The 71,634-nt window shown below is 45.5% G+C and overlaps 2 protein-coding genes across 3 annotated transcripts in view; one reads left to right on the top strand and one right to left on the bottom strand.

Annotated features, from left to right (window-relative positions):
- Positions 1 to 10,623, top strand: part of PSMB7 (proteasome 20S subunit beta 7) — an 18,594-nt gene extending 7,971 nt beyond the window's left edge. The window contains exons 7-8 of the mRNA XM_084219572.1: positions 9,843 to 9,994; positions 10,459 to 10,623. Of these exons, the coding sequence (XP_084075698.1) occupies positions 9,843 to 9,994; positions 10,459 to 10,570 (264 nt within the window). The 3' untranslated portion in view covers positions 10,571 to 10,623. The remainder of the gene's footprint in view (positions 1 to 9,842; positions 9,995 to 10,458) is intronic.
- Positions 10,624 to 12,470: 1,847 nt separating this feature from the next.
- NEK6 (NIMA related kinase 6) lies at positions 12,471 to 55,729 on the bottom strand. 2 transcript variants are annotated; one of them, XM_084219570.1, is made up of 10 exons: positions 55,614 to 55,729; positions 39,085 to 39,206; positions 31,971 to 32,111; positions 31,036 to 31,098; positions 29,807 to 29,917; positions 26,482 to 26,590; positions 25,132 to 25,239; positions 18,916 to 19,010; positions 15,842 to 15,955; positions 12,471 to 13,124 (listed from the first exon to the last, which is right to left on the bottom strand). In XM_084219570.1, exons 2-10 carry the CDS (start codon positions 39,175 to 39,177, stop codon positions 13,014 to 13,016), a joined length of 945 nt encoding a protein of 314 aa, XP_084075696.1. In that variant the 5' UTR covers positions 39,178 to 39,206; positions 55,614 to 55,729; the 3' UTR covers positions 12,471 to 13,013. The 2 variants fall into 2 exon arrangements, with proteins under 2 accessions (XP_084075696.1, XP_084075697.1); XM_084219571.1 differs by having other exon boundaries at positions 39,085 to 39,209; positions 55,614 to 55,639.
- Positions 55,730 to 71,634: the final 15,905 nt, after the last annotated feature.

Genomic DNA, 71,634 nt, shown 5'->3' with positions numbered 1-71,634 from the left:
CAGTCAGCTGCCCCACCTTGTTTTGAGAAGTTTGCTATTAGTTAATTGCTTCAGCATTAGTAAAAAGCAGTTTTCCAGTTATCCCTGGCCCCTCTCCTGTCAGTACCTAAGCAAGAGTTGTAGGTGTGCAAAGTTAGGGACACACAGTGGGATCAGGATTGATGTGATTTGGGCAGCATCTGAAGAGGCTGGACTTCTGGCCTCAAGTAATACTATTTACAATTGTTATCAGAAATACTGGAATATGTTTAATGGGCTCCCAAGTGTCTCTGGGAAGGATCCTCACACCAGATGGCTGATAGAGCCACGAGAGAGAGAGAGGAAGACTCTGTTTTTCCCTCTCCCCTCGTGCTGCTGTAAGAATGAGAGTCTCCTTTTCCAGCCTCCTGTGTGACTGTGCACTTGGCATGTGTGCCATCCACTGAAAACATGACTGCAAATCCCTGGAAGCAGCAGCTCCAGCACAATAGTCCTCTTTCCAAGATACAAATGGCAAAGAGCTGTGCTGTGGAACTAAAGTTTTCATTTATTCTCAGCTAGCTTTCAAGCTTAGATTTTTAATCATCTCTTGTGTAAGAGCAACCGAAAAAGGCACCAAAAACTGGTAAATCTCTAAATTTTCCTATTTAGAAAGGTCATCCTCATTAAACTGTCTTCACACACGACCATAAGTGGCAGCAGATAGTCACTTATAACAAGCATGTAGAAATGCAGCCTTTCAATTTGTTGAAATAGATATTTAGATTTTTGAGACTTGCATGCACCTTAACCCTTCCTTTGGTTTTCCTGGATAATCTGTTATCTAATAACAGTTCAGGAATTGTATTAACCAAAGTTTCATGTGATAAAGTTCAATGGTACTCTTAAACGCTTCCTCATATTCTGTTATGGCTGTGAGTTTGTATTTACATTCTAAGTCAGATGTGGGATTTTTTTTTCAATAAATTAATGAAATAACAAATACTTCCATTGAAATTAATCCAAATTAAATCTGAAATATGCTGTGTACATTTTACATAAAACTGGCTACAAAATGGCAATGAAGATAAAATTGTTGGAGATTCATTTAATAAAATTGCTAGAAAATTATTATTTTTCTGTCAAGATCAATGCTCCTTTCTTTTGCACTAATTGTCAGAATAGCTTGCTAGGGCTACTGGAGGGTAGTGGTGTGCTTCAAGACCATCACATCACAGAAAAATGATTCAAAGGCAAACTGTCCTGCACCCTCTGGTATCAACTTGCAAATTAGCATCTGGAATGTAATTAAACAAGCTTAATGAAAGTAGCAGCTGAATACTACTGGAAAAGACAATCAGCTTTTTTGCCTCTGATATATATTCTGTACTATTGAAGCTGATCACCAAACGCATCGTGTGAGCACAGTTAAAAAAAATTAGCATTTATTTGAAGAATAGGAACTGTTTTTCATTCTGTTATGCTTTTGGCATGCACTGGTGTCCCAGGAGAGCCATGCCACAGCAGATAGTGCACAATATTTATAAATCCATGACAGGCAATAATAGCAACTTGAAAAATTCTTTTGCTAGAATTTCAAGTTGAGAGCTGCCAAAAGCTGAGAGGATCAAATCTGCAGTGGCAGCTGCTGTGCCCTACAGTTAGAATCGTAGACTTTGAAGATGCTAAACTAAAAAAAATAAAAAAATAATAAAATAAAAAAAGACTGCAGGCTTAGCCAATTTTTGCAGGTTTCTAGAGCCCTGGCTCTCTGCCTTTTGAAGATGAGTTGCTGAAGCTTCTCCCAGTGCCTGAGGCATGCTAACACCAGCAGGATGTGTTTTTTTCCATAGACTTAGTGTGTTCGGATTTAAGTAGCACATGCTTTGTCAGTGCCAGCTGTGATGGTCCTTTCCCTGGCTGCAGAGCTGGGAGAGGATCTTTACCCACCGTCCTTCAGGGCAGCTCTGGAGATGGATGGTGACGTCCCCAAGTGCCACTTGTGCAGGCTGATTTATGGAGGCAGGGTTTGTGGGGAAGGAGTGCTGGCCTCTAGAGGAACCATTATAGATCGCTGAGGATGGGAACACTTTCAGCCCTGAAGGCCTCTAGATGCTTCAAAAATGTAATGCCAAGCACCTAACTACTGTGGAACAATATTAATCTGTCATGTGGGCAGCTATAGATCTGCTTTAAAAAATGTAAGTGGAAGAGCAGCACATCTAATGGAGTGTTTTGAGCTTAGATCTTTCTTTAGAGCCAGTTTTTCTTGCAATAGAGTCGCCACTGGTTTTAAACCTTACAGTCATTTTGTAAATGCATTTGTGCCTTCTGGTGTTAAACAATAGCAAAGAAATACTTTGAGTCAGTGGATATGGAAAGCATTGTGAGCTGGGAAGAAAAATGTCTACAGTATTAAATGCTGGAATTCTGCATTTATCTATCCTGTGGTGGTTGAATTCCTCAGGAGATGGGGAGGGGGATATATTTTCTTCTGGTATTTGATTTCTGGTGTTTGAAAAGTAGAGGCATTTTGTCTGTAGAATTACTTGATGCTCAGTGGGGCTACGTTGTAGACTTCTTGTTTAAGCAAGGAAAGGCTGCTTGTAACTTCATTTCTTTTCTGTATTTCATTAAAATAGCCAGGTTTAATAAAAAGAGGGTCCAAAAGGAAGAGAATCAGAAGTTACAGAAAACAGAACTTTTGCAAAGAAAAGAAAGTAAATCTTGGAGTAGTAAGCTGGGAGCAGAACAGGTGGAACTCAGGAGATAAGAGACAGTCTGGCAGATACTTAATAATTATTTCTAGGATAGATCACCACAAAGGTGTGAGATTATACTTACAGTCATTTATTGTACCATTTCTTAAGTGTGGCAGGAAATCAAGCAGTACTGAATAAACACAAAAATACCCTGGAGGGTAAGAAAGATGAATAAGAGAGGACTGTTCTGAGTGTGTTCCACATGGAGCACAGACCTCTCGGTGCTGCAGCAGCTGTGCTGTCCCAAAACCTGGAGCTTTCTGTCCCCTGGTGTGCTTCAGTGACCCCCCCCGCCTCTGCAGCTGGGGCTTTGGCTCACCTGTTTGGGTGGGACCTGCATGGGCTGGGAGCCATCTGGTGAGCAGTTTGGTGGGCAGGTTTGGGAGGAGTGGTTTTTGAGGCGCTTCTGAATAGCCCCTAATCCGTAAGTGAAGTAGCTGAGGAACAGAGAGCTTTCCTCAGGATGCTCCATGTGCTCTGGGATCTTTGCAGTATCGAAATGCAAAGTAGCCTGAATGCAGCTTTTACTGCGCACCTCTAATTTCAGTAAAAAAAAAAAATGCATCAGGCATTCTATAAAATATGAAGGCATGTAACTTTCTTCCATTTTTAAGCAGCTGACACATAGATCCTTCAAATGTTCCTGTGCTCACATTTCCTACTGTCCCTCAATATGGTAGAATTATTTTTGTTTATTAGCTACTGACAACAATGCTGAGCTATTTTTGGAATCTGTCAAAAGTCTCTAATCTCCAGCCCTAGTTGTCTCCCCGGCCCTGCTGCCGTGTGTGTGTGTGTGTGTGACAGGGTGGGAGCAGTGACAGGCTGCAGATGAGCCCGGTTCATTAGCGATGGTGATCAGCTCTGGGCTCAGGTGTGGCAGCCGCGCTGATCCCGCAGCTGCCACCGCCGCTTTAATGACTCTGCAGGACGGTCACCACTTGCTGGGAGGTTTGTGGGCTCCACTCTGGCAGCAGACAATGGAGATCAAGCCAGACTATGGGAGTTAGGCTGGAGAGCCTGCCTGAGATACTTGAACCCCTGTTGGTGTCAAACACAGAATTAAGTAAATGGGGGGGGGGGAAGATGAGACAAAATCTGACTTGGTGAGCAAAAATCAGGACTTTGTGTTTCTGTGCCTGTGTATTTCATTATCCAGTGACAGCAACTGAGGCTGTTAGTGGCATATCTTCACTCCTTGCTGCCAGAGCTTTTGGCACTGCAGTTTTAAGCTTTCCTGACATAGCTGTGTTCGTGTGTCCTGGAGACAGGGATTTCCATGGGTAAATATCAGGTCTTAGTGCATACAGTCAGCCAGAAAATAAAGGCTTATCATACCTGTTTCTTATTCTTAGGTTAGATCACAATTATCCTGTGGCAGCCTGGTTTCTGCCTGACACGTTGGACAGTTTGTACTGTTTTCATCATCTTTCCACAGAACTGTGCCGTGGATCGATTTCCTTTGTGGAACTAGTGTTAAACAGGAAATCTGGGCTGATTTGGAATATGCCAGCTAGGTATGCTCTGGCATGGCTGGGATTGTAGGAGAGGTGTTTTTTGGGGTGCTTTCTGAAGGAATGAAAGCCTGGTTTGTGTGCTGAAGTCAGTGGGACACAGCCAGCAGCACCAGTCAGAGATCCCAGAGATAGCCAGCAGTGCTGCCTTCCAGTTTGCTGATTGCAGACTGTATCAAGGGAAATAAATGTTACCTTTGTGTAAATTGGGCCTTGCTGCATGTCAAAGAGCAACAATTTCTTCACCTTTATGAAAGTAACACTTAAACTTTGTCCGTAATAATGTAGACAAGCTGGCCAGAAGCAGGGCTCTGTGTTAAGAGATCATTTCACTGCACAGGGTAGGGGGGAGGACAGGTAATTATTTTTGATGCATTTCTCAGGAGCAGGTGTTCCAGTTTAAATTGTTCCAGTTTGTATATCTCCCATAACTGCAGAACACAGGCAAAATGTACTGGAAGATATTTCACATGGCACGCAGCCCGAGCGCTGCTCCCGCGGCGAGGGCCGGCCGGGCTGAGGGCAATTGCTGTGAGGGAGTGGGGAGGAGGAGGAGGGGGTGGGAGCCAGCCTGGCCTTTATGGAGCATTTTGGTGTATTAGGAAGGATGTATTACCAGAGGGCCCAAGGCTTCTTTTCCAAATAAAACATGGACCTTCATTCCCTTCTATCCTTTTGTCAGAGGTAAAGCAATGGGCAGGGTTTGCTTTATTTGAAGCCAGACATGTTATTGCTTGATATTAATTTTTTTATATGCAGTAACATAAAGTAACTTTAACTGTAGTCTTTTGCATGATTTGCATATCTGGGTGGCTGAGGGTCGGTGTGTTACTGCAGAGCAGCACAGAGGGGCCAGAGGAGGAGCTGCAGCCTGGCAGGATTTACGGCTCTGGTGCTGTTAAGCCAGTTCCCATTTTGAGAATCAGTTCCCTAAAAACCCATGAACTTTACTAAGTGATGGATTGAATGAGTTTTTGTAATCATTCTTAGTTCAGAGAATGGGAATAGTGTTAAAAGAAATCCCATAGTTGTGAGAAGAGCTTGTAATTTAATTCTGTGCCATCGGAAATATGGATTGTACTAATCCCCGTGTAGGGAATGACACAGAGCAACTAATGTTATTGAATAGTAGTTCCGAATCATATCAGTTTCTTGTCTTGGCAGGTAATTTGGCATAAATTGTTAATGTAAATCCAGGTTAGTGGGGAAGACATTATTTTACTAAAAAAGATAAACTGCTGATTAATTCAGTATAGAACTCAATTACAAATTGAAAGTGTCTCTGCGGGACGCCAGTACCCTAAAGACAGCAGATGTTGAATTGATACTCCAGCATATTTCACCCTGGTATGAAATATTAACGTGGTTTATTATACTGGTGGTGTATGATATCAGAGAGGGGGTGGGGATGAGCCTGCGCTCACAGGCAGCTTCCTCAGAACGGGAAAAAACTGTTATCTCTGAGAATAATTACTAGGGACTACTAAGCAGTTTATTTGAAAGTTCTTAGCAGAAGATGGTTAGGAAAATAAACATTCACTGACAATGAATCCAAACATAAAACACATAGGTCTAATTTAAAAAAATTGTAAAAAGAGACAAGTTGTGTCATTCCTTATTCTAAGGCAGCACTGGAAATGCTCTTTTTTGGGGGAGACTTGTTAAACCTGAGTGGTTTAAAGGACACATGCCAGCCCCTTTCCTGACAGCCAAATCAAATCTATTCTTGGAGGCTGTTGGAGCCTTCCAGCCTTCCCTTACAAGAAATAGAAAGTCCTTTGCTTCTCGGGTTTGTTCTCTTTGGACTTAGAGCAGACTTCAGCATCTCTTCCAGGTACAGACTGATCTCCACCCCAGCTCCTCACTCCCCATACACTGCTGATTCTCTTCCAGATTCTAATTATGCTCCTGTAGGTGCTTATATCCTTCAAGAGGTATTGCTTTCTACCCCCAAATTCCCAACGCTCCTTTATCGATTTATTTTTTTGTTGCCATTGTCCTTCCTGAAGCTTCTGATTTTTTTCTTCCCTTCTCTTCCCACATAAGTCTTGGGGATTCTCATTTTAAGTAGTATCAACTTTTTTTATATAATAGTATTTGAAAAAATCTCATTGTAAAAGACTATTCTGGTAAGTATTTGCATTTGTTTATTCTTACAAAAACATTTGTTTGTGTTGATATTGTACTGATTGTGCATTGCATTTCAAATCTTTCTAAGAATTGCTTTGGAGAACTGCGCAATGTATTGCATCTCTCACAGCATCCTGGTGACTGCAGAAGGGATTAATTTTATTTTGGTAAGAGAAAAAAAATCAGGAATTTCTAAAGTTTTAAAGTCTGGAAAAGACATCTCCTTTTTTACTTGCTTGTGAAGGTAAAAAATGTGAGGAAATAGTGTTCACAAAGCCATTCCAGCTGCTCCCTTTGCTTCTGGAGCATAATGATAAACTTGTTTACAGGTTATTAGTGAAGACAGTATTAATACAATGTAGAAGTAGCCTCATCTCCTGTAGGAAAGTCTCTTTTTTCCTTCAGTAGCACTTGAAATTTGGAAATTGCTTAAGTTAGAAGAGAAAGTTGATCCAAGTCATATACAAGAATAATGTGTAAAAGTTGCTCCGTGGTGCTGTTTGGGACTCGTGGCACAGCAGCTGTGAGAGGCAATCCATCAGCTCTGAGTGTCTGCAAACTGCAACTCTCCAGATAACAGGTTTAAAGTAAAGATTTAATACAGGCTCTATCTACTATGATGTTGCAGTGACAGTTTAAAACTCATTCTCTAAATCTCAGCAGACTTTATAGCCAGCAGTGGGCCCATATAAAGCTTAATGGCATTACAACGCATAAATCATCTTTTAAAGATGCTACCAGTAGCACCAATATTAAATGCAGACAATTGTCTGCGTTATAAATAATTTATCAAACAGTGTTTCAGATGAGCCTTCCATGCCGAGTTATTTATTTTAGCCTCTGCTGCCCTGTTCCTCAGGCAGCCTTTGGCAGTCCCTGCCGTGCTGTGGTCAGTGTAATGAAGCTCAGTCCCACGGCTCAGCTGTGCTGACCATTACGGCGCTGCTCTCCCGCGCCTCCGCCAAGCGCTGCCGTTTGTCACGCGCGGGTAAATGGAGCTGCACATTGGAGTCAGGGGACACATTGTGGGCTCTGGTATGGGGACAGACAGATCGCCCCATAAAGTGCTGCTTGTCACCGCTGCCTCGCCACGCACTTCATCACTTGGCTGTAATCTCATTTAAGGAGCACTGGGGGCCCCAGAGGAGGATATTCCCAGTTAGCTTGGTCTTTGCAACCATAAAGCAGGAAGTGTTCCTTTTATATACTCTGAACTTTTAGGGTTTTGTAAGATTAATTATTATAGTGACTCACTGAGGGCCCTGTACTTGAGACTGTGTCAGCACTTTCCTGCTAACCCCTTACTTTGTGACTGTAAGTAGCAGTCCTTGCTGAACTCCATGCATGATCTCTGTAAGGAATACTTGGGGTTTTTCTTGTGGCTGTTCTGTTCAGCTTTTTAAATTGTCAGAAGAGGAGCAGGAAGCAGCACAGAGGTTTTCTAATGACAATTATTCCACGTTCACAGACTGAGCTGCACTGTGTCAGTGAAGGAGCTGGGCTCTCTGTGCAGTGGCTGCCTCAGTGCAGGTACAGCTCAGCTCTTCCAACTGCACTTTATTGGGTATTTTTTGAACTATTTTGATAACAGCGGAGTGATAGAGTACATTTTTTAAAACAAATCAGATTTAAATTAGAGGAGTCTGTGAGGTTTGCAGTGACTTAAAAGGATGAAATTAAAAGGAAGAGTGGAACAAGCTCCACCTATCTGCGGTAGTTTACCTGAGCTGTTTTTCTTACACCTAACCCTCATATAGCTTAAAATTACTCTGCTTTTGCTACCACTTTATTCTTAGACCTACACATGCTTCTTTGGTTTATTTACTTTCACTATAGTACTAAAATAACCTTTGTCTGCAACAAATTATTGACAGTCTTATGTCAGTTAAGTGAAGAATTACTTGCTTATCAGGGTTTTATTGCCCAAAACGCTGGAGGAAAGGTACAGGAATTATTTTTGCAGCATGGCTGTATTGTTCTAGTCAGCTTGGTAGGAAGTGTAATTCAATTTATTTTTTATAAAGAGTAATAGTTGTGAAGCTGAGAGTGAAGTAAGAATTGCTGCTGTTTCTATAGTTCAGTGGAGGCTGTGCCCTGCTGCCATGGCTGTTGGCACAGGAGTACTGTCATTCCCACTGTCCAGAGGGGCAGCAGGGAGTGCAGGGCAGGCCCAGGGCAGGCAGGTGGCAGCTGAGCTAATTTTGGGCTCCTTGACCGCGCTCAGGCTGGAGCAGCTGCGGTCGGGGCTGCAGCTCCTGGCCCTGCTGCTGTCACGTGGCAGGGCCTGGCACAGACAGGCTGTGGAAATGAGGCACACTGGAAAAAGCTGCATTTATCCAATTCAGCGTTGACCCCATCTCTTGTTCTTGGTGTCTGGTGGCAGAAGATTATTCCAAGGTGTGAAATAGCAGCAAAGCAATGAGGAGGGAGCCTGGGAGCCTCAGCATTCCAGCAGGATCTGCTGGGTGAGCTGAGCAGCCACTGCTGCACAACCTGGGGACAAAACGAGTCCACACCTCTGTGTCCATGGATGTGTGCCAGCCTTACTATTTCTGTACTTGAACAGACAGCTCTAGTTTTCAAGTAAGTAACACACCCTTGGGAGAAAGGAAGGGGTCTACATTCTGTGGTTTGTACTTTCTAGGCTACAGAAAAGATTTGTGTATGTATACGATGTATGCATATGTCCATATATATATTTATATGGACTCAGTCTGTTTTCCTTGCATTCTGACCCTTTGACCAGGTGACAGGGGCACAGGCTCAGTGGAGCTGAGGGTCCAGGATGTCCCCTTGCTGGGCAGGGCTCTCCAAGGCCGGTGCCATGGGAAGGGTGCAGGGCTGGGCTGAGGGGCTGTGGCAGTGAAAACCTGTCCTTTGACACAATTTAAAATTATACATCAGGAAAGTTGGCTTCCGAGGCTGGGTTACAGCAGGGGCTGAGGCCACGTCAGATGGTTCCTGATGGCCCTGAGCTGAGCAGGGCTACCTTGTCCATCAGCTCCTTTGGAACAGCCCCAGCCCTGCCCGGGAGCTGCAGAGGGAGCCAGTGCTGCTGGAGAGGCTGCCAGTCCCATAATGCTCCCGAGGCCTCCACAGCAGCACCAGCCATGTGGTGCTGCTGAGGGGGGAATGTCATCTTACAGATCCGGTGTAAGTCTAATGGATATTTGGATGACTTTGAAATGTTTCTGTGTAAAAGATGCTCCCGACTGCTGTTGTGTAATATGGGCACTGTTGCACTCAGGTTCCTGTAACTAGTAACTGTGTCTTAGATCCATTACTGTAGCAAATGTTCCTCTTTTGTTTCACTTAAGTGGTACAAATGTAACCAAGCTCAGCATTTTGACTGCAGTACTGGTGATTGGAGGGTTTGGTGTATCATTTATTGTTCCAAGCTGGGCCTCCAGAGGCACAGGGATACACAGACCTTGGAAAAGTCAGCACTGGGGCAGTGACAGCTTTTTACCCTTCCCAGGAGGAGGAGGCCAAGCAGCTCGTGCGAGACGCCATCGCAGCCGGCATCTACAACGACCTGGGCTCCGGCAGCAACATCGACATCTGTGTCATCAGCAAGAGCAAGCTGGATTTCCTGCGGCCCTACGACGTGGCCAACAGGAAGGGGGACAGGTGAGTGAGCCTGAAGCTCTTGTGGGGTCCCTGCTCTGCCTGGCAAGGCCTGTTTTCAGTAATGCCAAACTAGAACTTTCAGCTAAACAGCACAAACGAGCGGCTGTAGCAGCAGCTGAACAGAGGTGAATACATTGGTGGCATTATCCTAGAGTTGCAAACAAAAGTGAATTGTTCGTTCTTTGGTTTTTAGCACAAATGTCCTCCCCACTTTGAGAGCCCACTGATTTAAATAAAAACCTTTCCAGTTACATGGCAGTGTTTTTGTGAGCAGTTTCCTGTAGTTGCTGGCTTATCTGAAACTCTTGTCAGTTATTGCAATCAGTATAGATTTTGCAGTAAGCACAGCTTTTTTACTTTGGACTCTTACAGGAAGTGTCTAAAGCTGATCAGTTCTAAAATTTTAAATGCAAGTTTTCCTCTGTACCACCTTCCAGACTAATTTTCCCCCATTTCTCTACTAGGGTTGGTAGGTACAAGTGTGAAAAAGGAACAACTGCTGTTCTCACAGAGAATGTGGCACACCTGGAGCTCGAGGTGGTGGATGAGACCGTGCAAACCATGGACACATCCTGAGCCTGGTGGGTGCTCAGAGAGCAGCTGGTGCAGAATAAAGAGGCTCTGCCCAATCTCTGTGTGCGTCTGTACCTGGTGCTGTTGCTGCTGCTTCTCCCTTCCTCCTCTAGAGCAGGTGAGGCTTGAGCAGCCCTGAAGGGCTCTGGGACTGACCCCAAGGGGACTGAGCAGGTGAGAGCTCTGCTCCACTCCAGGCACCACCTGGTACTTGGGGCAGAAAAGGAGCTGCTTTGCTACCTCACTCCAGGAACAAAACAGCAGGAGTAGAAGTGCTCTGCAGAAGTCTAATTTTGTAAGTTTTGATTTAATAGTATATAGGGAAACAGTGAGCATTGGTGGTTCTGAATTGCTGCCCTTGCCCCCTCCAGCAGACACTGCTCCCCTGCTACCTCACTGCAGGGTGTCACTGGTCAGCAGGGGATGTTGCTGTTATGCTTCCCTGTTTGCTGTAGATACAGGGCACATCCAGCATTATTTCAAGTCTGATTGTCTTGTTATTCACCTCCACTTGGACCTTTAATACTGGACTTTTTTGTTTTTTAAACAAAGGTGTTTATTTTGGAAATATTTTTTTTTATTTATCTAAAAAGGCACAGTTGCAAAAAATTACCTTTTGAAATACATTTCTTTATAAGCACTATGAAATTTCATGTAGCAAGAAAGTGACCAGACTTCTCCAGATACTCATATTTGAGCTGAGCTTCCCTGGAAGCCATGGCTCCAAGGAAAGCTGCAGTGGAACCAGAGAGGTTCAGGCTGAACTCTAGGAAGTGCTAAAGAAGCTGGTATAAATAACCAAGCTGGTTGGCATGGAAATGGTGGGAGCAATTCGGTGCCTCCACGACATTCTCCTGCTGATTTAAATTTCCCACATCCCTCCGGAGAGCAGCAGCCTCAACTTTCTCCTGAGAAGCCTCAGTAAATGGCACCTTCCATTAATGATACCAACCATATTCACAGCAATTAATGGCTTTTCTTGGTACCCTATACAAATATTCCCACATTTTACAGGAAGTAGTTGAAGATGGCACTGCAGTTTTCCTTTAAGTAGAGAAAAGTAGGTTAAAAAAATCCATTAAAAGCATATATATGTATGTAACCCCCTAACCCTAATCTTAGTTCAAAAAGTTAAAGATTGTAAGCTTTCTTTAAGAAAAAAAACCAGGCACAGGCTGCATTTGAACTGTCACACACAAATCTATACATTGGCACAAGCCCCTGTCCCACGTGGCAGCGGCACTGGAGCAGCACAGGCTGAAGGGTTTCCTCTGGAGCACTGAGTGCAGCCCTGCTCCTCCTGACAGGCACATGGAATGGAGACACTGGAACGTGAATCCACGGCTGTTCCTAAAGCAGTGAGTATTTCCATTGACAGTAATGAAACAAATCATTGATTCAATGAATGAATTTAGCTGGTTGACAATTTTCATGCAGTTAGAGACGATGACTCCTTCAGATCACGTTGAGATTTTATAAACATTCACATTCTGTAATGAGCTTTCACAGTTTGAGAGAAGGGGCTGATCCTATGCAGAATTCCATACACAAAGCATTTCATTTATTTTTTAAAGATTTTTCCAAGTGTTTAAAACACTGCTGAAGTTCCACTCATAGTACCCAATGTACTACTGAACATGTAAAAGTCTCTGCACCAAAACTGAGTTGGCTTTGATAAACACTGGTTTTAAACAGGAACCTGGAGGTGAAGAAGAACCATTCCAAAAGCAAAAAATGAGGGAAAAGAGCAATTCTCTGCAGGAGCAAGGCTGGTAGGGGTTTGCTTGGCATGTTTATCTTCTTTTCCCCAGGCTCATGTTTAACTAGTCTCTGACAGAAATGCATCAGCAAAATACTCTTTAAATTTTCAATTAAAAAAAAGAAATCATGAAACAAAAGGGTTTCCCACCCTCCCAACCCTTCCCAGTTCCTAAGTCTGAAGAGGAGGAAATTAATAAAAACATAAATGGCTGTTTTAAAATATACGAAGTAAAAACTGAATTTGCTATTAACCATTTGCAGAAGAGGCAAAGTAGCAGTTACACAAATTACACAAAATCTATGGTAATCCTTACATTAGTATAAAGTGATTTCACTGAAGGAATTATTTCAATATTTCACATTACAGTTAAGATAGAAGGTCTGGCAAACGCTGAGCCCTCAGTAATAGCTGCTATCCTAGATTACACACGACAGTTTTAAGAAAGGACCCTTAAATGATCTACATCCGTAACATTATTTGCCTTAAAAATAAAAAGAATCACTTGCAATACCTCACAGAGTCTTCACGTTAAAGCACAACCACCTGTAAGAGTCCTTGTCAAATAACCTGCAAATGATGGAGCCTCTGCTGCGAGTGCTCAACCTCCCCCCTGTGTCACCTGGCACCAGTCGCTTTCAGCTGAGAACAAGAATTCAAGTAAGACTGAGCTGCGCTGGCTCCGGCTCATGTGCTCGAGGTCCACACGTGCATTTGTTTGGCTATTTGGTGCACGTAGCTGATGTCAGGCCTTTGATCTGGGTCGGGGTAGATGCACATGCTGACCAGCTCCCGCAGCTGCAAGACAGCACAACAGGCACACGTGAGTGAATCCTCTGCTGCCTTCCTGGAAAAGGCTGTGGGAACGTCTGCCCGAGCTCCCGTGCCAGGAGAGGGGAACCTCTTCTGTGCACATGCTGCTGGGCAGAACCAGGTACGTGTCTGTCTCATGGCTGTGTGTCCCACCTCCAAAAGAGCCAGGAAGAATCTTTTCCACCAAATCTTCACTAAAGATTTCAATCTTCCCCAACCCCAGAATATTTTACATCCCAAAGCAGGACCCAGCCTGTGCACCCAGGGCTGGGAGAGCATGGGACAGCGGGAGGCACGGTGGCACAAGCAAAACAAAGAGAAAGGAAGGAAGGAAACCCGAGATCACTTCCAAGATGTGACTGAGGTGGGAGGTGAGGAAAGACCTGCCAGTGAAAGGAAACTGAGGAAAGGGGGAGCCTGAGCAGAGCTCTCAGGAACTGCAGTTGTGCTGCCTTTCCTGCACTACACCCAGCACCCAGCACTAAACCTGCTCCAGGCCTTCCAGCATAAAGAGTCTGAGCAGCACTTGTGGATCCTAAGCTACTGGACACAGCTTTGAGAACCTGGTGCTTCCTAAAAAACCTTTATTAGGAAGAGAAACTGGTCATTGATTATGTCTAATAAATAAAATGCAGAAGGGCTGGAGTCTCCCCACCTCCCAGCCCTCTTTATTGTGCACATGAAAGATTGTAGCTTTTAATTATACAGACACTGAAAGCTGCTGGTACCCCTGAGGCACCAGGAAAAACAGCCTTGAGCCTCTGATCTTTTCACATCCTCCCAGTAGCCACAGTGCCAATTATTTTACTGGTAATTAAAAGCGTGGCCATAGAGCTATCAAGCACACGGCTTCAGCTGCATTAACGAACGTACCCAAGGTTTCCAGCTCTGCATGGAGCCAGGCCCAGTCCTTATCCTTACTCCCAACCCAGACCTGCTGCCTGGCCCTGCCGCATTCTCTGGTGATTTTGACCTGCTCAGAGCCGGAACATTGCAGCCTTCACAACCCTGAGACCCCAAAGACTGAGCACAAAACTCCCTCAAACTGAAAATGCTTCTAGAGCTCTGCCCAGGGCCTGTGCCATCGGGACCATTTGTCCAAACAGTAGCTGTGCCCCCCTGTGCATGCAGCACTGAAACACAGCCCGGGCAGTTCTGTCCTCACAGGCATTCACCAGCACCTACAGGAACCATGGGCCCAGCCTGGTTCAGCACCGCCAGCCAGCATCTCCAGTTACCAGCAAATCTGTTCCCAATATAGAAAACCAATCCTGGCTGGATCCCAGCTCCTCCTCCTGCTTCCAGCAGCATGAAGTTGCTCACAGGGGGATCTGGACTGGTAAGGCACAAAAAGCCACAGAGGAGAGGAACATCCCTAAAAGGAAACTAAAGCTTAAAAAACACTGCCTTATTCCTCTTTCTTGTTCCAAGGAAGTACACACTGGATGCTGTTGGTGCTGGAGCCCTGTTCTAATTCCCTGTTTGTGCTGTTCCAGTGAGCACCAGCAGCAGCTGAGGAGCTGCAGCCACATGCACAGCCTCCCCAGCATCCTGTTAATAGTGCATGAACCATCTGCAGTTCTCTGGGACCCGGCGCCTTTGAGCTCTAAACCATCCTTCTCACCCCGACCGTATCACTGCACTACACACACTCTTTAGCACTGCCAGAGGGAAGCAAACAGACAGTAATTGTAAAGACAGGAAACACATCTGTCAACTTACACTAATTTCTGCTGCCAACAGGCATATCCTGAAATGCAAGCTGCAGCAGCACAGCAAAGGGATGCATGGAGCCGGGTGCTGCTGCGGAGCTTGGGGCAAAAAAATTTTAAAATTCACTTCTACAGACTAGTTCTCAAATCATTGTTTTGCGCGAGTTACTTGGCGAGGAAAAATAAAGCAAAAAGTGAAGTGTGGTGCAGGGTCCCTCCCAGGGCGGAGGCCAGAGCGGCTGTGCTCGGTACTTCCCGGCTTCCTGCCTCCTCCTCAGGATGCTGAGGTAGAGTGAAACAAAAGAAAACCCCCATAGGATATAGTGAACATTCAGAATGCCATTAGCCATTTCCTTTCAAATAGAAGGCAACTGCAAGAAATGAGGAGGTTAAGGAAAACCAGCTGCTTTGTCTAGGTGAGGCAGAAAAAAGTCAAGCTCATCTCAAGAGGCCCTGAGGAAACCCAGCACACGTGTCTGCAGCTGGGCCAGCAGGACACTGGGTTTATGCACTGGTTCAGGTGCTGCTGCCCATCCCTCATGTCCAGACACACAAACCTGGACAGCTGCTGTAGAGGTGCTTATTGCATTCAACTAAATGGCTTTTCTTTTTTTCTTAAAACGAATCCTTCCCCACTTTGTCACACTCTGAAGACTTCATAAACAAACATATCAGTGCTCTTTTATGAAATGTTTTATGGGAAAGGAAACAAGGAGAGGGCTTTCCCACAGCTCACTGCTGGTTTCTGCCTGCATCATAGAGTCAGTTTCACAATACTCCCCACATTAAGAAATTTTTTTTTGTCCTGATTTAGGTTGTCAGTATTCAGACACCACAAAAGTAATTTGCTCAGCCAAGTATCCAGGACCCCCTGGCTGTCCCCTGTTCTTCCCTAGATGTGGGGGATTCTCCTCCTGGGTTCCCTTTCCCTGTGCCTGGAGAAACTTCACTGCACCTCCCCATTCCTCTGCAACCACACTCCCAATTTACCTTTTCAGAATAATGTTCAGCTGGAAGAGGTGGGTAGTCACATTGCTCTATTTTTTGGCAAAGAGAAAACAGGTTCATTTTATCTCCATAGAAGGGACTTTGCAGAGCTGCCATCTGGAGAGAAAAAAACAGAAAGTGTTTCAGAAACACAAAGGATTTGAGAGCCCTTGGTGCTGCCAGTTTGCCAGAGCCAATTCTGTTCTCTGCCAGTGAGTGGAGCAAAGGATGTGCAGCTCCCCAGCCCAGGCTGCTCCAAGACTCCAACAACTCTGCAGCCCCTGTAGGGCTGGTGCCAGGCTCTGCCAGGGTTCCCAAGAAAAAAAAAAACCAAAAATAGGATGCTCAGACCATCAGCCCATCAGCAAGAACTCAACTGGCTCTAAGACAACTCTGAAACCCTCTCAGATACAATCATCTCTCTCTATCTTTGAACACTTAGCTGCCCCAGCACTGGGCAAGAGTGTTTGGAAGATTTTTTGAAGGCAAAAGGTGAAGTGTCACTGTTACTTCATTACTGTCATGACAGTAGTAGGCAATTCAGTAGGAGAAAAATTACACAGTCCAATTAGAGACTCTACTTCCCAAGTAGGACTGATAGCAAACTGCTCTCAATCAGCTAAAACAAACTGGAGAACCCAGCACAGACTGTTCCAGGGAGAGCACTAATGGGGGCATTAGGGAAAACACAGAAAGCAAGGGTTAAACAGGGTCTCCAAGATCTCAATACACACATCAATAATGCCAGGGAGGTTGAGAGGAGTTTTCCAATTCCCATTAACTTTTCATTCCACGTTTAGTTAAGTGCTCATGTGCAAAAGGGAAGGAATGAAAAGGACACGGTGCGGGGTTCGGGATGGTAAATGCAGGGAATTGAAGTGGAAAGAGAGAGCACCCAGTTGTGACTACAGCAGTCAGGGCTGCAGGGCCATGACCACAGGCACTCCAAGTATCTCACTAACTACAGTTTGTGATGCCACACTGGGGTTTGCTCGTGACATTTTGATTAGAGCAATTACCCCAGGCCAGGCAGATCTCCATGGCAAACGCCCACCACGCAGCAGGACTGGTTCAAACATCCAGAGATGGGAATCCCTGTTAGTGCTTAAATTGATCATCTTGCCAGAACTGCTGAAGTCATTGCTTGTAGCTACATTCTGGGAATTAACAACTTATTTTTATCCCCTCCAAGTTATCTTGCTGACAGATATCTACAGGAAGTGAGGGATGAAGACAGTTACCACTATATTGATAAGATTTAATAAAAATCACTATTATTATCAATGTCAAAGTTAAGTGGTGCTATGTGGCATCATGTCCCAAAGCCCTCAATGTTCCCTAAGAGGATTCCAGTGGACACACATGTCTCTGAAGGCAATTTGTACATTAAATCTTTCTGCAGCTTATCTACACAATCTATCTGGAGAAATATCAGAAGTGACTCATACCCAAACAAGCATCCCTTCCTTACTTCTAAGCCAAATGGAAAAACAGTCTCCTTTCAAGACATTAAAGCAGATAAAACAGTTCCTTCAAAGACATGCAGATCTGATGCTTAATTTTCAAAATTCTAGAAAGTTAAAGAAGACAAGTAGTTGTTTAACTTCTAAACATAAAATTGGTACCTGTCCAGTCCTCCCTGGAATCTGCAATATCTCACAGCTCCTGTTCCCTAAGTTAAGGTTTACCTACCTAGGAAGGAAATTTAAAAACGCTTCACATGCCAAATTTTTCAGATGTTACCGTAGTACTGCTCCTCCTACCAGAGAATTATGTTTAGTGTGCAATTAATTCAGCTTCTTGAAATACAAGGAGTACCAAGACTCCTGTGCCATAAGGGGACCATATTGCCTGCAACAAAAACATATCTTAGCACAACGCTAAATATTTCTCTCTGCATAAATCTGGAATCCCATCTCCGGGAGCTCAGCCTGGAGTGACTCAGAGCACCCTGGCCCTGCAGCAGCAGCCGGGCACTGGAGTCCAACTGGGCCCACTCCCACTGCTCCCTGGCCAGCCCAACACCCCAGGGCAGGGCCACAGGCCCAGCTCTGAGCCTTACAGATGTGATGGGAAAATTTACTTTTGTCCTGTCACGTCCTACAGTGTTTGTTTAATCAACCAGCTGACGTACATGCTCAGCTATAGTAGTTTTCACATCTGATGTGCTCATAAAATGAATTACATTTCTGTTTATTCTCTAATTTCATGGGATTACCAGAAGTTGTGTTGAGAAGCAAAATGTCATCAGTTCTCATAATTTGTTAACCAAAGAGGATCTGGGCAATATTCTTGACTATATATCCCAGGGATTTTTAATTCTCTGGGTGGGGATAAAAGCTTTCTAAATGCTGGCATGCACTGTCACTTGAATTGGACGAAGCATCCATCTAAAGAAGATTTAGATTAAATTATAAAGAAGTACAACACTGTCTGATACCCTTTGATCCCTGCTAAAAATGAAATCACAAAACCAAAAGCACAGTTACAAAATCATAACACTTATTTTCAAAATACATGTAATAGCTTTTAAGAACAAGTTGCACACTGGGCAGTTCATCCAAATGTACCTGCTCTGAGTCTGTGCCTCAAGCTGTAAGATAATGTACAATTAGAAAAACTTCCAGCCATAATACACTAGTTAGAGACACTGATTTCACATTATATAAAACCTCTGTTTTTCCTTACTGGACACTCCCAAGATTAAAATATTGCAATTGGTCAGAATTCCATCTAAGAAACCATTACCTTGCATTCAAATGAATTTGCTATTTTCAAAACAAATGCAGTCAGGAAAAACTCTGACTGTGCTGCCCTAACAGAGCTCTGCTCCCAGCAGGAAGGGGGGATGCAGTGAGCTGGCTTTTCATGGCTTCATCCTCCACATCTCCTGTGACCCAAATTCACTTTGGGTGGCACAGCCCCTTCACACATGCTCAGAAAGTGCAAAATGAACACCAAATGCTTCTTCCAAGGATTCTCAACAAGTTGACTACAGGCAGTCTGACGTACTCAATCCCTGTCCCAGACTGTGTGGTTCTGGAAAGCCCAGGGGAAAAAAGCGAGAAGATACTTGCCTCATACAATAAACAGCCCAAAGACCAGATATCAGACTTAAAGTTATAGCCGTTCTCATGTATCCGCTCCGGGGACATGTAGTAGGGAGTTCCCACTGCAAAACAAACAAACCAGCGGTTACTGCCTTACAAGTGACTGTGCAACCTGTGTCACAGAGAGAGAGGCTTCATTCAAGGGTCAGGTGTAGCACAAAGAGCTGATTAGAACCAAATATATTATCATAAAGAGAGCAGAGAATGGTGAACATGGCTGAAAATATTTTCTCTATTTCTGACATTTGGGAGAAGTTTCGTTTCCCTTCCAGGCCCCCAAGAACGTTCATTGTGTCTTGGATGGACAGAGCCACAGGAAGGGATCAGGCCCTTGGTTCACCAGACTGCACTGGGTGCCGTGACTGTGACACCAGAGCAGGACTTGGGGGCCAGCACCTGGCAGGGCACAGAGTGCCACAGGTGACCCAGGCCCCAGGGGAACCTCTGACAGGTCACCAGGCACTGCAGGGGACACTAAGCCCAGCATGAGCCAGGAATGCAAAACCTGTCTGAAGAAAACCAAGATAATAATTCCAAGCTTTAAAACACTGCTCCAGCTTGCAGTTATGTCAGAAGCTGGGGGATTTCTGTGTACTTCCACAAGTCTGTATTTTATCAAAAGAAATTTACTCAGTATTTTGGACAGAAGTTACAGGAAATTATTAATAAATTCCTTACCTCAAAAAGGTTCTTTTTAAAATCCTAAATAAGTTTCAGTTGTGGTACTGAAAATACAAGACATCCTGGCAGCCTCAACTACATCAAATAATCCTCAGATACATCATTTATTAAAACATCCAAGGACTGTATATGCTCTTTTCTCCTGCTTCCCCTTGCTTGTCCGTCCCCTGTCAATTTTTTTTTCCTTTTGGCATTCCAGTGTATCCTTCTCCTAATTAAAGACCTTTTCTCACAAGATGGCAAATGCTTAATTTGCCTGTAATATTCAGTTTACAATTTCTCTGTTTGAAATGCTGCCTGAAGACAGCTGCAGGACTAACAAGCGGAAGGATGGTGCTAGAGGTGGAAGAACAGCCACCACCGTCCCCAGCATTCCTATGGAGGGATCTGCACACTGTGGGAAACAAATGAGTTCTGGGGCACAAAGACCAACCTTGAGAGGCAAAACCAGGCCCTGGCACCTGCCCATGCAACCCAGCACAGAAAGGTAATTTATTTGGACCCTCAAGATGTTCTGCAATCAGCTGCCCTGTGTGATGAACTCCGCTCATGCTTCCAGGTCTTTCACTTTAGAAATTACATCCCTTTCAATGTGAAGAGTATCCTAATGAGAAGTTATATTTTTGCAAATTCTATAAAAACTATAACACAGGAAAAGAATCACAGGGAGATTACTTTGCTTCCACGCTCAGGAGGTGCAGGTCAGACTGGCACAGCCCCAGACCTGGCTGGGTTTAATTGCCTGTGAACGGCCCCTGTGTAGGGAGGAGACCAGAGCCCTGGCAGTAGCTAAGGATTTTTACTGGACTACACCGAGTAACTTCCTGGGACACCAGGGGCAGACAGGACTCATTCAGAGGCTTTCCATGGCTCTGTCCCATGTGCATGCAACATCCACACGACGGACAGTACAGCTCTCCAAGTAATTCCCACACATCTGCCAGGTTTCTGTACAAGAACTGACTTGGCTGGGATAGCACTGATTCATTTCCCTGCTTAAAAATATGCAGCTGCAGAAGAAATGGTGATTCATTCCAGGAAGTTGTGGAAGACACTTCTGGAAGTCCCCACTGAGCAGCAGTGTAAGACACTTCCCCACCTGCAATTCCTCCTCGCTGCTGCTCTGCCAGCTGTGCCAGGAGCTCTGGGAGCTGCGGAGCACAGGGCTGGCAGGAGGAGCAGAGCAGCAGCCCCTTCTGCCCGCTGCAGTGCCCGGCTGGGCGGTGCCAGGGGCCGCTCGGGCACTCCGCCATTCCAGGTCACAGAACAGCGTGCGGCCCCAGAGCCAGGCCCCGCTGCCAGGGCAGCAGCTCTGCTGGGCCCACTGTCGGTTCAGATCACGCCTCCCCGGCCGTGCCAGCGGTGACAGGGCCGTGACAGGGCCGTGGCGGGGCCGTGGCGGGGAGGTGACAGGGCTGTGGCACGGCTCAGTGCGTCACCGGCCCCGCTGCGGGGGCACGGCGCTGCTCCAGCCCATTAATGGCTCCGGGAGCTCCACGCCTGAGCTCATTTCGTGGAGCCCACCTTGCACATTTACCTATCATTACTGTAGTCTTGTCAGCAAATGTACAAACAAGCAGGGCTCTGCGTTTCAAAACTGATGCATTAATTTTTAAATAACTGTCATGATAAAAGACTGACAAGGCCAATTCTCTTTATGGCCTGTCCAACATTACATGGGAATCTCCTGTAATGAGCATCTTCTAGAAAGCTGCACAAGGTTTCCAGTGCAATCAGTCAGGGCTCGCCCTTGCATCCCATTAGTCAATTTGACAAGAACAGTCTAATCGGAGACTATTAATCAGAAACTTTCTTCAGCATTTGCCCTGCTGAAAATACAAAATATTGCTCAGATTCAACATTACTCAGCAGGTGGCAGAGTAATGCATTTGAAGTTATAAAGGTCGCAAAACCACCGGAAAGATTATGGTAAAGGAAGAAGCTTCCTGCTCTGTTTCTGGAAGTTGGAGCCCTCCAACTTGAACATCAGCCACTTCAGAGATGCCAGAGCATTCCTGCTCTCCCAGCACAGCCCATGGGCAACTACAACAGCCCTAGGACAGCTGCAACATCCAAGGTAGGGAAATGCTAATTATTCCCAGCTAAGATTAGGAGCGGAGTCTCTCCTTTCACAAGGGAAACACAAAAGCAAAGGTGGCAAAGTTATTCCAAAAATGAAATTCAAATTCTGTTCCTCTCACATCTGCAAACATGGCTCAGCCATGAGTGGTGCTTCCTCAGAAATTCATCCCTAGCTGCAGATGAAATCTACTTACTCTTAGAGAAAAACAAGAAATATTTTGTGCCTAATATTGCAGCTGTTGTTACAAGAACTGTTGTCCTAAGCTCTTCATTTTGTTTTGTTTTTTTTCATTTCATTCATATCATTGAATCACACAACCCTACCAAGCTCCTTATAGTTCTGTGGTTGGGTTGGGTTTTTTGGTTGGCTGGCTGGGTTTTTCACATATAAATGGTACAATCTACCTGCAGCAATTCTGCAGCTCTCTTTTGTTCCACAAATACTGAACTATAGGCAAACCACGAACTCCAAACACACTTGGCTGGTGACGTTTTCAGTGGATTTCTTGTGTCCATTTTTTTCTTACCAAGTCCTGATTACCGGCCCCTCCAAGCCCTGGGATTTTGTTTCACATGGCAAACTGGCTTGGCAAGCAAAAGAAAGAAAAGAAGGCAGACAAATGGTCCATTTATTGAAGAGCTCTTCAGTTCCTCCCTGCTCACCCTGACATCCAAGCAGGAACCAGAAGGAACGTGTAACAGCCCATGTACTCCAATCCAGGGCTATTGGCATGTTCTAAACTGGGAAGATTTGACTTATGTGAATCTCCCAGAAGGAAAATCTGCTCCAAGTATATTCTTGTCCAAGAATAAATAATAAATCATCTGCTCCAAAACAAGACTATTCTGTGTAAAATTGGTTTCTTTTGGGGTTTGGTTGGATGTTTTTCTTATTCCTCGTTTCTTCAAAATGTAAAGCCAGTCAGAAGTTCCGGATAATGCCAAGTTTATTTGGCAAAAATGGACATTGTACCAGTTCTCAAAAAAGTTCTCCATTGTATTATTAATGGAAATTCTCTGTATTTATTATAGCTCCTATTAAAACACGATCTACCAGCTTAATGTAAAGTTTGCCAAGTCTAAAATTAGGGAAGGAAGGTGAACCACCATGTTGTAACAAGTAGTAAAATTCACCTCAGCTACAGCCAGTACCTTTAAAACACGAATTTGCTGGCAAGGCTTATACAGGAAGAGCTCTTCCCTACGGAAAAGCATCTCCTGTCTTCTCTCCAGGGAGATGTGGCAGTGGCAGTTGAGGTGTCACCCTGCGAACTCCCACAGCCCCAGCTGGTTCCTGCTGCCTGTCCCCGCACTGTGAGAGGCCGGAGGTGTCCATGCTGCCCCTGTGGCAGGTGTGCCCGTGGAGGTTTTCCAGGGGCCAGGGCTCTCCCTGCCCCACGGTCTCCCACTGCCCCGGCGCCGCTCCCGGCTCCCGCCGGCGCTCGGAGCACGGCGCTCGCCGGCATCTCACGAGCTGTGTACAGGCAAATCTTTCATTTTTCTTTCATTACCTCGGCATGTACTGTCACTTAATTTTTATGTATGCAATCCTTCCTGACAAATATGATCTGCTGCCTGGTAATTCATCTGACGTTCATTCTGTTCCTTGCTCTAATTACGGCTCCGTTCCCGCCACGGCGGCGGGCGCTGCCGAGCCCCTGCTACACCTGTCAGCCGGGTCGGGGCTGCCTGATGCCCTTTCATGCCAGTCTGCTGCTAGCAAATACAAGCAAAGGGAGAAATGAGATGAATATATTTGCATAAGCCCCACGTTCAATTCATGGGTCAGCAGCCAGAGAAATGATGGCTCAGGGCGGTTGCCAGGGCAACGCAGCACCGGGAAGTGCCCGGGCTGCGCGTCGCGCCCGGCCCGCGCGGGTGCCCTGCTCTGGTGTGGGGTGTCCGTCCCTCACAGCTCCTTCAGCAAATGTCTTAATTAAACCAAACCCAAGACCAGTCCATTTCCTGCTGCTACAAAACCTCTATCTCTGGCAAATTATCAAAAAAATAGAAAGAAGCTTCCTGTGTATTTTCTGATTGTTAAAATATTCTTTTTCACTTGGATCCAAGAACCGCTGGAAATGGTGACGTGTCCATCCCTCCCACAACACCCCCAGTCTCACTCACTGCTGCTCCCTCTGTCCTGCACCTCTCACCTGTTTGCAGGACGCTGGTGATGTGAGGAGGGGCAGGGTTTGTGCACCAGGGGCTGAGCTCTTCCTACTCCAGCTTTCTCAATTAAGAGAGAGCAGCCCTGGTAAAGGTCACAAGCTTGGCTTACATGTGCAGCCAGTTTCCAAGCCCCAATTTTTTCTTATTAATATAATAAGTGCAGCAGTCAAACTGGATAAGATCATATAATTAGACATGATCATATTTTGGCCTGTTCAGATGATGTGATTGTAACTTCCTGTGAAGAGGATTTATTTTCATCTATTAAGTACGGTGGGGATATATCCTAGGACAGCTTTTGATACAAAGGAAAATCTTAAATCTCCTATTTTATGAAAGCAAACTATAGAAACGCCTCCTATTTTTTAAGCACACATAAAACAAGGCAGGTATTTTCCTTCCTTGTGCACTGAGAAGCCCAGTGCTGCTGACCAATATTAGCAATGAAATTTGTTCACATGCAAGAAGCAAGACACACTCAGCGGAGGAAATTGCACAAACAAAAACGTGAAATAAATATTGTGTGTTCCAAAGTCAACTGAGAGACATTAGTTTAAAAGAGCTTAAATATTGCACCAAAAGCCAAAGTTCCTTCACTGCTGTAATACAGAAGCACCTTTGGGACTCAAAAAATTCAGATCCCTTAATAAAAATTGAAAATCAGCCACCTCTCAAGAGGTTACATACACAATTATGAAATACTTTATACTGTAAGAATTGAAGAATGAACTGCATAACTATGCAATTTTTTTTAGCACTAGAATTAATGTTAAAACTAAAAATGAGGAAGACAACCTTGAGATATCTGGAAGGTATGAAGAAAAGCTGGATGTTTAAAGCATAGGCCAGATTTCAAGTGAAGTCTCTTTTTGGGACAGATGAGCCATGAGGGCTTACCCACCTCAGGCAGTCCCAGCCCCTGTCAGGGCAGAGCCCTGACCAGCAAAGGTAAAAGGTGCTGGGAGGAGAACACTGAATTCCAGCAAGCACCGTGCAGCCAAAGTGCTGTTTAGCATGGAAAAGCTGCATTTGCCACATGTGCTCTAAAACACACACCAGGCCAGGCCTTCCAGAAAAAAATAACTGGTTTTAAACAGAAGACACCTATTAATGCCTCCAAAGAGCATTTAAAATGCAGTCCCCATGCCCAGACTCCCACTCGTGTCACCACGGGGGGATGGACACCCTGCATTTGAACATCAGAGCTGACAGCGCACGCCAGGCCCTGCTTAACGAGTACCAGCTTACCTAAGGAATGTGCTGCAGTGGTTTTAGAACTAAAAAACCGGCCTAATCCAAGATCTCCCAGCTTCACCACCCCTGTGGCTGTTATAAACACGTTGGCTGGTTTTATGTCTGCAAGAAGAAAAAGGTAAAAGGTCAAAGCCACAAAAGGTTATTTGGTTCTAATGCTGCAATAGAAGCATTGCCTGGAGCGCTCACGGTACAAAGGGGCTGGAGCAGAACCTGCTTCTTTAGAGCTTTGATAGGCTCAGCCTTCCAAGGCTTCGAGCTCTGCACAGACACAAAAATCAGAGTGTACTTCCCAGCACACAAGAAATACCAATGAGGGAAAATGTAGGAAACAGCTCAACAGAACAGAGGCAACCTCTTTAACTGCTGGAAATCAAAGACACGAGCCCAGTTCTCTTTGCGAATGATCACTTTGCACAGGAAACTGCACTGCCCACCACCATCCCCTCATGAAAAGGGTAATTACTGTTCCACATATACATAAATTCTGGGCTCTACACAGCCCAGCTGGTTCATGGAGGGTAGATATCACTACAACCCCAGCTTCCCAAGCAGCCATGTCAGAACTGAGTGAGAGGCTCTTTCCTCATGTTAGAGCAGACTCAATGTGAGAGGCTCCCAATTTCAGCCATTACAGACCTAATTCAGGTACAAGTGATACGCTGCATCAGGGGATGTGTAACGGAGCAAAAATGATATCACACTGCTGAAAAAGATAGTGAAGAATTCCTCCTTCAAAGGAGCAAGGAAATAACAAGCAGCCAAGATGGGTGCTGGTACCTTTCGGGAAATTTGCATTTCCTGAGTGCAGTCCTTTCCAAAGCACCTCACTGACACTGAAAGCAACAGTGTAATTTTTGGATAGAGCTCAAAGTTATAAGATGTTCTGAGAAAAGAGATTCCAAAATAATTAATGAAAATAGAGAACAGGTTATGAGAGTGTGGGACATATTTGTATTAATATTTCAGAAAAGCCCACAAGACAGGAAAACTCTTCTCAAACCTCTAAGGTCACAGCTAATATAATGAAGACTATTTTTTAGAGTTCACTGTATTCAGGAGTCTCAGCATTTTATTTCTGACACTTTTCTAATGGCAAGTTTGACACTTCTACTTAATATCAGTGTCTGGAATACAAAGCAGCTCATCTTCCTAATACCAGCCTCACTTCGGCCTGAATGCTTTAACGATGAGGCAGAGACAGAAGGAGAAATCCATCTCGCAGGCTCCAGCCTCTCTAAACATGCATTGGCTGAACATCAGCATAATTGTTTTTGAATGTAGGCGCTTACTAATTGGAACATTATATTATTATTCAGTGAAAAGAGACTGAATTAATGTTACCTCTGTGCATCACCCTGCGGGAGTGCATGTGTTCCACTGCACTGCATAACTGCACAAAATATTTCCACACCGTCCTTTCCGGGATTAACCGTTTCTGCTTTTTAAAATACTGTGGGAGGAAATAAATAAAAGATCAGTGAAAAAGCAACATATTTGACTCGTTCCTGGAACTGTGTTAGTCAGCTGCAGGTTGCTCATGTCTTCCAGATCTGCAGCTGCATGACTTTTCTTCTGATTAGCTTTTAACTCCTCCTCTCTGCGTGGAAACTTCGATGCAGTTCGCTAATTAACAACTATTATGAAAAATATGCTTAAATAGGTTTGACATTTTTGAATGGACACAATTATGATTAGCATTAATCTCCTTAATTACCTTGCAAAACATATTTAATGCCTCAAAACAACAAATGTCTCAAATATTTTGCCTTAAGAAACGAAAGGCCATTAAGCACCCCCATTGTAAACATTCGCTATTGCATTGTCTACTAACAAGAATAAGGAAATCTGCTTTCCTTTTTTAAAAGATGGCCAGAGCATCAATAAAGTATCCATGTTCCTTCTGTGATCAGGTAGAATAATATATTCTATTTCATGCATAATAGGAATACTAAATGACCGCACTCTCCAGTGAGACAGAGGCTCTCCTGATCAGCTGGGTGTGCTCAGGCAGCGCCGAGTGCAGCCGGGTCCCGTTCCAGGGACCTCTGGTGCCTCAAAGCTCTCAGAATAATGGGCAGCACAAAGCAGCACCACCGAGCGCAGCGTGGCCCTGGCTCCCTGCAATACTGGAGTCTTCTTCAAGCCACTACAGGAATAAAGAGCCAGCTGCACACTTCAGTGAAGGCCAAACATTACAGACCTTCAGCTGCTCTCCTTCCTTTGCAGGGGGCACACCAGCCGCGTCTGGCACCGCACCCAGGCATCCCAAAACTGCAGCGTTCAGATTGTTGGTCCCTGGCTTCTCACCCAGCCAGCTCTACAGCCAGAGCATTAACAAAATACCCTTCAACACTTCCAGAGGTTTCCTATTGCTCCTCAAGCCCTGCCACACAGGGTGGCACTAGGAACATCACACACCCTCCTGCCTCACCACAGCTGCACTTCCTCTGCATCGCACCCATGAGAATTCCCACCTGCAGCAGGAATCAAGGGAGGGAATGGCTCGCTGCCCCTTTCTGCATCTTGTGCTTTCCCCCTCAGCACTGACATCTGATGTCCGTTGTCACATTCCCTATTTTATGTGAAATGCTGTCACCAGTTCATGTTTGACTCAAGCAATGGCAAATTTTCTTTTGCAGATCAGCTGTGAAGGGGCACGACTGTGCAATTCCCCAGGCAGCAAATCTGACAGATTGCAACAGTCTCAACCCAAAATTGGAGAGGGAGCACAGAGGAATTACAGAGGGTGAGGGAGAAAGTGTTATATACACAATAAAATTATTTAATTCTCATTAAAATATTTAAGAGTGGATATGCAAGACCACAAGTGATAATTTTCTAAATGTCATGTCCAATAAGGTTCGCCTGACATTTACAAGGAAGTCCCAACTCTCCAGTGGGTTTTCCTGCAGCTCTACATCCCTCATAAATAATGCAGGCACCAGGGCATGACAGAGACAGGCCCTGGGTTTATCACCCTCACACCTTGCCAGCGTTGTCACTGCTGCTCCACCAAAAATCCACACAGGAGCTTCAGCTCCTGAGGAGGGGAGAGTTTGACACGGAGGAGCTGGTGGGGAAACTCCCCTGCTGCAGTGCAGCTTCATTTAGGAGGCAGCTTTTGTTCCCCCTTGGGTTCAGGGCTTGGTTTTGGTTTTTTTACCTCTGTTAGAAATTTTAAAAATTGAATTCCTAGATTTGCAGCAGTTGAAAAACTTCCTTTATATGACCTTGAAAAAAAGAAATGCATCTTCTTCATGTCTGAAATACAGAAGGAACACAAAGCTGTGGACACTGGAAGCCAGCACAATCCAGAACTGGCCAAGGCACCAATCCAAGACTCCACCAGTTATGTTTTGGAAAATGTAACTCTTATTATAATGACACCGAAAGTTATTTTTAAAATTTAAATAGTCAACCCTGATAAGCAAATGAACATATTTGTCAGTATTTTTAAACTAAAAACTACAGATGACTGAAAAATACAAATATTTCATATCATGAAATCTTACAATTCTGTATGTAAAACTTTTGTAAGCCAAGATTGCAAAGTCAAGCAGCACCCTTTCAAAGCCCAGGAAGGCCTCACACAGCCCTAACTTCTGCTCTCACAATCCTTGGGCTTTTTCCATCTTCAACCACAACCACAACAGGTCCGAGATGAGCTGCAAGTTTCCCAGGAAATGGTGGGAAAAGGGCAGAACCCAGCAGAAGCCCCAGGGAAAGAGGGAGGCCAAAGGCAGAGCTCCCCAAGGCTGAGGCAGATCCCCCTTCCCCCGTGGGTGAGGCTGGACTGGAGCTCCAGGGCTCTCCCCAGGATGACTCTGCCAGCTGCTGCTCCCAGCACTCGCCCAGGGGCTCTCCTGTCAGACCTAGCAGATTTTCCTGGATCCTGGAAATTTAGCCATTGACTATGGACTGAATGGGTAACTTGTTTGACAGCCTTTGGCCTAGTGCCTCATGGCTCTGCTGGCAAAGAAAACAAATCTGTTAATAAGATATTTTAACTGTGACAACAAGGAGGAGGAGAACTTTCCAAACATTCATTTACGATAATTACAGAATAATGATGGCAAAAACCAGGTAAAACATGGAGAGAAGGTTGAGAGTGCTAACAAACATGATATAACACATCTGTTCTCACAAGGGATGTATGTCTAAAGATTAACATGTCAAAGAAAATACAAAAGCAGGTGGTAACAGCTTAACTAAAGCTGGTTTGCAGCAATACAAGTATTCCTAAGAGCAACATAAAAGAAGTACAAGTACTTGAAACATTTTCTCAAACCCAAATCCCCATTGCAAAGGAAGTCAATAGACTTCCTTGAATGTCTTCAGAGTGGCAGACAGGTGATGTGAAGAGTGAACCCAACAGTAATTAAATGTCCCCATCAATCATGAACTGAGTAAACCAACCTTGCAATAACACACATGTCCCACCAGATCACAGGCACTTCCCTCTGCAGCAGTGACCAGAAACTCAGGGCATGCCTGGAGGTATTTAAAATGCCACCAGCCACTTGGGTTCAGGTCTGGAAGCAACCATGGGTATGCAAAACTGCAAGAGGAGTAAAAAGGTGCTTCTAGCCCAGCTGTGCTCACCCCCTGCCTCAGGTCTGCCTAATCCTGGAAGTCTGCAGCGCCTCCAGGACGGACACGTCCTTACCTTAATCATCTGAGAGAGATCCCCAGCATCAGCCAGCTCTAGGACAATGTTGAGTTCATTGTCTTCAATGAAAGAATCCAAATACTTAATTATGTTGGGGTGGTTCAGTTGCTGCAGAGGGAGGGAATGCAAGAGGAGCAGTTACAATGTGGTCAGGACAACTCCCAGACACAGCACCCGCACCTCCTGTGAGCCACGAGCAAAACCTCCACAGTGGGGGCACCCACAGCCTGGGCCAGACTGCTCCAGACAAAATCCTGGGAGAAACAGCATTTCCCACAGGCACAGCATCCTGGAGACATCCTCAGCAAAGAGCAATTCCACCCTAACAGGGTGAAAATCTCTTCTATTGCAAACTTGCAAAACATTTAAAAGCAATGTCCTGAAGGATGCCTTGTTAAGCAATAACCTATTTCCCCCCCCCATTAAATGGAAACAAACCCCCAGATGCTGGTTACAGTACTCAAGGTCTCTTTGTCCCTTAAAAGAACAACAAATCTAAATCAAAACTTTGAAGGAGGACAAAACCACACAAATTGTACATGTCAGTATATTATCTGATTATTTATGCTGGCTTTTTCACTAATTCCTTTCTTTCATTTCGGTATAGCTCATTCTTACATTCACAACTGATACTTGAACTTTTTTTTTCCTAGAACCCAAAAATATCACAGATCCTCTTTCTGAATGTAAACCTCAGCATTATTTTCCTCCTTAATATTGAGCAACTGGCTCGTGTTTATCCTTCCCTACAGCCTACAGACTCAGGCTACAACTGCATGAATTTGAGCAGAAATCCCTAAAATCACAGACATAGAGGCAATTATTTAATACTTTTAGAATGAAATTTGACTAGCTAAACTAAATTTTTAGCCTTTTGCAGTCTGTTACATTTACTAAAAATAGGTATGTAAAGCGCAACACATCTATGTTTTCAACCAATTATTTAAAATAAGCTACTACGGCTTCAAAATCACTACTTATTTTAATCACCTAAACACACTCTGGTTTCAGAGCCTTTATCTAAATTATCATTTTTCATATGAGAATTTATACACACACATACATGATATGCACAGCCAAAACTGCTTTCTCCTTTACTGTGTAAGCTTTACTTGCCAACCTGAAAACAATTTTTTCCACAAAACAAAACAAACAAACAAAAAACAAAACCTCAAGAAAAGAAAAATTTTTTAAAAAGAAGAAAAAGTTATGAGAAAAATTCTTACCTTCAAGAGGTCAATTTCTTTAATGCAATCTTGCCTTGCCTTGGCATCCATCATTTCAAAAATCTTCAAACATAAAAGCATAGAAGATAAAAATGAAGCAACAAAAAAAAGTTGGTGTTTCCTTCCCCAGTTTGTACATCCTCTACTGCAATGGGCATTCACACAATCAAAGAAAGAACAATGTTTTCTTTATTTTGAAACCACCACAGGGATAACATTGGGGTAAAACTAATTTTAAAACCCATAGGCAATATCCTAACCAGCACAAAAAAAGCAAGATACATGTTTGTGAATTTGCTGCTGTGATTTTCATTGGTTTAATTATTAATTATTTCATAAAGTAAATAAAAGACAAAATGTTTACTTTTCTCTTTTAAACACTACAGCTTCCACTGATTTCTCTGTAATAATTAATAATAACTTTCAGCACTAATATTCATTCTGCAACGATCACTAAATCAATGGAAATGGGAGTTTGGAGGATTTGTTGAAGAAATAAAGGCAAATTTCTTCAAACAAAATGCTGTTCTGAATACTGCCCAATACTTTCAGCCAAGTTTAAAAAAATCTGCACTTCTGACATCCAAGTTTTCGCAAATTCTTCTCCAACTCCACCAGCAAGCCCCAGCCTTTTTCCCTTCCACGTTCCCATGGTTCAGCTGTGTTGGGATGACAGCTCCTCACGGCACCCGCACAGCCACAGGCCCTTGCTGTCTCACACGTTTAAGAACAATTTGGTGAACCCTCTTCATAAAGTAAAAGGTGAAATTTGAAATAAATATGAAATGGCAGCAGTGCTGTGCAATCCTGACGTGGACACGGGGGGTGATGAGGGAGCAGACCCTGCAGGGCAGAGCTGGCAGCCCCCAGGTCACCAGGCAGGCCTTGGATCACTCCCATCCCACCCCAAAGCAGGGACCGCACCAAACGCTCACCTGCACCTTCTTCAGCGCCACAGGTTTCCTGTCCAGCAGACAAGTGGCTTTGTAAACCTCGCTGAACTGGCCTCGCCCGATCTTCTTCTCGATCTGAAAATCTGCCAAGGTGCAGCGATACGGGTACGACGTGAAATGTCTCTGTCAAAGGAAAGGCAGTCAGGGACCCCAGAGAGCCACTCGGCCCCTCCTGCTCCCCCTGCTCGTGGGCCAGGGCTCAGCCTCGGCCCCTGGGAGTGGAGAACATCCCACCGCAAACACACCCATCCCCGGCACGTGGAGCAGCAACACAGGCTGGAGGAAGCCAAACGACTTCTTTACAAAGGGAATTAAAGTCTTGCCTTCCGTGTAAGTAACTAATTAATCCCCAACTGCTCCGGCTCGTTCCACAGCCTCTCGTCAGCTCTGCCTGCCTGTGTCACCGGGGAGATGCGGATGCTGCAGCAGAGCAGTCCCAGGTAAACAGCCAGGCAGGCAGGGAGGCACAGCCTAACGAGGAGCACGGACCCCACGGACCGCCAGGGCTCCCGGGAGCCCCGCTCAGCTCCTCTGGCATTAGCACGGCTGCCAAACAATGCTTAAAAAAGAAATTATGAAAATTAATTACTCAAAGTTAGCACACGTGCCAAGTAGAACATTTTCGAGTTTCAGCATCTTGAGCCATTTCAGAGTTTGCATCAAAACCCACAAAAAGAGAAGTTCCCAGCACAGGCTGGGGGTGGGGAAGGGTTTCCCAGGGATGAGCCAGGCCTGCAGCCGAACCACGCCCAGCACAAACGTCCCGGGAGGGCTGCATGGGTTAAGGAATGACTATTGCTACCACTGCCCTTTCCTAATGCAGCAGGAGGGGGCTGGAATCGAGGTTTGAAATGCAGGAAAAGCTTTCAGCCCAGCGTTAGGATCTGCAGCTATTTCTGAAGGCAAGTCCCACAGAAAGAGGAAGGTCATTTCTCCAAGGGCTTCCTTCAAGCAGTTCAGGGCATGGCTCCCTTTAAGAACCCTCCAGTCTCCCCTGCACCCTGGAACAAGTCACCTGCTATTAACTGCAATCAAAGTTTGGGTCAGCTCTCATTGCTTGTGCTGTGCTTGGAATTATGCTGGATTCACAGAGAGAACAAAAGCCAGCCCAAAATTCAAGTCTAAGGATTGATGTCTCCAAGACAGGCAGGGTACACTATCCAATAAACTGGGAGCATCCTCTCAGTGATGAGGGAACAGGTACCCTACAGTTATCAGGTAAAGGGCAGAAGGCCACAACTGCTTTGCTTTATTGTTTACATATGTTCTGCTCTAAGTTACTGAATTATCACCAGAGTAAGGCAACACAGGATGAAACAGACAGACAAAAATTCCAAGTAATCAGCCCCTGCTGCCTTCTCAGCTCAAAGTGGTTGCAAGCCCCCTTTGCAGGGGTCTGATAAACAGAACCACTCCTCAATACCCATCACAGAGGATGGGAGGGCTCAGCTCATCCCAGGCAGTGTAACAAACATCAGTCCCCTGCACTGTCTGCCTGACAAATCCAGCAGAGCCTGCACACAGGGATCTGGCCCGTTTGCCTGGTTCCCACCAGGAACATCTCTGCTTCCCAGCTGTTTTACACACCAGCTGCTGAGTTCCTTGACCTGTACACACAAACCACTTTCCCCAGACAAAACAAAGGTGTCAGCACATAAACCCACAAAGTACTTTTTCCTAATTTAAAAATAGAAAGGAATCACAGCATTTCCTTCACTGTGTCCGTGTGCCTCCTGAGCTGTTCTTGAGCAGGAATAAAGTCTGAGCAAAAGCTTTTCTAACTTGCAGTCACCATTCACAATAGAAGAAGCACTTCTAACAACATTTTATGAGGCAACTACTACAAAACTTTATTTTTCAGAAAGAAATCCACACTGAAATCATTAAAGTGTGTGTTTACACCAAGAGTGCTCACGTGTAAATTAGTATTTCAAGCATGTGCCCAGAAATACCTACCAACTTCTGAACTTGGAAGTATAAATAAATGTTAGGCAAGTGTGAGGGGAATGTGCCCCAGCCCCTTGGCCACGGAGAGCCCCAGAGCCTGCTGGTGCTGGGGGTGATGCTGCCCATGCCTGGACACCTCCACTGATGTGTTCTGGCACCTCCAGGACTGCAGCTGCACATTTACATATGCAATGACCTAGATTTGCATGGGCTATCACAACCTATCAGAGCTAATTAAAGTAACGGAGCTTTCAGAGAGCGCAGGAGATGTTTGATTACGGAACAAACCAGGAATCATCCTCAGGTGAGCCCAAAGTGTACCAGAAAGCTCCCTCTGATCACAGGCCACCTTCCCTTCTGCCTTGCTGTAGCTGAAGGTGAGCAGGAAACTGCTGAGCAGCACTGCAAGGACAGACAGACACCCAGGAACCAGCTGCCTCCTCAGAGCCACAGCCCTGTTCTGGCCTAACACACACTGCACTTATTCAGGACTTTTCACATGGGGCTCTCCATTGTTTCCAAGTCCTTCCACAATTAACCACCACAATTTTTCAGAAAGCTGGCAAAGAACCAATCCCTATTCATTCAAACAACCTCTGATCTTCATTCCTGCAAACCTCAGAGTTTTCATGTACAGATATCAGTTGTGTGTAGTAAGATACCACCATCATCTTCTAACTTGTCCATTAAAAATACATTTTCTCATTTTTAGGACAGATTTAGGCTCAGGTTTCCATAAATGCAGTAAAATCAAGCTCCTGCCTCTACAGATCAGGTGTCAAGGTCAACAATGGAGCTTGAATTTAAAAAAAAACAAAAACAAACAAACAAAAAAAACCACCAAAAAACTAAATGAGAAGAAGAAAAGGGGAGAAAAAAAACAACCAAGCAAAAGGAACCCCAGCTCTGGACACTAGGAAAACTGGGCTATTTGCACATTTCTGTTCCCAGGGCAGCTGTAGGAAGGGCACAGTCTGGGAAGAACTTGTTTTCACACAAAGGCTGTTCTCTTCATGCACACAAGGAAGTCTCATTCTTCTCCTACTCCATGGGAAAAAAGGCGCTGAAGAATTCCTCACACAAATAAAAAAACCATTCATTTTGAAGAAGAAATGCAGAGATCATTCCAAGAACAAGCTCTTCTGGACATCTCCTCTGGCATACATGCGCTCTGTGAGATGGAACCACTGGTGCCAGAGCACAAATTCCAAAGCTGACAAAAGCAGGCAAGGGCAGCCCTTGTCAGATCTTCAGGAGGAATTTTGCCAGGACTTTTGGCCTCCGATTTTGAGGTGCTACAAGATTGTCTGCAGAACAGAATTTGTAAGGCTTCTAAGGACAGGCAGGTAGGATGCCTACACACCCTGAACACATTTGTTGTATTTTTCTTCATAAATAGTTGGCCAGAATTTGTGTTTTGGGATGGGGAAGAATAAGAAAAAACTCTTCTGTAGAAAGACCTTCAATCTCCAGAACAATTAGTGTTTGGCCAATACATTTACCTCTTTGCAATTACTTAAGATCCAGGGAAAACCTGAACAGCCCCAAGAGAACTGTGGGAGCAGCTCTGCCTGCAGCTTCTAAGCCCTTATTTTGGGCCAAGGAGCACCCTGAGAGTGAAACCAAAACATCTCAAATACAGCCCCACTGCAGAGCCAGGCCTGTCCCCTGCTCCCCCAGAGGCACAAGGAACCCAAGGGATGAGAAAGGGGATTGTTCACTTCCAGTTGCACAATACAGAAACCCAGAGTGCTAATGTTAATTAATAATCAAGTCAGTTGTTTTACTGCTGATTGGCATGTGGAAAACAGGCACTAGTCAGCCCTGCACAAAGGGCTGCAGGCATTTAGAGTATTTGTAAGCAACCTAAAAACTGCTAGGATTAGTTAACCAACAGTTAAAAAGTCAGACAGTCCAATCTTCAGATGCCAATAAAAGCATCTTTCCTGTAGAGCCATGAAATGAAATATTCTTTAGAAGAGTAAAAACATACTCGCCCAATTAATTTTCTGAAATCTCATTAAAAAATTTAGCCCGACTAAGTCATACACTTCTGACCTGAATTTTAATTATCTTTACGCGGGATATAAGGTTTTTTCTGATATTTGCAATGCATCATTAATTTTAAAGGAACGGTTTCCTTGCTTCTAAAGTGCATACTTCATCTGAGTGACATTTACTGTAACTAATTTCACCTTTAAAAGACATCTGCAGTGCTACTGGGGGAGCTCCAGCCCCTCCTGTAGAACGTGCACGCATTATAAGCAATGATTTACTATCAACATCAGTGTTTCAAACCCTTCTAGTATGTCCAAAATGATACACCTGCCTCCATTCAATAACGCCTACCTGAAAAGAATTTTGCATACTTTGAGGCTGAAATTCCAGTGTGAATTTATGAGAACACATTAGAACAGATTGATTAAAGAAGGAACTTCTAAGCTTGCAAGAGATGAGGAAACTTTTAAAATATGGATTATCCTTCAAACAGGTAGCCAAGTAATTATTGAAGAATACATCAGGTTTTTCAATTTGAGCTTCAAAATGAGACTACAGAGTCATAAAATATCCTTCACCTGACCTGTTACCTGGAATTTAAAGTTTGCTGAAGAACTTGGCTTAAGTTTCAAAGTTTCAGCATCCCTGGGATCTATCTGATATCCAGATATTTTGTGTCTGTCTAGATAATTGTACTACTACACCACAAGGGAAGAGAAAAATACCAGCTTGGAAATAGTAGGACAAGGTGACATTCACAAAGAAATTAAAATTACCATAGAAATAATCTCTTAACAGCTCTGCTGCTAAAATGTGAGTATATAAAAGAGCTATTTAAAAGTGAGTTACTGTGTTTATTTAGTATGAAAACTATGGGAAAAATTACAACTCTATATTTTTATATCACTGATTTACTCCTAAATAATTTTTATTACTTACTGCTACTTAGTGTTTACACACTAAGTAATCTGGAGACTTACATAATTAACACCTTCATTCTGGAACATTACTAGAAAACGTTCTTCCTCTAGCTAATGAACTTCCTCGGGGTATTTCTGGGCAGGTATGAGAGCCAAAAGCCAAAACTGTCATTTTATTGGACATTTTAAAAAAAATGTTTGTATTACAGATAACTTCTAAGCATCCAGCATTACTCAAAAGTTTCATCTTATTAGCTAAACTACAGCAGTTAAAGACAGAAATGAAAAGCCTGACTCATATTCTGTACTGATGAGTTATAAAGCAGAAACAACACCTCTGTCAGAACTGGCAAAAAAAGAAGCTTTAGGAAGCAGCACAATTATAGGAGAAGCTTCTGGGAGAGGAGCACGCTGCTGCTCTGGTCTTTTGGGGGCTGGCACAGTAGTTTGTAACGAAGGGGCTGCAAGGAAGAGAAGGCTGTTCCATACAAAGCTCCCTCCTAATCCAAGGCTCTAAGAACTCAGGTTCTGTTTTTTTTCTGTTTAAGTTTTTATCTCTGCCATTAATGACATTTCTCATAAGACCAGCTTGGTCAATTTTATCTTCCCAAACCTCCCTCCCACAAACCATTACACAGTATGTCTGCATTACTCAGATTTTTCAGAAGAAAGGATGTAATTTCAGATTCTCCAGGTAAAAAGTATCAGAGATTTGAAAATTTTGATATAAATAGATTCCTGAAAAATGGAAAAACAGAAATATGTCATCAGCAACTCTATCATGCCACCAGTGTAAGACTTCTAAATACTACCTTTTTTATATGCATTTTTCCAGTTCCTTGGTAGACTGTCTATTTTTGTTATTCAGGTCTTTTAATGTTATTTTGACAGCAAAACCAAAGGCAGTCTTCCTGCAATTCTAATTCCAAATTAGACCATTCTCAGAACAGTTTACTAGAGGCTTCCATTAACAGAACTTGGGTATTACCAGAGTTGAGGGGAGGTTTCACTGAACAATGACCATACAGCAAAATGAGCCCACTCAGCATCAGCATCACAGCAGAACACAGATTATTAGCTACTAATTACACTTAACTATGTCATTACAAATTCTAACATGTGCTCCAAGATGCCATGAATGTATCTGCTGCACAGGAACACTTCCTAATCTTGTTCATGAAATAATTACAGGGGCACTATCCTGCCAAATGAGGCAGTAATTAACCCTAATTGCTCAAAATGCAACTGGCTAATTCTAGGAGATTAATCAAGGGGATTCAATTATTATTAAATGACTTAATATGACAAATTGCTACATTAGGAGAGGGGGCTTTGCTCCACACCATGGTACTTTCCCAGCAGTGCATTCACTGTGTGCACAGAACCCCCCCTCAGCAGAGGCTGTGCTGGGCACTGGCAGAGCTTTCCCAAGGACAGCTTCTGGCTCAGGGCCCCTGGCTCACCTCTGCACCGCACGTGGGAACAGCAAAGGCTCAAGCCAGCCCTCCCCACGCTCACGTCCCACCACTGCTGCAATTCTCTTCTTTCTGACAGCTTTCCATGCTGCTTTTGGTTTATTCCTAAATACAACACAGGGGCAAAACTGAATTGCTCTGATCAACAGAAAACAGGCTGAAAAGTCAAGCAGCCAGAACTCACAAAATCCAAGTTTCATAATTACACAGACTAATCCTGGGCTAATCTCCCTTCTGCAGAAAGGCAGGAAGAGAGAGGAGCTGCTACAGTGAAACTTCATTATAGTGTGGACAAAATACATTGCAGGATGAGTTCTACAGACTCACAGGGAGCCTACAGTTCCATGTAGAATGAGCTTTTTCTTTTATCTGGTAATTACTTCTCCAGGACTTACTATAAAAAGAGATAAAATACATTTATTCACTTACACAATAATCTATTTTACTTTGGCCTTTTCTTCAAAGAGCCAAAGACATGAGAAAGCCAACTCAGTATGTTTTCATATGATGATTTAAAAACACTTGCTTTAAGCAAAATTCAAACTATTTCCTTTTTCTCTAATTATAATCAAAAAGTGGGTTCAGGAAACTGGCTGGCTGGCAGAATCCCTAACTGGATATTCCCTGAAACTGCTATAACTGCACTAAAAACAAAAGGAGGGGGACAAAAGCAGCTAAATGGTAAGAAATCAGGAGACCTTTATAGAACGAAGGTAAGAAAAGACAGAGGGAGATGGATCAGACACCCGCACTTACCTGAGGATCATGCTGGAATTCCTGTCCTGGCAGCTTGCACAGAGGGTTGTTCTGGTCCCCTAGATGATGAGGATGGTTGTGCTGCCCTTCCATGGTGTCATACCAAACTCTGCCTCTCGGCTCTGCTGAGGCAAAAGCAAGGGGAGAGGTTGGTGGCTGCCTGCCTGGCGGCCTCAGGGCTGTGCCCAAAGGGGCTGCAGCAGCAGCAGGAGCTGAGCCCTCCCTGCCCAGCCTGACCCACACAGCCCCGGGCCCACAGAGCAGGGCCCCTGCTCAAAGGGCCCAGCACAGGTCAGAGGCACCCACCTGCAGGGAGTACCCAGCAGAACCACAGCACCACAAATACTGCTGGTATTGTTTCACAATAAACATGTTATCTGCTAAAGACACTGCTTTTATCACCTCTAACAGTAGCTACTGTCCCTTCCCCAAGGACTCATGGTCCCCAGTTTCTCAGGGGACATCCCAAAAGGTCTGCCCATCTCCATTCATAAAACAAAAATTACAAAGTCCCTCCAGACTGCTGCCACTTTCTTTGGTCAAAGACAACCAAAATTTACCCACAGTCTTTCTTCCCCACCCCCAAATTAAAAGTTTTCATGCAGATTTAAAAAACATAGGAAGCAGGAGCTAGAAACCATATTGGATTAAATGAGACTGAAGTGTTGTAGGAACAACAGACAAACAAGGGAAAATTCCATGAATTAATTCCTTTGCTGCAGTTTCAGGCCAGCCCAACACCAGAATCGGAAATGAGAGTCTGGTCCCCTTCAAAAATGGTACCAGAACATGCAGAAGCCGTACAGAGCTGCCCAACAGGCAGCTGAGACATTCCAGTGCTGGAACAACACTGTGAATCCAGATTAACTGATTCTCTGGCACACACACTTCAGGAACACTGTGGGCAACGGTGATGGGGCAGCTGTGGGACACCTCCTCTGCCTGCAGAGAAAGAAGAGACTGAACATACCCAGATTTTCCAGCCCTTCTAGGAAATAAAACCCCTACTTGAACCACTGGTGTTCAAGCCTGACTCAGGGACAAACTCTTGTAATTCTATCAGCTGTTCAGGGAACCAGGACTGGATCACAGCACTCCCTGCTCCACACCAGCTCTGGGGCCAGGCTCCAGCCCTGAGCAAAGTCAGGCCCCAAAATACAGCCACAGCACTTAAGAGAACAGCCACAATAAATACAGCCAGGCCCCTTCCCCAGAAAAGGCCATTCACAGGTTTGGGTTATCCCTTACCCACGCCCTGCCATTCCCAGTCGCATCATTCCTGTGCTTGGCACTGACTGAAGCCTCATGGAGACAAGGGAAGATTTAGTGGCCAACACAAGCATTTGCAGAAACTTATTTCAAGAGTTTTGGCAAGTATTCACTCACTGAAAGAACACAACCTGACCTCATCAGTGTATTAATAGTGCGTGCCTGGCACTTGGGCAATGACTAAGTCTTAGTTTAAAATACAAAGGTATTTTAAATATTTGTGGGAGTGGGAGAGAAAATATGATGAAGAAGAATTTCTGCAGCAAGTAGTGCTCAATTCTTTTAACAGTTGTCTGTGAAATAAACCCTTAGCTCTGGCAGATCTTTCCAAACAGCAGCTACCATAACACAGGGGGAAAGCAGAGAGAGGCTCTTCTCATGTCTCAAGCAAATGAACCTTCACTCTGACAAAAGAGCTGCAGCTCCTGCTATATTACACAGGTTAACACATGGGTTGCTCTCAATAAAAACAGTTTTTCAAAGCCAGTACCATGAAACTCCAGTGGGGGAAGGAGAATGACTGCTAGTATGAAGAAGTTTGATTTCAAGATCTTTTCAGTCTCAAGCATTTGTAGGTTTATCAGTAACCAGGTGAAAATACCTAGATAAAACTAAGCCTCGATATTGACATTAAAGTGCCCTATGAAATTCCTACCTTATGTTATACTGCTGGAACTATCTTAATCATTTTATTATTCAGGATTTGGGGAAAGGTGGTTTACTTGAAGGGAGAGCCACTTGTTCTCTCTCTTCCAAGCCCACAGGCACAGAGCAAACCCTGGTTCCAACACAAGAACCCGGACATGCCACCTTCCCAGCACAGAGACACGTCCAGGCAGTGCCACTGAAGTGTCAGAGCACAACACTGATCAAACTGGGCATCCACTGTGCCCTGCCTTCCAAAGGACTAACGCTCAAAAACAGGGAAGGGATTCACTTCTGGACATGGGAACCTGAATGACCTGATCACAGCCCGGTCTGGGCAGCCCCAAGGGGCCCTAAGGAAACTCAAGGAGCAATCCCTGGCTGTGAGGGAGCACCAGGGGCAGGCAGCTCACAGCTCAGGAGAGCCCACCTGCCACGAGCAGGACCTGTGCTCGGGCGCTGCTTGTTTGAAGTGCTGCAGCTGGAAGCAGAGGAAGGAGTAAGAACAAAATAGCAGCTTTGAAAAGAGATCCAGCAGAGCTCACATGACAGCACCGAGCCCGCTGACACCTCGGGACAGCGTGTCCTGCCCAGGCTGTCAGCTGGGCTATTCCAGGCTTTGGCACTGCACAGGGAGAGAGAAGGGGAATCCCCGGGAAGGGGCTTCACAGAGGATCTTCAAACAGCAGCCAACAACACACAGGCACTGCACTGCATCAGAAAACCTACAAGGTACGCTCTTAACGCGGGTCCATTTTTACTTGGCGTTGTCTTAGCTCCGCACTTTTCCTTTTATTCCTTATTCCAAATTTCCTACAGAGTTCTGCAGTATCACACGTTTTCACATTGAGTCTTGACTATGATTGTAAATCAAAACATCTTTAAATTGCATGAAGCATCACACACCTTTCCAGAAAGTGAACAAAAGAACAGAATCATCATTACCATCACAGGAAAAATGGCCACAACCCACATGGGATGAACAGCTCCTTTTCTCCTACACTACTGTCACCTTACCGCTGTACAGTTATTACTCCATGCAATGCCACTCACAGGTAACCTGGAGTTTTTCCAAATACAGGGGGAAAAAAACCCCTCTTGTGCAGTCAGCTCCCCCGCCACATCCCCAGTTGCAATTCTTCTCTGGGTACCAGTGTCCATACACCTAATCAGTAGAGAGCAAAACACAAAATCCCATCAAACCCCTGATACCTTCCAGGTACCTGACAGGTGGGATTCTCAGGGCAGAAGAGCCCAGGGCACTTGGTAGCAAAGGCCAGGATCATTAGTTACAAGACACTCATTAAGGAGCAGAACCTCATCAGCATCCTGGCATTCAGTCCCAGCCGCCCTGGTGCCCCGGGTGCTCCTCGGTGAAGCAGCTGTGACCAGTCTGATCGGGTATCACCATGTGTCTCAGGATGCCTCCAACTCAACTGCAGGCCAAATTATTTGCTCCCAGATGTATAATCAACATGACAGGACCATGCACCTCTTGAGCAGGCAGCAAAGCAGCAGCTTGTGCTCAGCGTTACAACTGCTTTCTGTACCAGCACTTTTCACCTTCCTGCAAGACACACCAGCTGCTCTGGGTGCCCGTGCTCAGCCCTGCTGCTGCCCACCACACACACACACACACACACACACACACACACACACACACACACACACAACTGAGTGTTGTAGCACAGATATGTCACCTACACAAACCTGTTTTTCCCCTCAATTACTGTATGCCTCTATTATCCCCCTACACAGGGACTTGTGGGGGGAGCCAAGCAGGTCTATTTGGGTATCTTGTGTAAAACAAACAGAAACAAAACAGCAAGTCATATATGCAGAAATCCACAAGTTGATTAAAACCAGTCAAGTACACGACTCAACCTAGTGCACACATGTCCACCTTTTACCACACACAGGGAGTCGCCAGAGACTGAAATGCAGCAGGGCACACCCAGCAGGCCCCCAGGTGGCTGCGATACCCACAGGGATGCGCTGCCCTGGGAGCCAGGCTGCCACTCCTCCTGGAGCCACTGTGCTGCTCACTGCAGGCTCCCCAAAGGCTGGAGCAATGCAAACTGTTTTACAGAATAAACACAACCACATCAGCACCACTTTCTTCCTCTCTACTGCCCAATAATATTCTTCCTCTTCCTTGCTCATAAAATAAATCTGCCAGGATGCTCTATGAGATTACCTGTATATTTAAATGATGATCTGGGCTTATGATTACATTATCACTGTGGTTCAGGGTATGTGCTCTGGGGAAGGCAGCCCAATCCTAGGAGAGTATCATTTTCAAGTGACTTTTATTGTCCATTACTTTACACCATTTCTGTCACAGCTATGATGCCTGGTAGGAATAGTTCACAACAGAAATATCTTTGTCGTTAGTATTCTCATTGCAATTTAGTCAGATCAACCTTTAAATCTCATCCATCATACTGAAGAGCTTTGGCAAAGCGAGCACAGTAATATATGCTTCCATGCAAAACCTAATTACAGGCTAGGTTAAAAAGCCTACCCTGTTCCTTCTGCAGTGCAAGGTGACAGGAAATCCTGAGCATCCCTTGGTTTCTCACTCTCCCTTTTTGCTGGTGAAGTGCGTAACCCGTTCATTACAGCAGACTGATTCTGTCTGGCACATGACAAACTTACTTGAACCTAACAATTAAACTTCTGACAGCGTTTCCAAAAGCAGAGAGTATTTACTGTAAATGCCTGACAATTTTTTTCCTCTCTGCTCATCTCTCTCAACAGTCACCTTATGATGACTGGAAATTACCATAAGCAAATAGCAGTCTAACATCCAAAAAACCCCTCATGTTAATGTGAAATACACACCTGCCAACACTGAAAAAAAAAAAAAAAAGACTATGAATGTTAAATGAAACAACACGAGGAATGGCACTGAAATGCTTGAGCAGAGAACACTGCAAGAGCACAGTTACGAGAATGTGATTCGGTAAAAAACTTCCCAGCAAGAGCTGCCTGTGGAGGGTAGTGGTCACAGCATGGCCACCCCTGCCCTGTGAGAGGGACTGGAGCCTCTCTCACCAACAGCTCTGGCTGCACTGAGGGAATTCAAGCAAAAACTGTTAAACAGAGTCTAGTAAATCACCCAGAAACAGCTTCTGAATTTCAGGCCTCGCATCACGATGAAACTGCATTTATAGTCACACACACAAACATTACAGCGTGAGTTACCTGCAATCTGCAGCCCCCTGGGAAGGATGAGGGTCCTTGTAACAAATTGACCACTGAAGAGAAGAATGGTGGTTTAGTCACACCTCACATTTCAGAGGGTTGGATTTACCCTGAGAGCAGATGCAGATAGGTTTCTGTTAAGACTTTGTGCAAACCAGATTTTCAACAGCCAGTAAGGGATGGGCTCCTCAAAGACCCCAAATCCCCTAACTGAGAATGTTTTAGTGAAATGGCTGAAAAGCCCTGGAGCTTTTTCATACCCTGTCAACAACTGATACTCATTAAACAAATGCTGTGACAGACACCATAATTCACTGTTCCATACCTAGAAGCAAAATGACATTAAGTCAACTATTTAAAGCTACGCAGAGTCATCTCTCTGTGGATGTCAATAAAACAAATGCTTCCTGCCAATAATTAACTGTATGAAACATCCCACTGTTTCAAATCACTACCTACACCCAAGTCAGGTCCATATTCCCATTCTAAGCAGCAAGATATATAACTTCAAACACTCTGTCTTCCAGCTTGGGGAAAAACCTAGTACAATGGCTTGAAAATAGCAAGGTTGGGCAGAGTGTTCTTGGCTGGATCACTGTGTTTGAGGATGCCACTTGAGCTAATACAACACTTTTGAGAGAACATTTCAAGTGCCCATCTCTCACCAGGTAGGCAGGCAGCTGACTTCTAATTTTAGTTTTAAGTTTTAGAAGTTTTAACTGAGTTAAGGGTTGGGTTTTGTTTGGTTGTTTTTTTCCTGTGTTGTAGTACCAGCTCCCTAGAACTTGGTCCTAAACCAAAAACCATAATTGTCTAAGTCTTCTGGACACAGTTCAGATGCTCTGCAGATCCATCCATTCCAAGGGATGGTTTCACAGGGCTCCTATTAAACAGCTCCAGGATCGGTGCCAAGAGCACTTGGTGATTCATATTTTAAGGTAAATGTCCCTTCTCACCAGCTTAACTGGACTATTCCCACCCCTTCTTTCACTGCACTCAATTTCCTGGTAAACACTACATGTAAATATTTATGTGTGATGTTTGTGTAGGATGTAAACATCAAATACATATTCACATCCAAAACTCAGGATGGACAGCAGTCAGCAGCATTTAAAGGGACAATACTTCCTGTGAAGAGAGGTGATACTGTGACCATGGTACAGCAACAGCAGGTTGCATTCTTCCCCTACCAGTTTTCACTTAGATGAGTTTCAGTAAAGTAACAAGCCAACCTTAATTTATATTCTTGCAGTTGCAATTTTGAGGCATCCAGAAAATTCACTGTATTCATTTTTATCACCTTTGAACCATTAGAGCCAGATCTCTCAGGCCACCACTGCTGGTAATGAAACACATGTCAAACACAAACACATACCAAATCTACCTGGAATTTTACTGTAGTGCTTACCAAGCATGCGACAACATGCTCACGTTTTAATTTATAATGCAATAAAGCTTTCAAACACGAAGCCAAATTATTTAAGAACACTTCTGTTATCCTTCTTGGAATTCATTCATTTCTGATGAAGGGAAGATTAAATATAGGCTGGAAATATATTCATAACGTAAATGTTCACAGAAACTGCCAGACACTTTCACATCATTAAATGCTAACTGAAATGAGTCCCATCCCATGGAACACACACTGTCTGTACCAGCACCACCACCTCCGTTCCAGGCTGGCTCCTGGCACAGGAGGGAAGCATCTCACTGCACCCCCAGCCAGGTGACAATGACAGCTGAAATACAGCTCCACTCTCCTGCAACATCTGAAAAACCCTCGTCAAGAGTGAGAGTCAAAACTCAAGCACTCGGGCAGATGGATTGTTCTGAGGCTATGGTGAAACCCCTCAATGTAAACCAACCCCTAAAATAAGTTTCTACCAGACACAACAAAGACTCCAAACTGCTTCCACAGCTGGTTCCTATCAGACACCTTTAGTGACCACCCATCCCACACAGGAGCACAAGTGAACAGACCATCTTAAGCCACTAAGACAAAACCAGAACTAAGATCCAAAGTTCAAAAAAAAATATTTTAATCAGCTGTGCTGCTACAGGGCCAAACCCTGACCGTGGCATCCATTCAGCCCAGCCCGCCCTCAGAAAGTTTAACAAAGTTTTCTATAAATCTTTATGTACATATATGATTGGAAACACCACCACTTAGCACTTACAAATATCTTTTAATTAGAACACTTCTAAGCACTCAAGAAGTATTAAGCAAACCTCACAAAAATACTTCTGAAATACTGCTGTAATTTCTGAAATGTTTGAGAAAGGTAGATCAAAGTAGGAGAGAAGCCCATGTCAGATGGGCTCAAAATCCACAAAACCTGCTGGAACCAACTCTGTTCATGCAGCTTCTCTCTACAGCCGTGCTGTTGGCTATTAAAGACTCAAATTATATCTCTAATCCTGGGAAAAGGAATGGAGGAAAATAGAGATATATGTTCCCCCAACTTCAAAACATCAGAACAACAGCTTGAAGTATTTACATTTCCCATAATCGGAAGGAAAAGGAAATGATGCTGAGAATTGTGCAGTCCAGCCAATCCAAAGATTCATGTGATTCAAATCCAAAAGCAACTTCAAAGCTACCTCATAAAACTCTACCCAAAATGTGCAGGCAGCCAGATGTTGGCATCGCAGGAAGTGCTTTCACAGCATCTGGATCCTGCAAGCAGCAGCTAAACGGAAGCAGCAACTCTTCTCCACATAAAAATATTTAACATTTCTCTACTTACAAAAATAGCTATGCTAGAAATAGCGTCTGTGGGTTTTCCGCCCCAACATAACTGGGGCAGAAAAGTGAGTGAGTGAGACTGCATTATCAATATTGCTACTAAATGAAAGTCAGCTTCCCTGCACATTCCTGAGTACCTGGAACCGATGGCACAAGTTTTCCAAAAACTAATGCAGCTCTTTAGTTCATATCCCCACTTCTATATTCCTGCATGCAGCACATCTCCATCTCCCTTCCCACACAGGCACAGCTGTCCTTAAAGAACAAGATTCATTTACCAGTACCTTGCAGATCAAGGCCACAGGGTAAAACAAAGAAGATCTGTTCTTTACTATGTCTGCAGAGCTACTTTTATTACTTATTTTGATGACAGACAGGGTTAATGAAGTTCTTGCAGAGAACTCTCCCTTTCCTGGGCTAAATGCCCAAATTCTTTCAGGATTCACAAGACTTGTCTATTTAAATTGGGTCCAATTTTTTTCCCCTACAGAAAGGCCTGCACAGAATGTTCTGAAGAGAAGCTGGGAATTAACCTTTCAAGAAAATTATAACTAAATGTGCAAGCTCTGTATGAGAGATAAATCACATTTCCCACTGTATTCTGCCCTCTGTAACAATTTTCTATTGCTCTAATAAGCTTCAGTGTTGAAGCATAAACTCAGTAGTATGAGATTATTAAAAACCATGAGCTTACTCATGGAAACAAGAGTCCTGCCCAGCCTGCATTTCTTTCCCAATCTCTCCAGTGCTGACACCCTGTTAATACCTGTGAATAACACACTACAACTCATCAAAGGAAATTTCTCAAGTCCAGCAAAATCCAGGTGCAGCTATGCCTGACCAGGGAAGTTGGAAGCCACATGGCAAAGCAAGCGCAAAGCAGAACAGTCCCTCTTCCTGCATTAGTGATGAAGCAGAAAAGCTAAAATAAGACATTACAGTCACTTCAAAGCACAAACCAGGGGAACTAAAAGAAATCCCAATAAGTCAGTCACAGAATAAGTTATTGCATACCTTAATATACAAAGAACTAAGTGCAAACACAGGTAGAGAACCATCCCCAACACTGTTTACTCTTGGATGGTAAAGTTCTTACATCTGACACAATGTTATAAATTGAGTAATTGACCCACAAGGAAGTAAAGAGCTCAAGAGAGTTAAAAATTACCCTATAAATACCATAAAGATTAACAGGTTTGTAATACCCACCCAAGAAGCGCTTACTCTAAGTAGAATGATTATGAACACACAGCAAGAATATTTACTCCATGGCCCTGAGTTCAGTATATACAGACTCCACAAAAGGCAGCACTGCTTCTTAATACAGTGACAGCTGAGAGTCACTCCTTAGGTTTCCCCACTGATTATAGGGTGGCACATAGACACTCAGTTGTGACTTACTTGGTTCCTTAAAATACAGTCATGTTTTTTAAAACCTTTTAATTGTTTTTTGGGGGGTTTTGTTACAATTTAATATTTCTGAGACTCTCATTTTTTTACAACTCTGATAGAAGAGCTAATGAAACACCAGCAGCACAAAGAATTAATCAGAATCTCCATGAAAGAGGAAGGAATTTTTGTGTTCATGTTTGGCATCTGTGTAGCCTGAAACCCTACTCTTGAGGAAAGAAAATACCTACAGCTTTTCTCCCCATCTCCTCACTGCAATGACAGAGATTTGCCTCAAGAACCAGAGCCCACCACAAACCCTCCAAGAAAGGCTTCACATTCAGAGTGTTCCTATGCAGGAAACAAAATGTTCCAACATGGAGAAAACTCATGCCTTTTCAGGATGGCAGCAACAAGTGTCCACAAGGTTAAGAACAGGACAAGACACTTCAACAGAAATTCCTGAAAGGATCATACTGAATGTACTTTGAAGCTGTCATCTGTGCTGTAGGTGGGCATTCCCCAACTACTGCACCCTCTGCAGGGACTTTCCTCTCCAACTCCAGTTTAAAAATCACCAAGTTAAGAAAAAAGTTACTCTCCCAAGTCAAAGGGGACAGTTGGCTCTAAGGAAAGAAGAAAAATTGGAACTTACATTATCCTGGACCACTTGAGGCAGGAGACAGTGGCAGTGTGGGAAGTGAGACCACCGAGCAGGGGTGAAAGAGCTCGGGCTGTGCCACCCCACAGCTTCCCAGCTCTCAGAAGCAGCAGTCCCAACTACCCAGCACCCACTTTTCCTGTCAGCAGGGACTTAAAACTCCACTCCATGCACACCATGAGTTTTTAACAGGCTGGTGGATACTTCCCACCTCACAGCAAGCGGGCTTCCCAAAGACCCAATGACAAAAGTAACTGGAGAACAGGATCTGTCACTGAGCTCTGCAAAATGAAAGACTTGCAAATCCTCCCCAGGGTGTGGAGCAACACCTGCTCTGTCAGCAGGCTGAGCTGGGACCGGGTCACAGCCCTTATCAGAGCGGTTTCTGGTCCCTGCAATACCACCCACGTGGTGAGGAGATCGTGATTCATCTGGAGACACTGCGTGAAGGAGCAGGATGGCAACAGCCTCCCCCAAAGGGACAGCACAACCAGTCCCAGAGAGTCCCACCACATCAAACAGTGAAGGGTGTTTGGGCTGAAAGGTGGGAGGATGCACTGAAACAAGACTGTGAAACCTCCCCTGGAAGGTCCCTCAGGTCTGCTGGCAGTGCTGCCCTGGCTGGAGGGAACACTGACAGCCACTGGTTTTGGAAGGTGCTGTGCAGTGCAAAATGTTATCACGCTGCTCTGAGGGGAATCTCTGCCCTTTTCTCCACACTGCCACACTCGGGTTTTTCACCCTTGGTTCCTCCGGCTTGGCTGGTGTGGGAGAGGTTTGAGTTCATACACCCCCATATGTCTTCCTGCCGCCAACAAGACCACATCAGGAGCAGTGGTCATCCTGCCCGCTAAGAGGGCTCGCTTTCAAAAAGGGTTTCTGGAACAGCAGCATCTCCACACTTGGGAAATCAACATTTCAACACCATTTCCAAGTGATGTTATACAAATAATCCATCCGTCCATCTGCTGAATTCAGAAAAAAGCCTCTTACGCCTTGGACGGGAATGAGCCCACCCAGAGGTGCAGCCACATCAAGCCCCAGGGAGCTGAGGTGAGCAGGGACTGCTGCTCCTGACAGGGAAAACTCAACAGCTTCACACTACAACCCAAACCAGTCAGTGCTTTGATAAAATAACAAAATTAATTGCCTTCCTAAATCAAATGCATTTATCTGTCCAGACTGGCGCCCAAGGTCTGTCCAAGGGCAGGGGATGGACTGGAACATACTTTGATTCATCATGTGAAGCACAATTCAAAGGTTGGAGTCCAGAACTGGAGACCAAAGTCACGCAAAACAAATAAATACAAAAACTTTAAGAAGTGATTAAGAACTGTAAAATGCCTATAAATAGTCCAGAGGGGTTAAAACAAGACAGCAAGGAAATCACTATAAAGGAGACAGCTAGACGCCAACAGCAGCAACAACTTTGTCATTTAAAAAGAATGATCTTACCATCTTCTGCACTTTGTGATTTGACATGTCATAACTATTTTAATAAGTTTATAATTGCCATGGTGAACTAGCTCACAGAACAATGAACTAGCACATCCAATTTATAATCCCAAACTTCATGCAGTTCTGTGCAAAACCTCAATTTCTGCCAGCTCAAAATCTTAGCAGAAAACATTCAACCTTAAACCTACTTTTTTTCTGACTTACTTATACCTAGACTCAACTAGAAATGTGGATTTGCTGATAGTTTCTAAACTACCTGATTTTCTTGGGTGAAACACAGTGCAAGGACAGGAGGACAATACCACCTGATCTTACCAAAACACAGCAGACTATAGAAGTCCTGAACTACCTGCAAGGCCTTTTTTTTTTTTTTTTAAAGATGCAATAAATAATACATCTGACTGCTCAACAAGCATCTGTGAGGTTTCAAGAATGCTTTGGAGTACAAAATTCCCAAGGTTGCATTCACTTACACCACTTGGTTTCAAATAGATACGAGTCTGCTGTCGGTTCGCTTAAACGTGTAACAGGAAACTCAAATTTGACTAAAAGGTTGTATTACATTACTACAGGGTTTATATGGAAACCTTTTCAGAAGGAAGAAGCTAAGGGGTTTTTTCCTCTCCCATCTGCGACAGACAGCTGTTCACTGCCTGGAATCTCTGATAGCAGACACTTAAAGTAGCACCAAGCTGAAGTAAATAATTTAGAAATTTAATTTCTTTAATTGTACTGACAGGTAAAATGATTTGCAATTTACTGTATCATGCCATGTTATAAGCCATGTCACAAGTTTTAACACTGGAAACTACATATACTGTTTTAACAGAATAGAAAATACAGCTTTTTGCTGAAATATTTTAAAATTTGAAAAAACAATCCAAGAGGCCTCTCATGTCTGGACAGCGATGGTGCTTACAGTGAGTCCAGATGTTTAAATACTTAGAACAGGTTAGAACTTGAAGTAATCTTGATTCAATTCAAGGTGCATATAAAAAATATGTCAAGATAGAAAAATACTTCTCTACCTGTGAAAAGATCTGACAACTTCACAGGCTTCTGCATTTGAACCACTCTTAAAAATAACTCCTTGTGCTTTTCTGGTTTTAAACAAAACTTTGCTTCCAGGCTCTAGAACTGCCACTTAGTCACACACTCAGAACCTCAGTTCTACCCGTCCTACATTTCAGCCAACTCCAGACAGCAGCTCCCAGTCTGGCTTTAGAAACACATACTTCCTCACCACCCCCAAAACCTGTAAGAAAAAAATTTTGAAGTACTTTATGCAGTTTAATTTTCTATGTAATTTAGACACAACTGCAACAATTCCAAAAAGCACTATGACTTTCAAGTCAGACCTAAATCTAGATTCTGCATGCAAATGTTTTGGCTTCTGTTTTTTTTTTCTTCAAAAAGAAAATACTGGCTGGGCCAACATCACCTCTCGGTTTGAACACTTTGAACTCTTCTTTCACCTCCTAGATACTACATTTTCCTCCCCCTAAACTTTAGAGACACAGCTCTGCAGTGAAACATGGAATTCACAAGTGGAGAGACTCAGGCTCCAGCCTGTCCCCAGGGCACACATCCCAGTCCCCAAAAGCAGGCTTGGATCCCTCAGTGCACCAGTCCCACCACGGGAAAGGCAAGGACACAGCTTGGGAAAGCACCACCTGCCCTTCCAGCAGCCACAAAGAGCCAAGCCTTCAACTCTCTTATTTAATCGAGCTCCTTCTGGTTCCTCGGTTTTACAGCAGTTCACTGTGAGCTGAGCCAGCCCACAGGATGGGGAATGGCAGCCTGGGAACACCAGGGGAACCCTCCAGTCCAGCAGCAGCAGCTGAGTGACATGAGCCCAGCCACTCAGACTGCCTGGTGCTGACACACCGAATCTTCCCCACTGCTCCCATCAGCTGGAGATAAGCTGCTCTTATCTCCCAGAGTGCTCCCTGACCTGCCAGTGGAGAGCAGCAGGGCCCTTGCTGAGTACTGGCATGTGCTTGTACTGACAGCTTTACAAAGGGTGAGTACAACAAACACAGCTTAACAGCGGTTGGTAACAGAAAAAACTATTTTCAAGGCCTCTGCCTTTAAAAGGACAGTGTTCACTTTGCCCATTTTAGACAACCTTTAGCTTCCACGTGATTCTGTACTGGGAAAGGCCACTCTGTCCAGTCCATGGAGTGTGGCACAGGCACAGAGCCTCCTCTGCTATCATGCCTGTCCCACAACCAGGAGCAGAGCAGCTCACCATTGCTACATTTTCAGCATCTTCAGTGACAAGTGGTATCAAGGCCATTATAAACTATATTTCAGCTGCATGGCTATTAAAATTTTGCCTTCAATATTACAAGGCTTTTTCCTGCATCTTGTATTTATTCTGGCTACAAGGACACATACCACATAATTTCCTAAAAACACCCCAGTCAAGCACCTGGGGAGGTGTACAGGGTTAGTCACCATCTGCCCATAAAAGGTAAAACAGACTGGTTCAGTGAGTTTCCAAGGCAAATGCAGGAGTGTGTGTCATGGGCAGAATGGCAATTCACGACTTCCAGAACCATAATTCCTTGCTCAAACCATACAAAGCATCACGACCACTCTCTGACTATACAAGTGCTGAGCTGTTGTAAAACTGTGGAAGTTGCAATTAGAAACAGGTTTGTTCAGTGGTGAAGGTGAGCCCAGCTTCTAAAACGAGGTTCCATGTACTTAGTGTTCTCATTGCTGAAGTTCACCATAAACAACCTCCTTTGCAACATGAACCTCTAAGAAAAGCAAGTCAGAATGACAAAAACTAAAGCACAAGTTGGGCTATTAAATTAATTTTCCCTAAGAACCCATCTAAGCTTTCATTGAGGACAAAGCAAATGTCCTACAAGGCTCAGATTTCCACTTTCGTCATTTCATTTTTGAAATCTTCCTGCAAGTACTTCCTCTGCTCCTCCAGCCATAGTTCCTTTTTTTCTCACTTTAAATTCAGACTGAATACCTTTGATTTTTCCCACCTGCCCAGCTGTTGGCTGCTGCAGCCACAGGGGTTGGTCTGTTCTGCAAGGTTGGTTGTTATACATTTTTCGTAGCCTTGAGGTCAAATACACTTCACATCACATAAAGGAAGAAAAGAGGCTAAAATACATCCACTAATTAATCCTTTACACATCTAGAAAGCTGCAGGTGTTCAGGAAGGGGACTTGTTGGTAACCACCCCCATCTTACAGCTATGAGAGCAGAGGCAGAGCAGGAGAAAAGCCCACATGGGCATTTCTGTCTCCTACCTCCATTCAAACAAAAAATACTCATTTTACTCTGAGTAAACAACAGCTCATTCAATATGTAAAAACCTCTTCCAAGCCATTGCAAGAGCCCTTCAGATCCAACAGGTAGGTGTGAATAAAGCCCAAAAACACACTGCAAGAGAAGCCTCAGAATCTCTGTTTTCTCCAGTACAGCCTCAATAACTGCAAGAAATGAGAAAAAGCCAGTGTGGGCTCAATATTTTCAATGTATAATTCAGTGTTATAGACTGACCTACAACTTTTCAGGCAGGATCATAGACGGCAAGTACTGCAAAAAAAAAAACCTGTTTCCCAATATGGGTTTGGGGTTCAAACTATTCATCTTCATCTGGTTTTCTCCCAACAAAATGAACAGTGAAGAATTTGAAAAGGTATATAAAAACATTCCTATTATGCATCCATCCTCTCTCACAAAATACCTATTTGTCAAAAGATAGAATTCCAGAGGAAGGAGGGGAAAATTAAACAAGCAGAAACATTTTATACATCACAGGTGTTAAGAAAGAAAAAGTTTGGTTCTGCTCTGACAACTCCTTTGGGGGGATAGCAGTCACTCACATTCCAACTACAATCTCACTTCCCACAGAAGATGCTCATTTTCCATAATAAAAGTTTCTCACAGCTCCCATTTTTTTAGGTCTCTAAGACTCAGAGCCAGAGGAAACAGGCAGCAACAGTCTTATCTGAAAGCAGTTCCTTCTTTTTTTCTGTTATTGCTTAACAGAATATGACTGTTACAAAGAATGTCTACAGGAAAAAAATAACAGTGGAAAGAGTTTGACTCAATGTCAAGAGATGTCTCAAATGTGAAAGCTGTAGAAATGCTGCAGAAGTTAAACGGTTGCTTACAGTGATTCACAAAAAAAATGAACTTTTAAAGGAGACACAGAACTGACAGCAAGACAGTCACAATGTGTCAGGAACTTGCATCACTGGACTTCTAATTGCTACAATATTTCCGATCAAACTACTTCTCCTGCAATAATGCCATAGGCAATCACCATGGGCAGAGCTATTCCATGTGTGCGAACAGGCAGACAAACAGATGGGCTCAGAAATTCACCGTTATTCTAACCAACCATAAATCACACTTTGGAGGGAAAAGATGGTATTTGATAGTTCAGCTCTACCATGTGCTCTCTCCAAAGCCATGTGCAATCCTCCGGCACTGGGGTTACCGCGGGTTCGCACCTTTGGAGAGAGCGCGGCAGAGCGCACCCCAGGAGCGGCAACGGGACCAGGGAATCGCCAGGATCGGTCTCAGGAGACCCCAGCGTGAAACAGCCAGGCAGGGTCTCGGGGCCTCCCGCACACCCTGGGGTTCTCTGCGCCAACCCCGGGAGCCCCACCGAGGAGACAAACGAGCACATCCCGGGCTCGGGGGGGCAGCGGCGCTCGGAGGGGCGCGGGGCAGGAACGGCTCCTGCGGGGAGCGTGGGCTCGGAGCAGAGCTGCTGAAATGGAAAACCCCCCAAACCTCCCCAAGCCCTCCGAGCGACACCGAAGCGCGCAAACGCTCGTGTTTGTGTCACGGTCTCAACTTTGCTCAAGTCGCAAGGCCGACGCTCGGCCCGTCCGGCGGCGGCGGGGCTGACCCGGCCGGTGCCGCTCCCGGCCGCTTCCCGCTCCCGCCCGGGCACGTGCGGGCCCCGCGGCCCGGACCCCCCGCTCCCGCACGGCCCCCGGCGGCCCCGCCGGCGCGGCCGCTCGATCCCCCCGCCGCCCCTCGCTCGGTCCCGCGGCCCTGCCGGGGCTGCCCGGAGGCGCCGCGCGGCGCCGGGGCCCGCGGCGGGCGGGCGCACACCGCGGCCCGGCCCGGCCCGGCCCGACGGAGCGCCGGGCCCCGTGTGCTCACCTGCGGCGCGGCGGAGGCGCGGCGGTGCCGGCGCGGGGGCGCGGGAGCCCCGCAGGACCGAGCGAGCGGCGCCGCGTCCCGCACGGAACTTCGCCGCGCGCGCCCGCCCCGCGCTCCCGCGCACGCGCCGCCGCGCGGGCGCGCGCGCCGCCGCTGCCACGCAGGCCGGGCGGGGGCCGCGCGCGGGGGGCGGCGCGTGCGCGCTCGGCGCCACCTGCGGCCCCGCACCTGGAGCGGCCCCGGGGGCTCCGGCGCCGCCCGCGCCCGCCGCGCCCCGGCCCCGCAACGCGGCGCTGCCCCGCGCGACCGAACGGGCGCCCGCGACTCCCCCGCCCCGGCTCCCCGGGCCCGGGATCCCCTCCCGCCGGGGCTGCGGGAGGGCGGCCGGGGCCGCTCGGCTGGGAGCGGGACCCCATCGTGGGTACGGCCCAGGCATTTCGCAGCCTCGGGCCTCAAGCGCGGCGCAGCCGAGTTCCTGCACGAACCGGCCTGAACGGGTTGGGCTCCAAAATCTGTCCAGCTTTTGGGATAGAAAATCCTCAATCTGCAAATTAAGACATGTATGAATACTCGACATAGATTGGATTTGAACTTCAAATTCAACAGGTTTTTTTTCACAAGTGAACATGAACGTGGCAATAATCACAAACCAAACGAGCGTGGCTCAGCAGTGGCCCCTGTGTAGCGGCAGGGCTCGGGACCAAGACAATTGCTCCTATTTTGTCAACTGTTGTCACTTTTGTCAAACTTTCGTGGAGATGGTTGCTGGTACAACTGGAAACTCCCAGCGCTCGTACAGCACAGCGCTAACAGCCGCCCTACAGCCCTAGAGCAGCTCACAAATGAAACACGCTGTGCCAGCAAAAGCATCTTTGCTGCTCTAAGCATTTCCATGCAGCCCTTTGCTAGTAAAAATACTACTTTAAAGTGCTTTTTCTTCTTTCTAATCACTCCTGTAAGGCAGATGAGTTGAAGTGCCCTAGCAGCAAGTAGCCAGTCCCAGCAGGAAGGGGAAGGTTAGCCCAGTCCACCTGAGCTAAGGCCGGGCACCTGCGATGGAGCCGCGCTCACGGGGCCCTGTCCTTCGGGACAGGACTGTGGTTTCACCGCGGTGTTTCCCAATCCCCCCAGGTGTGCTGCAGCTGTCTGGAGCAGGCAGTGGCACACAGCGCCGCCCTGCCCCGCAGCGCCGGGGATTTGCTGCGCACGTTCCCCGGGAGCAGCGGGAAAGGCCCCACTCTGCATTCTCTGCCCCACGTTCCACACGCGCAGCTTCCAAGGAAATGCCTGCAGCCCTCGTGGCGTGTTGCTGCTCTGTCCCCTCTCTCTCGACTGATTGCATCACCTCCACCTACACCAGAGCTGTGGGGAACCTGCTGTCCAAGACATTTTGGTTCAAATAAGTCATTTTTTCCAGCAGGCTCCACTTGCACACTTCAAAATAATTCTGTGTTTTACAGGACCTGAAACATGATGGCAGATCTTTGCTCAAATGGCTTTTATCCATAGAAACTCATACTTTTAGGAAAACCTTCTTGCTGAAGCAGTGCCACCTCCAGCATCCAGAGAGACCAGAAACAGCCGTAGTTGTTTGGGAAAATTTTAACTGTTTCTTCTGGAAACGTCACTCAGTTTTAGTCTTGTTATAAAGCTGTTTACACCAAGCTAATAGAAATTCACTGTGTTTAGTTTGGGTTAATAGAAACAAGATCCAGGGCTTGAGTTTCTGATACATTTAAGAGACAGAGAAAGTCAATTCTCTCTCCTGGAGCATTTCTGATGGCGCAGAGTTTCTCTCCGGGGTGCAGATGCCTGCACAGCTCTGCAATGCTTCTCACTAGAGACAGAGCAATAGACACAACAGATGGAAACTAAGAGGCCACCTGGTTTTAAAGCAAATCATATCATCAATCTACCAGTACAAAATCTGAAACATGGGAAAGTGCTTAGAGAAACAAAATTAATTCAATTTTTTTTCTCCAAACTCAATTTTCCCAAAGTCTGTTGATGTACTATTTGCAAAAATGCATTTCTTTCTCTTAAAATGAGAATGTCAGTGGATTGAGGTGGAAGAACTTAAGTGCTTTACATCAAAACAACAACCAAAAAATATCTATTGTTAGGCTGCCATAAGTTACCGTCTTTCTATTCAGTTAAGCTGGTTTTAAAAATCTGCTACATTCTTGTGCACAGCTCCAAGATCCAGGTTTTTTATGGCTAAATTAGACAGACCAGACAGAATTAATTTAAATTATCAACAGCAATTCAGTTAAGAAAGAAAATTAAATTTCCTCAATTAAGGCTTGACAGAAGTAGACTTTTGTTCATATCTGTGCTACGGTTCTGCGTCAAATTCTCTTTCAAACAACCCCTGAAGTGAGACCTTTCAGATGTTTACTTTACTTATGTGTTTCAGGGTCTGTAGGAACAGCCACAGATCAAGTCTCCTGAAGAGTAAAAAATTTATTTTATACACACACATCTAAATGAGGGTTGCATCATTCACAGACCCCAGCTAATCATTTCATTTAATCAGTTCATTATTTTATACAGTTCAAGGAGGGGTTGATGCACATCTTAATCTGCACTTCCTAAAATCACACTAATTCAATTGTCCAAAGGAATTTTAGTAGTTACTGTAGGTCTGTAAGAAATGGAGAATTACCTAAATAAAAGTATTTTAAATAACTTCGTTTTTAACCTAAAATGCAAAGAAACAGTTTTTATATGCCTCTAATGCATTTATAGCCAATACTCACAAGGTTTTAGAGCACCCATGGCCTCCTCACTATTTACAGCCCAATGTTGTAGCACTGACCCACTGGGAGTGAGGCCACTTCATGATAATTGATCCAACAGAGCCAAGCACAGCAAGGGAGCACTGTAATATCAGGGGCTGAGAACATTAAACCTGTGTTACTTGTGAGTATGGAGATCCACAAATCCATTTTGGGAAAACTAGAATGATCTTGACCCGAATCTTTAAGGATTTTAAATCAACATACAGTCAATTTGACTGATTTACTTTATTCTGAGAGCTAAATGCAACTGTCACTGTATCCTTCATCCTCAGTCTGTTATTGATAAATTCCTGGCCTTACTGACTTAATATATGCCTATTGACTTATTTATTTTCCATTCCTAATAGCACACAGAGAGCAGACTGCTAGAAGTTATTTTTCAGGGGAGGAAAAGCAACACAAAAAACAAACAAACGAACAAAAATAAAGACAATCCCAAAATAACCTTCTTTTTCAAATGTAAATTGTAGAGTTTAAGGAGAGCCAGTCTTCCAGCAGTAGCTGGAGAAGCCAGGCTGTGGATTCCTCTTTCCACAGGCAGGGCTGCAGCTCCCTCCACGCAGGCTGAGTTCCACAGAGCGGCTGCAGCCTGCACGCTCCGGCTCAGATTTCCATAAGGTTGGGTCCCAGAGGAAGCATTAATGCTGAAGGAATGCATACCAGCGTGGAACGAGGCAAAAAGGCAGCACAAAATCTCTCCAACAGATTGCTCACAGAAACACCTCTTTTGTACCATATTTAAGATCTGTAGATTGATCTCATGAGCATTTGTGCAGCAGTTTAGTCTCAAACTGATAAGCGTGCTCTGAAAGGAGAGAAACAGAATCAAGGGAGATTAAAAAGCGTTGGTGTTGGGGAAGATAAGGAACCAAGTGCCACCACGTGACTCAGAAAGCTCCAGCCTGGCCGCCTGCAGACCTCATCAGGGAACCAGATGTGACCAGTGGCAGAATATCCTTCTCAGCGTGAGATCTGGAGGATGTGATTGCCATCCAGGAAAGGGGAGATGGGAAAGTATGATGGGGAAAATGGCCTTTTTTATAGAGTTTAATTGCTTAGAAGAAAGACACATTTTCCTTTAAAGAAGAAGGGATGCTCAAAAACAGGCTCAGGAAGGTGTCTGGAGGAAGGAGCAGAAGGATTTTTCACATGGACAGAGAACTGAAAATCACTTCCTCTTTTCTGGTGGTTGTGTGTTTGAAATGATGAAGTGGCAGCAAACAGTTCTCATTCATTTCTTTGGTCAGTTGAAACCAGGGCAGGGCAGCGCAGAAAAAGTGGAAGAGGCCTGTTGTCCCCTTCTCATAGAGCAGGAAATTGTGCATTTTCATTCATGAATTTGTTCATTGTCCTGCATGGAGAGGACAGTTGGGAGAGATGTTCCATCCCAGTGGAGGGAACCTCAGCGCTGGCACACTCTCCTTGTCACACGCAGGCGGCTGCAGGGTGGAACCTACGCCACCCCAAGCGCAGACAGCTAACAGCATGAGCTCCACTTTGCCTCACAGGGGCTGTGTTACTGTTGCTTTTGTGGAAGGACAAGTGGAAGATGGAGTTTTACAAGCACCCAGTCTTGTGGTTGCAGCTCATTTTGGGGTGAGGAGGAGGAGGAAGTTTGCTGTACAGAGTTGGAGCTAAGACACAGAGTAAGCTATGTGTCCTGCACACACAGGTAGCACTCACTGTGCTCTTGAGAGAGAAAGAGTTGTGGATGCCTTGTCTCAGCCCCAGGAAAAGGTTTGGAGATGAAGCTGTGCCCTCGAATCTGTATTCCAGCAGAGCAGAGAAGCAGAGCAGGGAGCAGCGTGCTGGGGTGAGGCCCCCAGCAGCCTGCGCTGCCAAGCAGATGGGCGGCCGTGTTCTCAATCAAGTGCAGTTTTTAAGGTCATGCCTGGATAATGAGCATCACAGCACCCAAACCTACAGATCATGAATATATGGATGAATATTGACTCACGCGTTTTCCCTTCTGCAGCTCTGTCCCTGGAGCTGTCCCTCTGCTCCAGCTCAGCGAGTCTGGAGCTGCCACTAAGCACCCACTAGTGTTAGAGCTCACCCTGCCCTTGCTGCTGGGCTTTGGAGCATCTTCATTCAGGTGCCTCCCTCTCACTTCTCCAGGCAGGGTATGAATGTGGCTAACTGGGCTGGGGCCACAGAGCAGCAGGATAACTGCAGAGCATGGGCTCAGGTGTGAACTCAAACCATATGTTAAGCTGATAGTGAAGATAAACCCTTCTAACTACTTCATTATTGTGTAAGCAAGACACAAGCTTTATTGCTCTGTCTCCCTGTTTTCTTAATGAACTGCCTTAAGCTGATCCTTGTTTATACAGTTTATATAGTTTATATAGTGTCCCTGGTCATTAGTGAGGCTCAAATGCCCCACCTTGAGCAGCCAGAGAAGAGGATAGAAGAAAGAAATAGAGAAAAGAGAAGGAGAAAAGCAATTGAAGCCAGATTGAGCAGCTCTGGCTTTAACAGTCCTAGGCCCTGCCCCTGTTTTTGCTGACATTCCTCCTGGTGACCCTTTCCAAGTGTTCCGGGAGAGTTTCACAGGAATGCTCAGCTCTGTCTCCCTGAGCTCGCCTTGTTATTCCAAAGGAGCTGGCACAGCTCCCCAGCTTTCACAGCCAGATGTTACGAGGGTGACCCTGCCAGACACTGCAGGCATGCACCCTCCCATTCCCAGCCCCTTGCATGGGGAATAGTTTCTGAGGAATCTATTCTGGGTAATACTTTTCTTTTGTGATTTGTTTTCTTCCTTTGCTCTGAAGATTGATTCGTAGCACCAATGCTGTATTATTTCACAGCTAAGGAAAGTGGGATGAATTTTGCTATAAACTTTAATGGCAGCAGGACAGATTGGAAATTGAAGGATTTTTGGGTCCTACTCATGAGTCAGGACCCAAGCTGTGCTTGTTGTTGTGAAAAAAGAAAACCAGGACAAAAGGAGACTCCTGCCCAGAGAAAGCTGTGAGTGGTTTTACATTTCAGACTAATCATAGGGATCCACAGAGACAAAAGAATGCACATGAAAAATGAAGCACTGTTGGTAGCAGAACACATAGGGATCATACAACGTCAACAGCTCTTTTCCATCTTTTCTTTGCCTGCCCCAGGTACTCAAGTAGCTTGTGGACAGTTCTGGGGATGCCCACACCGAGGTGCAGAGCCAGGGCCCATCCTCTGGCAGAGCAGCAACACATCACTGCACACTGACTGCCAGCACATTCTGATCATAACCTCGTGTCCTGTGTGCTGTGGGACAGCCCACGACCGTTTCAACTTCCAACCTTTCTTCTCTTCTACTGCTGCTCGTAGTTTTTAACTAAACTATAAATTCTGTGGGACAAAAACTTTGTGCATTGTAGGAGCACACTGGATTCCTGACCACTGTTATGCTTACTAAGAGCTACTGCACTGCAAATACTTAAAGTATGTCTCAGAACTAATGACTTGTAACTTCACTTTAATTCATCAAGATGTCAAATGGAGATTGCACTTTAGCTCAAAATGAGCTGGGGTGGAGGTGGAAATAATGTCATTTAAATTTAATACCATCTTATGATGGTAACATTCAAACATTCAAACAAATTACAAATTTAACCTTTACAATAGTATTTTGAAAGGAAGTTAAAATAATTGCAGAGCGTAGCTCTTAAAGTTGAAGTGCTTTCTGTTCCTGCACTGAAAGGTGCTGCAGAAATGCAGAGCATTATGTTTATTTATTAATAATCCCACAAAGAAATTTTCATGATCGCCACTGGGGACTGTCTGACAGGTGACACAGGCGACCTTCTGCCAGGAGTGACATCTTTCCCCTACAATTTACATTCTCTAAATGATTTGCGATCAAATTACTTACAGCACAAATTAGTTTCTCTCCCCACTGTTCACTCCCACAGCACTATATTCAACTGTTTGTTCCACAGGGCCATAAAAATAATAATATGGAAAGTCAGTGCCTCTGCTTCCAATATGGAAACAGTGCATTGGCCAAGAGATCGATTCCTGCACTCATTTTCTCAGGCACTGGGATTTGCATCTGGGGGAGATGCAGGTCATTGGCTGGAAAAGAGCATCCTGGGTTCACATTTTGATTGCACAACCAGATAAACAAACCAAGTGTCCCAATTAGAGGGAAGAAAATAATCAGCATTCGGTGGTAAAGGAATGGAGCAGACTAAGGAACAGCTTTGGAACAGCCAAAGAACAAACCCCAGACATTTACTGGGTGTTAGGGAGAGTGTAACAATCAGTGGCAGGGAAATGGTTAAATGATGGTTAATATATTAAAGGTGCAAAGGGTCTCCTGACCTCTGCCACTGTCAGTTCTGTCAATGGGCCAACAGACGCCAGCGGAATAATTATGGCCTATATTTAGATTATGGATGCATCGGACAGGGTGAAGGTTGAACATGGGGAACATGGTTGTTTGCAGTTCATTAGTGATAGGAGCAGCCAAGGGTGGGAGGAGGGCACTGAACTGGATTCATCCCACCTGGAGTACTTGTGCTGAGCTGCATAATGTCAGGGAAAGAGATCTGATTAGATGGGGAAACGAAAGCAATAAACAACTGTGTTCAGCCTGTCACACTCAGCAAGGCCAAGGAAGGAAGAAGGGAAGGAAAGAGCAGAGAAAGCAAGAGCAGGCTCTGGCTCTCAGCCATGCTGATCCTGCAGCAAGGAATGCAGCTGAGACACGGTGGGGAAATGCAGAGCTGGGAGCTCTGTGCGTGTGATTGTGGGGTGCGTTTGCGCACGCGTGTGTCACACAGAAGAACATCAGGAATACTCTGCAGCTGTACCCTGTGCCTGTGCATCCTGTACGTGGTCCCAGCCCGTGTCCCTGGGAGTGGGGAGGGTGCTGTGGGCTGGCATGGGCTGTTCTTCACGGTGCACAGGCAGGTGCACAGCAGTGAGATGTGGAAGGACTGTGATGACCCTGCTGACAAAAGCCTTGGGGTGCTGCTGCACAGCTCTCCATCTACTGATCGGTCAACACAACTATTAGTAAATGATTAGTAAATGGCAAGTCAGGTAGAGAAGAGGCTGCAGGGAATGTAAAATGGAAACCAGATGCCACAGCATCACATTAATTCTTCAATGCAGACTATAAATGACTGACAGTTTCCTATCATATTGACTACACAGGGCCCCAGTCAAATGGCTGGCAAAGTTTCTTTCGAGACACTGGGGATAATGAATTCAGAAGTTTCTGAACAGCTGCCTTTCATGGATCATTTGGAATTTGCGATGCAAATATGAAAAATCCATGTTAAATGCCCTCAACTAATTGAGTGGAGAACAGCAAATACAAAAGAATAGATCGCTGACCTTGGTAAAAAAAGCACAAAAGCCTTAATCTGCCCAGAGAGACCAAGAAGGGAACTGAGGAGTAGGAGAAAGCAGAAGCCTGTACACTTTCCCTCAGGTTCCTAATTCTGCTTGCCAAGAGATAAATACAGACTTTCCTTTTGGGACTATACAACAGCACCTACCTCCCCTTCCCTACAACCCACAGCAGTGGAGAAAGAGCGGGCGGGGAGTTCTGACAAACTGCCATTGTCAAATTTGACAATTCAAGGCAGAATCTGACACTGAGGGAGAAGACACAACTGTTAAAGGGTAGCTGTTAGCAAAGGTGGGGAGGTGGGTTTTAACAGTTGAGAAGGCACAAGATAAAAGGAGAAGAAAGGCAGGGCTGGGTGGGAGTGGGGCGGGTGAGAAGCAGGACAGCTCAGACCCCTGGGGCTACAACAGTGCCGCTCATAGGCAAGTATGACATAGAAAAATGCAAGACTGGCAAAACTGAAAACAAAGTGACAACCGTGGCTTTCTAGGATGACATGGTAGAGCTGTTCATCTTGGAAAAACAAATTCATGTTGCCTGCCTGTACATTGCAAATCCCTAACACTATTCACTAGCTAGGTGTATGCTCCAAAGGTATTAATTGTTGACCATCAGCTGCCTGGATGAGGGGCTGTTTCTGCTGAGCAGGCTGGACAGATAAGACATTGCTCTCCCGAGGCTCCCTGTATGGAAAACAGCAGCAAGGTCCAGTGAGCTAGCAAGTCTCCTCAGCTGCAGTTTTCCAAAATTGGAACGTCATGTCCGCTGGGCTGCACATACCAGCTCTGGTCCTGTCAGCTGTTTCTCACTTTATCATTGTGCTTCTTCGAGGGAGACCAGATAACTGCTCTTGTGCTGCTGCAGGCACCGCCACACCTTTCCCAGATTGTGTCTGTGAGGAGCAGCAGAACAGAAACACTGGAGACAGAAGAGGCCAATCTATTATTTATACTCAGCTACTCCCCTTGGGCCTGAACAAGCAAAAAGCTCTCTTTAAAGGCTTATAGTTCTTGGTCAGGTTCCAAGAGAGACAAAGGGATGTTGTAAAAAGAGTTTCATATGAGCTTGGTAAAACACTCTCCTAGGGAAGAGGCAGCAGGTTTCCTTTGTGTGGGAAGGCAGGAGGTAGACGATTTTGTTTAAATTTACATTCACAATGAAAGATTTTCCTGTGTGTTTCAATGGCTCTCATTCAAATTTACATTTCTTTGAGCAGTTTTCTGCATGTGTAGGGTTTCTGTGCCATTTCTAAAGCAGCAGCCCTGTTTCATGCCCTCTTAAGTCTGTACCACTCAGGAAGTTGAAAGTGCTGACTCAGCTCTCTGGAGAGCCTGTGAAGCATCGCTGTCCTCACTGTTTGCAGTTCTCAGATGTGAATAACCACAGAACAAAAATGTTTTGGTGCCCCTGGCTCAAATGCTGGGCAGATATGGGGCTTTCTTTTAAACCGGAAGGAACAGGGAGGTACCACAGGGGTGCCACTGCTGCTGAAAGAAGAGCAAAGACAACTAAAGCAATTGAGTATTGGGAATAAAGTAGTGTTGCAGTCAGGTGTTGTGCTAGAGGCCTGGGAAAATACTTGGAACGTGCTTTTGCTCCACTAGTTTCAGCCAAGATTTAAATGCCCAGAAAGGATCTGGAAGGTTGCCAAGACAACAGCGTTTTTGAAAACCGCAATGTTCAGGTTTGGGTGGGGATGAGGAACATGTTCAAGTCATTCCGCACTATCTGGAGTCACAAGGCAGCAAGAGAGCACATGCGGTCGGTAATGCCCAGCAGGAACCGACACAGCCGGCACAAAGTTCTATTATTCCTTTTACTCTGCACAAACCACATGTTTTTCATTAGGTCCAAATTGTAAAAGAAAATATATACATATTAAACCAAATACCAGAGTTGTGTGAACGTGTGTTTGGCAGTTTGCGTTCAGGTTACAAATGCTCACAGTGTGCTTTACAAAAATGCTGTTTTACAAGGTTGCGATCCGCAGTCAATAATGCGAGACGTGCCATACTCTCAACCATCATTTTGGCCCACACTTCCTCAAAAAGCTAATAAACAAAGTAAACTAAATCATCCTGCACTTCAACAGCTTGCTTGGTTGGGTAGATTAGTGCCTCGGAACAAAAGGGTTCATGGATCAGAGACCTCTTCAGTTTCCTGAATGTTTTAAGCCTGGCTTACTAAGGACACAAGACTCTGCATTCACACCATCCATCTGTCATCTCCCCCCAGCTCCTCCACCCCCATCTCTTTAGCTCACTGGCCAATTTTAAATAATTTTATGTAATTTGGCAGGCAGCTGAAAGAGGCTCCAACACCGAATTCAGTTTGCCAAAGTTTTTAAAAGATCAGTGGACTAGAAAGCGATGAGATGAGTGTCCGTGCTGAGCCCTGGGTCGGCCGCGCGCACGGCCGGGAGGGCACGGTCCGGACCCCGGCCCCAGGGAACAGGGGACCCGCTGTGCCCAGCAGGGCGGTGTCACACGCACACATCAGGGCACTTGTCACTGGAACAGCGACTCCCGCCGCTGGCTTTGGATGTGAGATGCTGCCGGCCCTTCCTCCCAGCATGCTGTTCCCTGGCATTGTGCACGGCCTGGATTTCACTGTTGAGAAATCGCTGAGAACAAGCAGTAACTGTTGAGCAGCAATAGAAGCGAAGGTGGTGTTTATGCCATAAAAGTATGCTGTGCTGGTGAGACATGTATAGAAGGAAGCAGGATCTGGGAAGTGATTGTTTTATGAGGGACTGACTTTAAAATGACTCATTTAGCACAGAGCAGCAATTGTGACTTTATTAAAAATCACCATGATCTGGAGTGAACTCCTTGGCTTGGTTACATGTGCTGCCAACTTCAGCTTCATCAGAAAATAGGTCTTGCTGAATTCCCATGGAAAAGTTCTGGAGTGGCTCCCAACTCTGTCTCCCTCTGCGGGGATGGTGCTGGCACCCCTACTGCGGGGCAGCGGGGCCGGAGCCTGATCCTGCCCTGGTGCAATCATCTCCTGCTGCTTTTGTAACAGCTTCCTGTTGTTATTTTTGTTCCTCCGCATTCTTTAGGTACATTTGGTGCAGCGCTCAGACACTTCAAAGTGCTGGTATTAAATAAAGCAAAAAACACTTACTTGAGATAAAAATCAGGTTTCTCACAGTTTCGGGATTTCAAACTGCAGCCCCTTCCCCACCGCTGCCAGCAGCTGCGGCACACGCCAGGGCAGGATGCTCAGAGAACACAGAACCCAGGGAAAGCAAGTGTGGGAGAAAGGGGACTTCTTGTAGTCAAGTTTTCACAGCCTTTAAGAGGATCCAACAAATTCCAGTATAAAACAGACTACTTCACAGCTTAAGTGAATGGACTTTACATGGCCAATTTAGAACTCTGCGTCAAACTGCTTTCTTCTCTCCCTTCCCCTCAAAACAGGTTTTGGGGATGGAAATCCTGATCTAAACTAAATCCCAGGAGCCTGACAATCCTTCTGCAGAACTTCCCTGAGACTCTGGGATGTTGCCAGCTTCAAGAGATGGAAAGGAAGATTGCCAGGTCACAGGGCATGCCACAGATGGGATTTGACTTCTGAGCAGTCTTTTAATTTAGGCCTGGAACAAGATTTATTTCTATCTGAAATCACAGAGAAAGAAAAAGATAGAGGGCTGTGGGGACAAGGGAGATGTGAATTCAGATAAGACAAACTTCATCTGAAGTGTGTAGAATATTCCTGTGAGGCTTCTAGTTTCCATCTCTGTTTTACAGATTGAGAAACTAATGCTTCAAGTTAAAAATCCATGCTAGCAGAGGGAAGACTAAAGACGTGCAAGTCCTGCCGTCCAGCTTTATGGTCTGAGCCTCCTCCTCCTCCACACAGTCCTTGTGCAGGGAGGATGGGGCAAAAAGGAAGAAGTTTTGTGTTATTTTCCGCTTGTACCAAACAAGGCCTCCACAACTGGAGATGCACCATGGGGTTGGCCTTGCACACACATTAGGCAGGAGAGGTCCAAGCAGCAGCCACAGAGAAGCTTGCCCAGCACAATCCCTTTTTGCCAATGAGGCCTCAGCTCAGTGAGAGGGACGAGTATGTCAGTCCTGTCCCCGGAACAGTTTCACCAGCTACCTCTGAGGCATTGTTGCTCCTATTGAGCAGCACCTCACACAGAACAAGCTGGTCTTCCCAAGTACTTGTCATTTTCTCTCTTTGGCCTCCTCCCCTCTCAAACCAAACCAAACCAAACCAAACCAAGAAACAAAACTGTTTCTCCATAGGCTGCAGACATAAGTGCAGGCTGCAGGCTGTACAAAGCTAATGAGTTCAAATCTCAGCTCCCCACACACCCACCTAGGAGATGCCCAGCCCTTTGAAGAGTGAAAATGAAAAGAGAAGGAGCACGACTGGGTACACCTCTAGGAGCAGGTGGCCACTCCTGTTCCAGTGGTGTTGGTGGCAGGACCCTGCTCCAGGATGCCACACTCACTTCTCAGTAATGTCTCACCCTGAAGCACTTTAAAGTACAAGTTAAATATCAGCCTCTGAAGCACTGCAGGGCAGATGGTCAGGGCTGTCCCCATATTACAGCTGTACAAACCAGGGTGCTGGGTACAACTCGTCTGTGCAGATCATGAGGTTTGTCAGGGCAAAGACACAGGGTGACTGTGCCCACCTGCTTTGCTGCTCCCTTCCCTGTCAGCTAGGGCCCCTGAGGTTCCAAAGCTCAGCCAAGGAACTCAGTTCCCTCCTTCTGTTAGTGGCAGTGACTGGTCACCATGGCAAATTTAATGTAGAGGGAGGAAATTAAAATGGCTCCTTTCCATTTTGGAATAGCAGGAGCCATGTGAGACTCAAATTAGGCCAGGGGTACAACGTGCCACCACCTGCCCTGTGAACAGCACGGCTCACGGGTGCTTTCCACACCAGAACCCACAGAGCTCCCCACAGGAGAGACACCCGAGCCAGGACCAGCCGTGGATGGAGCCAGGGATCAACACCTCATCTCCTATCTCCCTTCAGATCCCTGTAAAGTCCTGTACCTCACCCTGTCCCACAGGGAAACCACCTAAGAGCAGCTTTACAGAGGAGTCCTGGCAGTGATGTGTCTTAATCACTGCAAAGCTCTGAAAGTCAGTGGGAGGAGAAACATGTTCCTACAGCTTTAGATGGTGCTTTCCAGAGGCATCTCTTACTTTTCTGCTGGCAGCTTAGATTCCTATTATTTTGCCTGTTGGCACATCTGGAGAGAAGGGGAAGCCGCCTCCTCCCCCTGCCCTTGACTGGCCAAGCAGCTGCCAAGCCCTGCACGCCACTGGAGTGACCAGAGGAACGAGGGGCTCACACTGCCCTTGCAGAGACCCAGCTCTACGTCTGAGCTGTTCAGCTGCCCTCCCTTCCCTCCCAAGGGTCACCTTTCCCCACTCCTCAGCCAAAAGCCCAACACATGTCATACTGCAACTTGGCAAACTTTACAGAACGCTGGAGCACCTCTCCCACACCCCAGGCTGACAGGGACATTTTTCCGCTCCTCAACATTCCCCATCATGTCCCACAGAGCTCTACTGTTGTGATGCTTCCTATTCAGAGACCATAAATATGCAAACCCCAGGAACAAAGACACAACACCCACATCCACATGCCAGTGCCTGGATTAAGACAGAATCCATTAGATCCTGCAGCCAAGAGTGGATGGGCGCTGAAATTCCCCACAGTGCCACACATGAACCACTTAACAGGAACAAAGCAGCCTCCAGCGCCCTTGAGACACAGGGTTGGGAGATCCAGTTACCCATTGGATAGATTCCCCTTGGCTGCTCTGCCCAGAGGACACTGTTTCTTGCTGGGAGCAGCTGGTACTGGTGGGAGTTAACCCTTTACTCCACATGCCACCAGTGTCACCTCTGCAGCTGGTAGAGCACCGCAGGCTGGGGCTGTCCGGGTGCTCTGGGGCTCTCCGTGGCTGCAGGCTGGGGAAGCCCCTGTGCCGTGCCAGCCAAGCAGTGCCTCCCCGCAGCGTTCCTGCCCGGGCAGCGTTCCCCAGCTTGGCTGCTCTGCATTTACTCACCAGGAAATGTTTGAGCTTCACGGAGCTGCAAAGCTCTTTCTGCCGCTGGTTGTTAACCAGGGCAGGGCTGCGAGGGGGGGCAGAAGACGAGCCGGGAGCAGGGGGTGTTCACCCAGTACCTGTGCACATTCAGCCCACTGCTGACAAGGGGCTAAAAAATTCTCAATGCAAACAAGTGGGACTCGCAGCCCAGCCCCAAAAGCCAGCACAAAGCCTGGCAGGAGCTGGACCCCATGGGGTGGCAGGATGCAGAGCTCAGAGCTCAGAGCAGCTGCCTGTTTCCTCAGGGAGCTGAGCCGGAGCTCTGGCCAATGTGCCTGATTTCCCTCTCATTTATTTTAGATTTTCAGCAAGACATTTCCACAGCTACTCCCGATTTACACCAGTGGGAATAAACGATGGTCCAGGCCCCTCCTCCCAGAAGCCTGGCCGGGGTTCCTCAGATTTCTTCCTTACAGAAGGCATTGAGGGTCCATTTTTTCCCTGTTAAATCATCCGATTTTTTTGGCTTCCCTTTTGAGAGGAATTCTTTTTTTCTTTTGAATTAATTTTGCTCAGTTCCAGCACTGACCCATGTTTATGAAAGGGGCTTATGCGCCGTAATGTTAACTAGCCTCAGTTTGCTGATTCAGCAGCAGAGTAAATAGGTAATTACACTCTGCCATATGTGTCTCTAATTCCAAATAGGTGGTGTCCAAAAGGCACTGTGCATTACCAGTGGATGACTGGAGTTGGGACTGTAAAAATGAGTAAATTGGTCCCCAAGGCCAGAAAAAGCTCTGTCAAATCCCACTGTTTATATCATACTGAGTGGCTGACTTGTGGTTATTTTGTAATTTAATACTGCTAAATGTCAACGGGAAATCCTTTCAACTGCAGTTTGATACCTAGTGACAGAAAATCATTCAAGACTTAGACAAAGCAGCAAGCTCAGAGAGGAGCACTTTTTTCTTTTAATCTATGCATAAAGAGGGATCCTGCAGCAGCTGCCCTGCCCCGGGGGGGACAGGGCAAACACAGTGCTGTCCCCAAAGATGCCCCTGTCCTCTGCTGTGTCTGTGGCAGTGACTGCCAGGCACTGGGCAGGGCTGCCTGTGCCTCCACCTGGAGCAGCAGTCAGCTGGGCTCTGTGTTCTCAGTGTGTCCCCAGTCAAGCCCAACTAGACCAGTTTCTTTAGTCCTTGTCTTGCAAAGCTCAGTGTATGAGCCCAACACTTCTGGCTGCATGTTAGTTTTTAAAAAAACAGAAAACCCAGAATTCCCGCATTTTAAAAATACTTTCTGTAAACAAATCCAAACATTCAAGCAAGGTCTGCTCAAGCTCTGCTGGTGAAGAAGCTGCAGAGGAGATTGCGAATGACTTGCAATGGGTCTCCTTCAAACACTGAACTGAGTCTCATAGGCTGCGTTTTATAAAAGTCCAAACTCTCCCAAAGCAGCCTACTGCCCTCACTCAGGTGCTGTCATGCCCCAGAGAGCTCTCTGAAGTGAAACAGCAAACTGGAATCACCTACTCTGGCGCTTCTGGCTGCTGGTCACCTCCTCAGTCAGGGACAGTCATCTCCCTTTCCCTGGGATCAGAGCATCACAGTGGCACAATGGCAAGCAGGAAGGCACTCGGCTCAGAGCTGGCTGGGCACAGCCCAGGGGCACCTGCCATCAGCTCTGCACTTTGGCAGGACTTCATGCCATGGGGGAGCACCAGCTTGTGGACACACAGCCTGGGGGATTCTGACACAGCCCAGAAATGCAAGTAAAGAGTTTTCTTCTTCCCATCGCGCAAGCAGGGAGCTCTGCTCAGGCCAGGCTCGGGCTGTG

Source organism: Fringilla coelebs (genome assembly GCF_963513975.1).
Source record: "Fringilla coelebs genome assembly, chromosome: 21".
In the NCBI taxonomy this organism is placed as follows: domain Eukaryota; kingdom Metazoa; phylum Chordata; class Aves; order Passeriformes; family Fringillidae; genus Fringilla; species Fringilla coelebs.
The sequence above is the reverse complement of the archived record's forward strand: the minus strand, read 5'-3'. Positions and strand labels throughout refer to the sequence as shown.

Coding starts and splice junctions, on each gene's coding strand:
- NEK6 (XM_084219570.1), bottom strand. CDS start 39,177: ATGGAAGGGCAGCACAACCATCCTCATCATCTAGGGGACCAGAACAAC. Junction 29,918..31,035: donor AAGAAATTGACCTCTTGAAG/GTAAGAATTTTT, acceptor CTCCCTCTGCAG/CAACTGAACCACCCCAACAT. Junction 19,011..25,131: donor CACTGCAGCACATTCCTTAG/GTAAGCTGGTAC, acceptor TTTGTTTTGCAG/TGGGAACTCCCTACTACATG.